Source organism: Musa acuminata, chromosome BXJ2-2 (genome assembly GCF_036884655.1).
Source record: "Musa acuminata AAA Group cultivar baxijiao chromosome BXJ2-2, Cavendish_Baxijiao_AAA, whole genome shotgun sequence".
NCBI lineage: Eukaryota > Viridiplantae > Streptophyta > Magnoliopsida > Zingiberales > Musaceae > Musa > Musa acuminata.
Genome location: NC_088339.1, coordinates 29,281,617 through 29,349,882, shown reverse-complemented (window position 1 = coordinate 29,349,882; position 68,266 = coordinate 29,281,617). Strand labels below are relative to the sequence as shown.

The 68,266-nt window shown below is 39.9% G+C and overlaps 9 protein-coding genes and 2 pseudogenes across 15 annotated transcripts in view; 5 read left to right on the top strand and 6 right to left on the bottom strand.

Annotated features, from left to right (window-relative positions):
* Positions 1 to 4,488, top strand: part of LOC103976251 (uncharacterized) — a 7,505-nt gene extending 3,017 nt beyond the window's left edge. For 5 of the 7 annotated variants that reach the window (XM_065096497.1, XM_018822506.2, XM_065096496.1 and 2 more), the window contains 11 exons: positions 321 to 366; positions 441 to 551; positions 752 to 836; positions 1,100 to 1,190; positions 1,742 to 1,802; positions 1,900 to 2,030; positions 2,724 to 2,844; positions 3,236 to 3,359; positions 3,645 to 3,881; positions 4,170 to 4,237; positions 4,305 to 4,488. In XM_065096497.1, coding sequence (XP_064952569.1) covers positions 321 to 366; positions 441 to 551; positions 752 to 836; positions 1,100 to 1,190; positions 1,742 to 1,802; positions 1,900 to 2,030; positions 2,724 to 2,844; positions 3,236 to 3,359; positions 3,645 to 3,881; positions 4,170 to 4,225 — 1,063 coding nt within the window. In that variant the 3' untranslated portion in view covers positions 4,226 to 4,237; positions 4,305 to 4,488. Of the gene's footprint in view, positions 1 to 320; positions 367 to 440; positions 552 to 751; positions 837 to 1,099; positions 1,191 to 1,741; positions 1,803 to 1,899; positions 2,031 to 2,723; positions 2,845 to 3,235; positions 3,360 to 3,644; positions 3,882 to 3,993; positions 4,076 to 4,169 lie in introns of all 7 variants that reach the window. The other 2 variants (XR_010484602.1, XM_018822507.2) reach the window with 2 other exon arrangements.
* A 28-nt stretch (positions 4,489 to 4,516) lies between these two features.
* Positions 4,517 to 7,618, bottom strand: LOC135605904 (F-box/kelch-repeat protein SKIP6-like). Its single transcript, XM_065096500.1, has 2 exons — positions 6,355 to 7,618; positions 4,517 to 4,843 (listed from the first exon to the last, which is right to left on the bottom strand). Exon 1 carries the CDS (start codon positions 7,501 to 7,503, stop codon positions 6,382 to 6,384), a length of 1,122 nt encoding a protein of 373 aa, XP_064952572.1. The 5' UTR covers positions 7,504 to 7,618; the 3' UTR covers positions 4,517 to 4,843; positions 6,355 to 6,381.
* A 5,791-nt stretch (positions 7,619 to 13,409) lies between these two features.
* On the top strand, positions 13,410 to 20,758 carry LOC103975515 (LRR receptor kinase BAK1). Its single transcript, XM_009390495.3, has 11 exons — positions 13,410 to 13,832; positions 16,228 to 16,360; positions 16,446 to 16,517; positions 16,993 to 17,136; positions 17,617 to 17,688; positions 17,787 to 17,858; positions 17,945 to 18,057; positions 18,595 to 18,729; positions 18,802 to 19,143; positions 19,282 to 19,676; positions 20,156 to 20,758. Exons 1-11 carry the CDS (start codon positions 13,739 to 13,741, stop codon positions 20,468 to 20,470), a joined length of 1,887 nt encoding a protein of 628 aa, XP_009388770.1. The 5' UTR covers positions 13,410 to 13,738; the 3' UTR covers positions 20,471 to 20,758.
* A 694-nt stretch (positions 20,759 to 21,452) lies between these two features.
* LOC135605902 (thioredoxin domain-containing protein PLP3A-like) lies at positions 21,453 to 24,098 on the top strand. The gene is made up of 8 exons (XM_065096495.1): positions 21,453 to 21,635; positions 22,461 to 22,535; positions 22,641 to 22,688; positions 22,793 to 22,935; positions 23,016 to 23,088; positions 23,156 to 23,217; positions 23,541 to 23,638; positions 23,700 to 24,098. The coding sequence occupies exons 1-8, from the start codon at positions 21,552 to 21,554 to the stop codon at positions 23,810 to 23,812; spliced, it is 696 nt and encodes a 231-aa protein (XP_064952567.1). The 5' UTR covers positions 21,453 to 21,551; the 3' UTR covers positions 23,813 to 24,098.
* Positions 24,099 to 26,259: 2,161 nt separating this feature from the next.
* LOC103976253 (probable glucan 1,3-beta-glucosidase A) lies at positions 26,260 to 29,015 on the bottom strand. Its single transcript, XM_018822090.2, has 8 exons — positions 28,671 to 29,015; positions 28,279 to 28,398; positions 28,001 to 28,198; positions 27,764 to 27,919; positions 27,368 to 27,537; positions 27,109 to 27,261; positions 26,685 to 27,025; positions 26,260 to 26,610 (listed from the first exon to the last, which is right to left on the bottom strand). Exons 1-8 carry the CDS (start codon positions 28,857 to 28,859, stop codon positions 26,429 to 26,431), a joined length of 1,509 nt encoding a protein of 502 aa, XP_018677635.2. The 5' UTR covers positions 28,860 to 29,015; the 3' UTR covers positions 26,260 to 26,428.
* Positions 29,016 to 30,301: 1,286 nt separating this feature from the next.
* LOC135605901 (lipoyl synthase, mitochondrial-like) lies at positions 30,302 to 34,523 on the bottom strand (annotated as a pseudogene).
* A 1,095-nt stretch (positions 34,524 to 35,618) lies between these two features.
* LOC135605900 (probable glucan 1,3-beta-glucosidase A) lies at positions 35,619 to 38,360 on the bottom strand. The gene is made up of 8 exons (XM_065096493.1): positions 38,055 to 38,360; positions 37,674 to 37,793; positions 37,396 to 37,593; positions 37,159 to 37,314; positions 36,763 to 36,932; positions 36,485 to 36,640; positions 36,052 to 36,401; positions 35,619 to 35,978 (listed from the first exon to the last, which is right to left on the bottom strand). The coding sequence occupies exons 1-8, from the start codon at positions 38,241 to 38,243 to the stop codon at positions 35,797 to 35,799; spliced, it is 1,521 nt and encodes a 506-aa protein (XP_064952565.1). The 5' UTR covers positions 38,244 to 38,360; the 3' UTR covers positions 35,619 to 35,796.
* Positions 38,361 to 40,210: 1,850 nt separating this feature from the next.
* LOC135605899 (lipoyl synthase, mitochondrial-like) lies at positions 40,211 to 44,336 on the bottom strand. The gene is made up of 4 exons (XM_065096492.1): positions 43,859 to 44,336; positions 42,283 to 42,494; positions 40,870 to 41,249; positions 40,211 to 40,558 (listed from the first exon to the last, which is right to left on the bottom strand). Exons 1-4 carry the CDS (start codon positions 44,296 to 44,298, stop codon positions 40,433 to 40,435), a joined length of 1,158 nt encoding a protein of 385 aa, XP_064952564.1. The 5' UTR covers positions 44,299 to 44,336; the 3' UTR covers positions 40,211 to 40,432.
* A 7,338-nt stretch (positions 44,337 to 51,674) lies between these two features.
* On the top strand, positions 51,675 to 54,406 carry LOC135605898 (probable trehalose-phosphate phosphatase 6). The gene is made up of 11 exons (XM_065096491.1): positions 51,675 to 52,143; positions 52,231 to 52,371; positions 52,483 to 52,554; positions 52,643 to 52,741; positions 52,852 to 52,905; positions 53,167 to 53,268; positions 53,351 to 53,428; positions 53,550 to 53,619; positions 53,697 to 53,767; positions 53,882 to 53,974; positions 54,075 to 54,406. The coding sequence occupies exons 1-11, from the start codon at positions 51,871 to 51,873 to the stop codon at positions 54,138 to 54,140; spliced, it is 1,119 nt and encodes a 372-aa protein (XP_064952563.1). The 5' UTR covers positions 51,675 to 51,870; the 3' UTR covers positions 54,141 to 54,406.
* Positions 54,407 to 60,292: 5,886 nt separating this feature from the next.
* LOC135605896 (probable mitochondrial adenine nucleotide transporter BTL3) lies at positions 60,293 to 63,655 on the top strand. The gene is made up of 4 exons (XM_065096489.1): positions 60,293 to 61,036; positions 62,472 to 62,775; positions 62,923 to 63,393; positions 63,487 to 63,655. The coding sequence occupies exons 1-4, from the start codon at positions 60,558 to 60,560 to the stop codon at positions 63,553 to 63,555; spliced, it is 1,323 nt and encodes a 440-aa protein (XP_064952561.1). The 5' UTR covers positions 60,293 to 60,557; the 3' UTR covers positions 63,556 to 63,655.
* A 124-nt stretch (positions 63,656 to 63,779) lies between these two features.
* Positions 63,780 to 65,666, bottom strand: LOC135605897 (transcription factor MYB93-like; annotated as a pseudogene).
* Positions 65,667 to 68,266: the final 2,600 nt, after the last annotated feature.

Sequence of the window (68,266 nt, the reverse complement as noted above, 5' to 3'; positions counted from 1 at the left end):
CACCTTTTCTACTTATACATTAGAAAAATCAGCCACCATAATGGCTTCCTTGATGTGTCTATGTGATCAAAATGTTTCTCTGAAGACATTCTGTTGGACAGATACTCATCTGATGTCACAGGCTTCTCCTGTACTTGGATCAAGATGCTAATTGTACTTGTCATGACTAAAGTGGCTCAGCTGTTATTCTGATAATGTAGCGCACCCTTTGGGATTCTGTACCTAATCACATTTGTTTTAATTGAAAATTTAGTCATTAAATTATCAACCCCTAATGTTTAATAAACACATCAAATAATTCTCATTATACTTTTCTGTAGGTTTTATGGTTTTGCCTCTGAGGCTCAGATGGATCCAACTATTGAGGTTGATCCTTTCTACTTTATCTTCTATCTTAAAAAGTGGGGGTTTCTGGGCTCTCAGTTTCCTGGTTTTTGCAGTCTGAAATTTTCAAAGCGCTAGAGAGGACAAAGCTTTTAATTGGCACTAAAGAGGATTCAAGATACTCGAGATGTGGCAGAACTGACAAGGGAGTTTCATCTACTGGCCAAGTACATCTAATTTGATATTTTCTTGATTTACATGCTTTATAACTTGTCTTCTCAAACTTCCAGAAAACTTACTGCTAAATAATATGTTTTTGTTCCTCTTACCCAATTTATTTATTGTAAGTTTAAGGCTTTGAGTATATGCTAGCTATAAACAGTCTAAATTGGTGAATTGAACTTGAAAGTGGAAGTCCCTGGTGTAGGTAATTTCTTTATATTTAAGATCAAACCTCAAGGACACTGGAGGGTATACCAAGAACCACACCACCACCTTGGAAGTAAGAGGTGGTATGTTTCTACTAGTAGTTGTATGGGCTCATCTTGAATCAGTTATTTGCTGAATGTGAATATGTTTATATTTTAAGCAATTTGTGTTACTGTATATATAATTACATGGAAAGAAGTATGCTTATTTGCTTATCTGTTGCAGTTTAGTCAATGTAAAAAAGTAAATGAGCTTTTTACTACTTAATCGTTGTTTATTTTTTCTGTGTTAAGTTGAGTTACCTATGGAAACATTTATGTCATTGTTTCTTCTGCTTCATCTTCAGAAATTGATTATGTAAGGGTGTTGAATAAAGTTCTCCCGGGGGATATACGAGTGATAGGCTGGTGTCCTGTTCCAACAGATTTTCACTCAAGGTTTTTGTGTTATTCTTATTCCAGCTTTATGCTTTTCTAGCATTTCCGACCATAAGTTAATAAATTTGTTGCTTGCTTTACATCTCATGTTGATGTTCTCCTTAATCATGACATAATCATTTAAGGTGTTAGACAAGGCAGATAATGTGCTAATAATAACATTTATAAAACTCGTGCTTAATGAGATAAGTCTTTTTCCATCTATAATGGAGATCACAGAATCACTGATACACAATAAATTCTGTCTACATATATGAGACTTGAGTTCTTGAGATGACATTTGCAAAATTTCAGAATCTGTATCGAGATTACAGGTATAAGGAGTGTAACCTTGATATTGATTTACCTGAGGTCGCTGCCAGGTCGCCTCTAGCCAATGTTGTAGCATATGATCTAGATTTTATGGTTTTGCATTCAAATTGATTTAGTATGTTTTTTACCAGCTTGTAGGTGAATGCTTTTCAATAATATCTAGCTCGCTACTGATCAGTTCAGCATAAGAAACCTTGGACAGTCGGGTATTTACATACAATATCTGCTCGATGTTGCAGGTTCAGCTGTCTCAGCAGGGAATATAGATACCTTTTCTGGAAAGGAAATTTGGATATATCGGTAAATTTCTACCACTTCTATACTAACTTTGTTTTGTACTTGTGTTCTACCCATTCCTAGCAATAATCAACGAAGTCCATCTGTAATTTTTCACCAGGCAATGCAGCAAGCTGCTATGAAGTTCATTGGGGAATATGACTTCAGAAATTTCTGTAAGATGGATGCAGCAAATGTGAATAACTATAGGCGACGAATCACATTCTTTGATATCTCTTCTTTAGATAGGAGGTAAGACAAAGCTTTTAAATGCCTTTCCAATATCGGTTTTGACAACCGATCAAATGGTTGTATAAGTATACATGGGCAGTTTACCGACCTATACGGCATGGTAGCATAAAAAAGAATAATAAAAATATTAAGTACTAATTGGTAACTACCTATATGGTAATGTACCAAGCATTGGGTGGATCGGCAAATACCAGTTGATATAAACTGGTCTGACTAGTATGTTATTCTTGGGTAGTATTATTTATTCTTGTCATAAATAATAAAGGGGATTCTGAGGCAACTAATGTTCATATTAAAAGATTATCGGTGAAAAAAAGTAACAGTAAATGTGTTTTCCTTGTAATCTCCTTATTTTGGCAATTTAAAAACTTTTTTTCACTGTCGTCCATTTGCTCTATCCATTTGCTTGCTCTTAATCAGGAACACCTTATGCATAATTCATCAGAAAAAAATGTTATAAAGACAGTGTGATTATGTCAGTACTTAAATATGGTTTTGTAACATTTAAATTATATTCCTTCTAAAATTTTGCATGTTCTGGAGTATATTACTAGTCCTCATTTTGCATGGGAATTTGTCACACTTGAAAATCTTTTGCTTCTTGTTAAGATTCTTTCAGTAAAACTGTAGAAATGTATTCAACATGTGGTTGCAAGGTTGCACATAATGCTAAACCATTTCCCTTCTGTACAGGTCCATTGATGTTGATGAACTATGGGCAGTGACAATCAAGGGTAGTGCATTTTTGTGGCATCAAGTCCGGTGCATGGTTGCAGTGTTATTTATGGTTGGTCATGGTTTTGAGTCACCTGACGTGAGTACATATAATCATATTCGAATTCACTACCTCTCAGAGTCCATCTGATCATTTGGAGCATGATTTGGTGCTAAGTTACATGTTAGCTTCTTAGCTTCTTATGTTTGTTAGTCCTAGATAGATTGATGTGGTTTTCCACTGCCACTTTACTGTGGCTTTTATGGTTATGGTCTTTGATTTTTGACAACCGGGATATATGGCAACAAAGCTTAAATGGAAAAGTCCTTTTCTGCAGGAATATTTATCAATTTGTCAAAGTGGAATAAGCTGTTACATAGCTTTTTCTTTCTTTCTGATATTTTATTATTTGCAATTGAATTTTTTTAATTTTTGCAGTTTGTACTTTATTTTGCTAATATTCTCATTGGAAGGATTGATTTTGATATAGGTTATCGATGTACTACTGGATACTAAGAAGACCCCTAGAAAACCTCAATACAACATGGCCCCAGAGCTTCCCTTGATATTGCGGTTTTGTGAATTTGAAGATCTGGAATTTATTTGTTCATCAGGTATTCAAGCAGCATCTAGATCTTAAATGCTAAACCAGTGCAGTTTATCTTGCCATCTCTGTAATTCACATTAGAAGGGTACTTTTATGTTATAATGCATATATGTGGACAGATTAACTTGTTTCTGAATCATTCTCACATGAAACTGACACTACCTATCTGAAATGTTTTTAAATTTTTAACTTGAATTGACAGCAAAAACTGGTTCTTGATGAATTAATCAATTGGTTGCATAGAACTGATTGACTTCTTGAATATTAGTTGATTGATATAGATTTTGTATAGAGGCCAGGCGAACTTTGCATGAGCACTTGAAGAATGAAGTCCAAAGACACATGCTTCAGGCGGCCATCTTCAATGAGGCCCTAAGCTGTTTATCGACTGCTGGTGGGCATGAATTTTCATTGTATTCTGGCCCAATTTTTACATGTGCCTTCGGGAAGGAAGAATCTGCAGGACAAAGTTCAGAATTTTCAAGGAAGAACAAAGGTCACATTCCTCTACTGCGCCGTGCAACCGAGCGTAAGTTAAATTGATTCAAGTCTAAAGTCTGTTAATCTCTTTGACATTGCTTTATTTTACTATACATGGACTCAAGACTGTTCCTCAGCTCATCTCATCATCTGTGGTATAGATATCTGCTTCAGGGTTGCCACTGTACTTAGAATCAATTAGTTCAACTAGGGACAACAAACACTACTTTATGCATTTAGGAGGTATTTTTATAGATGTATTTTGGGTAATGGTATTGATCATCATATTACTGTGACAGATTTAATTTTATAGGGTATTTCTTTATGTTGGTTGCAGCCTCATACGAGGAACGACGAGCCAAGTTGGACATGAAAGCTAGTCGTAAGAGCTGAATGAGGCCATCTGTAAGTTGGTTCTCTTCTACATCTTAAATTATGGTCCGCATTCTTTGATTTGATCCTCTTGCCTCAGGTTGCGATTCAGTGGAAATGTGGCAGTGTTGACTTGATCGCAAGGGGGGGCTTGCTTCAAGTTTTGGAAGAACCAGCCAAGCTTGTAACGAGAAAGATGTTTTAGCTGTATCAAACAATCTGATTAGAACACTTAAGAAATGGAACATGAGAGCTTATTCATTGAGAAAGATGTTTTTGCTATATCTAATGATCTCATCCAAATGCCACAAGTAAACAACGCTTAACATGCATTTATCACTGAAGTAACTGTCTTCACAATACAAGTACCAAAGCCCATATCTCAGCTTCAAGATTTAGTGTGGTTTATTACATTAGATGCTCAGCTTCAAGATTTTGGCATTACAGATACTTACAGCTGATGTCTATAATCTGATTCATCAAGATCAACCCAGCCATCTTTTTAGGGTTTCTGCAGATGATGGGCAATACAACAGCTTGGGAGTTTTAGGTTGCAATCTGCTTGGAAAGGAGAGAGTTTGACATGTAATTTCTGGCCCTTGATGGCTTTTAGCTCTTCAGCATGAAACTATCAAGAACCTGTAAACACAAACCAAAAGCCTTGTGAGCACATTACAGTAATGGTTGAATTAAAAGTATCAAACAAATGTCTTAAAATTGATGTGATTTGATTAGTCTTTTTGTTTGACAAGGAGAAGAATCAGATCAAGGACTTCCACATGCTGAACCACATGATCATCTCAGGTGCAAGCAAAAGCTACTAGAATTTATTCCACTGTTTACTTCGACTGTCCACCTTGATGGCAATAGCAGAAACTACTATCATTGACTATCCAGTAGATGCAATCAAGAAGTAAAAGGCCATCAGTGAACCAAACGCACATTATGGCAAGGAATTAAACAAACTGGCTCTGATATAGCCGCGTCACAATCTGCAGAATGGCAAGTGCTACTTAAAAACAATCCTCGCACATCCGAGTGAGCCATGAATCAGAAGTGCCACAACTTACAATAAAAAAGTTAACCTTCAAGTATTTTTGAGTCGTAAAACTCATACCCAATTGGGGATTCTTATACTTGGATGAAGATGTTTTGTTTTTCGGTCTGTAAGACCAATTTACATTCATTTGCTAATGATTGGTTTGGAAAAAATATAAGAACTTGTTCTGTTGTCTGCAAGAGCAGCTAAAAAGATTGATGCAAGTATGATAGAGATCTCCATTTTCTGGGAAAAAGGCTTAACTTGTCCTTGATCGTCCTTGATCATAGTGTTGTTTTCCTACAAATCTGATCCAATAAATTTCCAGAATCCTCTTCTGATTAACTACAACCTAAACAGAGCATCAAGAAGTAGAGTGAGATACTAATTTCTTAGGTTCTCTCAAGCAACCGAGCAGATCTTTTGTTGAAAACACCATCAAAGAAACTATCCTCATTGTGATGGCTTCAAAAGTTACGATGAGTCTTTCCATTGCATCAACCAAGATTTTTTTTTCCCTTGATCACCAACTTTTGAATTTATAAAACACCAGTTCTCCAATAAAATATATATTCCTTTTAACGGTAAGACTAAGCTTCCTTTCAGCCAGTGAATGACGATATGATACTCTAAATATAAGACGAAATCAAACAGACTGGCTAATGCATGTTCCCCTTGTAATTTGCATAATGACAAGTCCACTGATAGAATACAATTGGATGAAATAAGATATTTTTTTTTTATGTTCAATATCTATTTAATTTGATAAATTACTGGTACTCCATGAAAGATTGTTTGTGGTTCTTCCTAATTCAAACACTCCATATCAATCAGTGAGCAACAATATGATTATGTATCAAATAGGAAATTAAGCACCCTTGTTGGAGCACAGCCACGATGCAATCTGTGTCAAGTCCTACAATAAAACATCAACAACATATTCAAGAAAAGAACTCTCATTTAAAATTGATCAACCAGTGCAGAATGGTAATATCTTGTGTGAAGAACATACTGGTCTTGTAATCAAGATTATATTGCTATGCAGCAGAGTTGGAGAAAGAGAAAAACACAGCTATTCCAATGGTCATGAACTGAAAGGGATCATACTCACATATCAAAGGTTGCAACTTTTGCAGTGTCACAACTCCAAGGCGATGCAATGAGCAATAGATGATCCCTTTGGGGCATCCAAGACCACAGGCTCCTGCCACAGTAGTGATCCCTGCAATTTGCCATCTGTAGTCTTCGAGACTTCGATTCCAGCCCACTCAATCACCATCTCCTTGTTTCCACTAGCCAAGTCCTTCCCTTCCCACACCAAGCACAGCAATCCTCCCAGGTTCGCTAATGTCGCCCCGCACAGGAACTTGGGCAGCTCCTTCTCCATCCCCTCGACCTGCTTCCACTCGTTGGATTCCAGGTCATAACCCCTTATCTTCCCCAGGAAATCATAGGAGTAGAGTATCCCTCCCACCGCCGCGGCCCTCCCCCTCCACCCGTTGTCGAGTACTGGTGGCACAGGACCCCACCTGGCCTCCCCGGCCGGCGCCGCCGGGTCGTACACAACTCCTCCCCGATCCGCCACCGTGAGGATCCTGCCCCCGAGGACGGCGCACCCGTGCATCCACTTCTCTCGGATGAGCGGTGGGCTGGGGACGACGGCCCATCCCCCTCCAGTGGGGCCGGTGGCAGGGTCTAGGGACTCGGCCCAGGCGTCGGCCGGGGGGAGGCAGCCGCCAATGGCGTAGATGCGGCCACCGAGCACGGCAGCGGCGGCAAATTCGCGGGCGGCCGACATGCGGGGAACGAGGGACCAGCGGCGGAGGCGGGCGTCGAGCACCTGTACTGCAGGGGAGGGGACGCCAGCGACGGAGCCGCCGAGGAGGAAGAGCGCGGGGCCGAGGGCAGCGCAGGCCGATCCGATAGCGGGGAGGGGCGGCGGTGGGAGGCGGAGTGGGGGCGGCGACTTCTTCCCGCTCCGGCGGAGGAGGGGGTCGAGGAGGAACCAGGGGGATTGGTCGGTGGGGGAGCGGAGATTGAGAGCGAGAACGGGGGGGTCAGTGACGGCAAGGTGGGACCGGACGGCCGAGAGGAGCGGGGAGCGGAGGAGGGAGCGCCAGGATCGCGAGACGAGGGCGAGGGCCGGGTGGTGGGATCGGGGAACCCGCGCGATGCACCGCACCGCGATGTCGTCCGGGAGGTCGGGGATGAAGCCCCCGGCGGCGGCAGAAGCGGCGGAGACATCCGAGGGGTCCGTCATGCTCACCCGGCGGACGGGAGCAGTCCGAGGTCCGGGACGAGAGGAACGGATCGGAATCTAACTCGAGCTGTGTTAGGTGTCGGGGAGGACGATGATGATGGGGGGTTAGGTTACGGTGTGAGAGACGCCCGAATTGTAACGCTTCGAGGCACGAGTCACCCAGGCAACGCGTACTCAAACTTCCATCTCGTTCTCGGAGAAACGACAGCGAGTAAAATGTGGCCCCCCCCTTTATCCACCAACGGGAGAAGAACTTCCGGTGTTTGCTAGCTCGATGAACGAGACCATGCCAGATTAACGACTTATGTTACGAATCTAGTAACTATCGCAGAAGGTGTCTTTGGTATTTCCCTGGACTTAGTAATTCTATTATGCATCTTATTGGGAGAATATTATTGATGAATTATTATTTAATAAATATTATTCGTGTGACACTAAGTTAAAAAAAGAAGATAAAATTTATTTCTTATCAATCTAACCATATATAATATTATTTAATAAATATTATAGAATGCCTTTACTCGTACGTGAAAAAGAGATTAAATTGAGATTGTTAAAAATGGTTAAAAGTTATCATATCAAAAATATTTCACCTAATATATCATCTCTTCACTATCAAATATAAAAGTTTACTTTTAACATAGTTAAAAAATTATCTATGATCGCACACATTTATCTTAGGTTATTAATTTAAATATTGGAGGGATCAACTCGAGAAACCTTTCTCGACCTCGATATTCATGTTAAGTGGTATCTCAAACAACCCTATGCACACAAGTTTGAATCATGTTAGATTAATGCAGATGTCAATAACATATTCCTGTAATATTTTTGTCATTATGAGGATTTAATGTCATAAGAATGCTTGTTTTACAATCATCTTAATGAATGCTCGAGCGAAGAGGCTTTGTCTCCGATATACAATGCTTTCATCCAAGGAGATCAGCTGCCACTCTTTTTGCATATTATTCATCAACTTCAATGCAAATTCCAATGTGATATTGATGCTTATTCAATAACCCGAGTCTCTTATCCCTAGGGATAGCCTCGAGCCACATCATCATCCTCGCTAATAAATTTTTAAACCTCACTCAGCAAATATAAATGCTAACAAGTTGATATAAGTTGTTACTCTACTTTTGCCCTAATTGGTCTAATAAGCGATGTCACCAACTTAATCGCAATCCCTAACTCCACCGTCATGGCACCTATCGAAATTTCCCGACCCGAAGTGGGCGCCGACATCTCAAAAACATCCGAGTTCTATCGAACCACGGACCAAGGGGGCACTCCGATCCATAATCATGGAATTCAGTGGATCATATCACCCTCACTCTACCCCACTTGAATCCAAGACCTAATTAGTGGATTCGATGGAGGATTTTCTATGAATCCAATTATAATAGAAAGTTTGACATTTGGAGGAGATGTGATGAGAGTTCCAACGATAAAAAAGAGAGGTGTTGGTTGATCCCATATCAGGTCGATTGTTATTTACCCAGAAAATCCAAAAGGGATCAATTCTAGTGAATTTTCATCTTCCATCCTTGCAAGTGTTTGATGATAGTATTGACCCGATGGAATATATTGTAACATTCTGAAGATTGTCGATAGGGGTTGGGTCTCCTTAAGACTCTACTTTGACAATAAGTACTAGGCTTCTCCTCTCTCTCTTTCTCTTTAGCCCATCTATTTTGTTCTGAAGATTATCAATTATAAGAAATTACTAATTAATAACAGAGCCAATGTCCCATATGCAGTCGAGAATGGTTATGACATGATGATGACGTTACAAGTTAAAGACAAAAGGGTTAGCAATGATATAATAACAAGATATTAAATGGGTTAGCCATGACTTGGCTTACTAATAATTCATTATGATAGTTTGTGTCAAGCAAAACCTCTAAGAAGGAATGATAAATTTGCTTTGCTATTTTAGAGCACAAAGACCCTTGGTAGTATTGCTCTAGGACGCCAATGTTGCTCCATATTTTTTGTGATTCTTGTTGGCCCTTCCATCTTAGCTGTAGTGGTGCATCTAGATTTGAGTTTGACAAGTCGACTATCTTCAAAGCTATGAAGGACAAGGACCTGCCCTTACATAGGTCAAAAAATAACCTTTATCTTGCTTATCTCGCTCCTCTTCTTCCCGAGGAAGATCTTGAGCTTTGGGAGCCCTTTGAAAACGTTGGTACTTTGAGGGTAAGAGATCCTTTATTCAGTTCCTCTTTAGAAATCTACTCTACATAGGGTTCCTCAGCCCATAAAAAATGGGACACCTTCTTCATGACCTTTTTCTTCATTAGTTGATTGGTGATAAAAGGATGGTCAGATCGAGTCGGGGGTGACACCTCATGTGACGAATTACGAACAGACAGGGGAGGAGCCAAAGAAGCCACCATTGTACTCGAAGAGAAACTAGCTTCCCTTCTCCTTAATGCTCGAAGATTTAAACCTACATGAGATTGAAGTCATGAGGTTGCATAAGTTAATTTCTCAAAGTGCAAAAAGAAGTGAGAATGGGGGATGGGGTGCAAAAAGATCCATACCCTAAGAAGTTGAGTTGAGATCCACATCAATCAACAATTTCTTATCTATTTTCCTAGTTGCCTTAGAAGAAGAGAGTATATCTTTCAACCCAAGCACTTGATCTATCTCTTAATCCGACAAAAAGGAAAGTTTGTTGTTTATAAAGTGTGCAGACCAAGTGAGATTGAACCCCTAATCCCAACCTATACCTACAAGGAAAAAGTATTCTTTCCGACCCTTATTATTGGAAGGGGCACTACTAACTTTGAAACTCTTCTAAGTAGCCAAGTAGTAGTCATTTTTTGCCTTACATAATCGAAAGCAAGCTTATGGATAATAATACAGATATGGTAGCACTCCCTAATAAACATTATCAAATAGTACCATAATTTGGGTATCATCTGTGGTGGTAATATCTTCCACTATTGGAGGCAAAGCATAATCACTAGGTGGAGTGAAAAACAAAATCCTACCTCTAAAGTGTTAGAAGATAAATAAAAGAGCATAAACATTAGGTCATATGGATAATAATTAGATCAAGGGACTTGCACCTAGAACCTGATTGAGATGAAGTACATAGTCTACAAGTGATCCAGGAGTCATGTGTTTATCATTAAATCTCTATCATATATGTTTTTTCATAAACTTTAAATCCCAAAGAATCTTCGAATTCACTAAGAGTGACTATCCCAATGAAGGAGAGGTCAAAACTTCTTCTGCTCTTAGGTTGTCCGAGGATGAAGTACCAATCTTCTTGGGCATTTTACGATCATGAGATTGAGAGGAGCTTGTGCGAGAAAGAAAATGTATTCTGATTCTGCAAAGGCAAAAGAAGGTCATCAGGATCAAGGTTTGGAAGGTTGAGATATTAGAGAACTAACATATTTTGAGGATAAGACACCCAAGAACCCACCCACCTTTAAAAAATAAACCAAAGATCAACTCATATTGAAGAAAAGAACTAAAATTAAAAAAGAAAAAACTCATAAAGGAGACTACAAAAGGCTCAAATAAGAGAATGAGCCTTATCCCCATGACTAAAGGAGATTAATATGGAGGAAATCAATCTATCTCCTCTTATTTTAAAGACAAGTGTTCCTTCAGGATGAATTTGAAGAAATGTTAATTAATGAAGGAGTATCTCAATAAGCGTAAAAGTGATTGATGTACGAAGACCATCTCGGAAAGCATGAAATAAAACTCATAACTATGAGATACATAAGGTAAAATATATCCAAGGCATGTAAGTTAAGTAAAACTCGACCTACATAGGAAGAAACCTGTCATAATGGGAGGCACAAGACAAAATGTACCCAAGATGTATGACAGTAAAACTCAACTTGCATAAGAAGAAACTCGCAACGATGAAAGACACAAGATAAAATATGTTTGAGGTATATGAGTCGACAAAACCCAACCCATATAAGAATAAACCTGTCATGACATAATGCATAAGATAAAATATGCCCAAAGCACGTGAGTCAAGAAAACCTATCCCACTTAAAAAGACCTCTGAAAGGAATAGGTTAGACTAGCTCAAGAAAGTCCAACCCACTTAAAATAATGCTTACTTGAGATATGAATGTCGAGAAAACCCAACCCCCTCAAGGCTAGCACGATGCGGAGAGGTTGTGAGCCGACCCCCTCTCCACTCGAGGTGGGTTGGATGGGGCGTCGAACCCTTCTCTACTTGAGTAGATTAGTCGGGCATTGACCCCCTCTAACCAAGGTGGGCTAATTGGGCACTAACCCTCTCTTTGTCTAAGTCAAGTAGGTTGGCCGTTAACCTCTCCCTTTGACCAAGGTGGAGGAGTCAAGCATCGATCCCCTTTTAAATGGTGGTAGGTGGGTCGAGCACCGATCATGATGGAGGGATCAAGCGTTGCCCCTTCTTTCGACCAAGGTGGATGCATCAAGCATTGGCCCCTTCTTCGCCCTAGGTGGGTTGGTCGATTGCTGACCCCCTCTTCACCCTAGGCAAGTAGGTCGAGCATCGATCTCCACCTTTGTATAAGGTTGAGAGGTCGAGTGCCAACCCCCTCTCTGCTCGAGGTGGGCTAATTGAGACACGTCGATCGTCTTACTACTCAAGGTGGGGAGGATAAGCTCCTAGCTCTCCTTTTTGGGTGTGCTCGAGGTACAATGGTTGGACACCTTTGCTTCACCTCAAAGAATTGATCAAAGGGGTCAGATGGGTCCTAAATATTATAGTTTAAAATTCTCACCAAAGAGCTCTCGAAATATGCTTAGGAGATATGAGAATAGGGGAATAAATGTTAAAGAAAATATTATCGACCAACTATTATTTGATATATGTCCTTTACGTGACATCCATGTTGGAAGAAAGAGAAAAATTATTCCTCGCTAATTTGTCTATATGGACATGGGCTATATTTGCCATTGTCATCTATATGGAAAAGAGGTCAAATTAAGATAGTTAAAGATAGTTAAATGCTATCTTTAAAGAATATTTCATAGAATATATCATCCCTTTATTATTAGGTATAAAATATTACTTTTAACATAGTCGTTCACTTTTTATCATTGACAACTACACTTGTTTACTTGGGGTTACTAGTTTAGATGTTGGAGCGATCAATTTAGAAAATCTCTCTCAACTTCAATCTCTATATAGATGACACAACGAACAATTTTCTCGAGAGCTTGATATTTTCACCTCTGAGAATTTATTTGGGAGCTTAGTATTTTTACCTTGGCATCTTAAACAATTCTACGGATACGAGTCTAAACCATATCGGGTTGACTTGAATATCAACAATGTCTTCCCATAATACATAATCGAGAGAAGTTAAATAATCTATGCCTTATTCTTTTACACGTAGCAAAACTCCCAAGAAAATATTTTGTTTTATTTCTTTATCACCTGTTATATGTATCAACATATAGAATGTAAAGTTTGCACTATTACCCGTCCGAGAAACATATATAAACATATAAATAGACAAACAAGTAAATGAAATATTTATTATACGTATTTAAATTTGTATTCCTCTCTCAATTGCGTCGATTACATGACCAAGCCTACGTGGCAGGGTAGAGTGGCCCCCACCTCCCCCTTTGACCTGTCCTCCCTGACGCCCTATTTCGTCACTCACTACACATACGCCTACGGCCACCCACTGCCACACCCACATATTTTAAAGGCTCGTCTCACTACGCTAATGCTTCGTTCTCCGCCTTAAAGTTTGACCCGAGCTTGTTTGACCAATATCAGAACACCGTGCGAAGCATGACACAGGAAACTCTAATTACAACGAGCAAAGTAGCGTCGCTGTCGCCAAAATGAGGACGGCTGACATCATGTTTGGCTTCAAATGAGTATCCAAGTCCTGTTCCTTGCATAATAATAGACAACAGATCCAGTTCGCCCTCCCTGCTAACTCAGATGAAAGCTCCTAAACGAGATGAGAACAAAATAAAGGCGGAGAGGAGGAGAAGGGCAGACCCAGAGCTCGCCGTCGAGATCTTCGCTTCAATCCCTCGTCGTCGCCCTTAGATCTCCGACTCGGTCGCCTCCGACGCGCTACGCGTTCAATTCTGGTTCCCCCTGCGGTCTTCTCGCGAGGAATGGTGGAGGATTCCGACTTCTCGAGAGGTCATAATCTCTAGGGTTCTTCCGCTGGAGCTGTGGATGGTTTCGCAGGTGCCGTTGCCTTAGGAGGAGCGCGGATCTTTCGTTGGGGAAATGGCAGCGGTGGAGCGGGAGCTGATGTTGCGTGGGTCCATCTGGTTCCTGCTGGTGTTCAATCCCTTCTCTTGGGTTCGTGGCAATATGGAAGGTAAGCGGTGCTCTTTCCTTGGACTCTCGTGCGGGTTTGGATGCTTGACAATTTTGGAGCTTTCAGAGATCTAACAGTTCTGTGCTGCGTGAGATCGTAGGGGAGTGATTTGTATGTGTAGGAAAAAAGTCATAAAATTCTATAAGATCTTCCTTCCTTCCGTCGTCCGTTTTCTCGTGCAAGTTCATCTGATGGAGAAATAGTGAATGATTCCCTTGTGTATCAGCGTCTACCGGATTTGGAAAGGGACCGCTGGCATGGTTGGAAGTCCAAACTTGGCAGGTCTTTTTGTCCATTTGGATACTTCCATTTTTTTGGGTTTGGACTTAGTGGAGTTAGGAGAAACAATTGGTTATTGCAGTTGTAAATTAAGGATTATTTTCTTGCTTTATAGAGTGCAATCAATTGCACATGAAGGAAAAGGAACAAATATAATAGTGGTTTGGTAGTTATTTTGAAAATTTTCTTTTTTCTTTCTTGCTAGTGATTTTGATCAATTTCCAAGTTTTCAGTTTGTAGGTCATCCTCTGGTTGTGGTTAACGTACCTGATTCGTAAATGGTAGACGCTTCACCTGTGTGGCACGGTCTGCTGTTTTTAGAAGGGTCGTGACATAGTTGGTTGAATAATCAATATCCTAAATTGTCAGGTCCTTTTTGTCCACTTGGATTCTTTTTTTTCTTAGCATTAACTTCTAGAGTTAGGATTTTATGACTGTGATTGTATCTCAAGTGTTAGTTTCTTTTTTTTGGGTTATGAGATCAACTTTCCAGTCAAATCAATATAAAAAAGTTTGGAAGACATTGAATTGTTGTTTTGAGAGGAAGCTTCTTTCATGATAGTAATTTTTTATTTCTCTTCAATTTCTGATTTGTAAGGGAAAAATATATGTAATATGTGTGATAATCAATATTAGAAAACAGTGTTGTATCTTGAACTGTCCCTTTTGTCTTTCAAAAACAGTAGTGAGATGATCCATTTTCCTATCTGTACTTTGTAACCTTCAGGGGTATTAAGTTATAATCTTATTATCTTGGCCTAATGGACCATCTAGCTTGGGCCAAAATTGGAATCATTGAGTTGTGCCTAGGTTTTCAGTTTTGTCATGTCCCTATTTGTCAATTTATTGGATACCACTTGAAACATAGATAGCTGGTTCTTTGTTATAGTTGATGTTCGCTCAGTTGACAATGTATGTTAGAGGAGCTGATGCTCAAAAAAAGTAACCACAATAAGATATGGGAGTAGTTTCAGGAAATTTGGTTTTTAGTCATGCTTGCTAAAGCCATGTTACAAGTTGTTTGATATTGATGCATAGTATATCTAAGAAAAGCGCATCAAACAGAAAAGATACTTTTTACTTTTTCTGAGAAAACATAGAGGAGAAAGGGGTTAGGTATATGAGATGTTGAATTATCAATTTAACACAATGAGGTATAGCAGGATAAGGTTTCATTATTATCTATAGACTTGTGATGAAGTTTACAAGTTTTAATGCAGATCTTGTTATGGTATGCAGATTTTGAGGTTTAATTTCCCTTTGCCCTTTGATAAGCTGATGACTTGAATAGCCTAGTGGTAGGTTACAATGTGGGAAAAAATGCATGATGCATTGTAAGATTGATGTAGAATTCAAGAAAAGAAGTTTTAAATAAACTGAAAGAGAGATTTTAATTTTTATTTGTCATTGAATGGAAGAGCCAATAAACCATACGGCATGGAATTCAACCCAGTTTATAGCTGGTGCATGCTTCCTATGGTGGACAATTAAGCAGCTTTAACTTCAGACAGAGAAAAAGCTTTGAAACCAGAAGTTGCTAATTCTTGTATTAGGTTTTCTGTCTTGTTCTAGTTAAGCTTTTGCTAAACATCCAGTAAAACTGAACGAATGTGTTTGTTTTCTTGAAACAAACAACTGTGTCTTTATCCATGGTGGAAATTTCTTGTTGTGGATGTTTTTCTCATAATAAAAAGGACCGTTTTTTGGCTTATAATGCCTCTTGTATGATCAGAATGTGCATTCAATCTCTTTTATTTACTAGAAACTACTGAAAAGTGTAGGAACATCAGTAAAATCATTATCCACAAAAAAATTCTTGGAAGAGTTGCGGATTTGTGGAATTCAATACTACACATGTGATAATCTTTTAAAGTGGGAACACATGACCAATTTTGCATCTCTATGAATTTTCTGTTAGCTCAACGATGCATGTGTCATTCTGTGACTAATATTTTTCCTACTTGTTCTCATTCCACTCGACTTTGCTTGAAAAAACACAAGCATGCAAGTTTCTACTAGGTCCGTCTGTAACCGCTTCTTTACTCTCAAAAATACATATAATGGTTGTAGTTTTATCTATATTTTCTTGTCACATGCTCAAGTCTGGTGTCAACAGGTGATGCATTGCACAATCTCAAGACCAACTTAAATGATCCCAATAATGTGCTACAAAGCTGGGACCCAACTTTGGTAAATCCATGTACATGGTTCCATGTCACGTGCAATAATGACAATAGTGTTATTAGAGTGTAAGTGTGCCCATCTCTCTTTTCTTGGCATTTGTCAGTGTGGACTGTGGAACCCAATTAATTGACCATGTTCATTTTTCTATAGTGATCTTGGAAATGCTCAGCTGTCTGGTACTTTGGTCCCTCAACTAGGTCTTCTGAAAAATCTACAATATCTGTAAGTTCTGCATTAGGTTTTCAGCATCTTCTCAAATTTTTTATTGTAGATTGATGGAGCGGTTGAATGGATCAATGTCTTAAGCTCATTGTTCTACTTTATGAAATACTTCTTTTGCAAATAGTTTAAATGTTCTTGAGTCTTGACATCCAATTTTGTCATATTTTTTGTTAGATAGCAAAATTTATTGATATAGGAATAACGAAATACAGGATGTATGATTACTCTGGTTCTTCTGTTGTGTTGTTTGCATAGAATGTACTTCCTTTCAACCTCACTTCTTAATAGCATAAATGTTTTTTAACTGTTTATCGACGGGCATACCCTAAACCAGTAGTCTTTCTTATGCAGCACTATTGTGCTGTATTTGAGGCATGTTCTAACTATGAATCATCTAGTGGTTCTAGTTACAATAATTTCAGGCTTTGATGCTTGTTTTGCAGTTTACTAAATTATCCTATATTTCCAATGACAGGGAACTTTACAGCAACAACATCAGTGGGACTATACCTAATGACCTTGGAAATCTGACGAACTTGGTCAGTTTGGATCTTTATCTAAACAGCTTCACTGGTGAAATTCCTGATTCACTGGGGAAGCTAACAAAGTTGCGATTCCTGTAAGATTTGTTCCACCCAGAATAAAGTTCCTCTTGTTTTGTATACATTTTATTCTCAATTTAAACTACCTGTAATTGTTCATCTCGCTAACGTTTTGCTTTTCTATCATGTCTAGTTATTCCACTTATCTATTTAAATATGCTCATCTTAATGCTAGTAACTTTCTGGGTAGTTTTGTAAATGCCGATTATTCAAAAAGTATACCAGGCTTTACAATGTCCTTTTTTATATAATAAATCTAAGATGTCAAAAATTTTAAGGAGTTGTTAAGATACTGAAGCGTCAAATAATTATGAAGTCACCCAGGAAGCTGAACCCCTATCCTTGAAGAAGAGTATCCTGCATGGTTTTATGAAGCTTCAGTAAATAATGCATTATATTGTTGATACCAAGTTTTTCCCCTACTAATTTGTATGTTTTTTCTTTTGAGGCAATTTTCTTTTACATTTGATTATTTTGAAATTTTTGTTGAAGGATAGTCGGCTTAACAATAATAGTCTGTCGGGTCATATTCCTCAGTCCTTGACTAATATCACGGCACTCCAAGTTCTGTAAGTTGATTCAATCCTTCTATGTTATATAACAACTGTCTAAATTAATTTTAATGCCACTATCCAATGTTGACTTTGTTTTGTCAATAAATATACAGGGATTTGTCAAATAACAACCTGTCAGGAGAAGTCCCATCTACTGGGTCCTTCTCATTATTCACTCCAATCAGGTGCTCTTGAGTTTTGATAAAATTGTAAATAGCTTTGCTTATTAAATTGCCACTATTATTGCTGATTGTATGTTGTATTTATGCAGTTTTGCTAACAACCCTCTCTTATGTGGCCCGGGAACAACAACGGCTTGTCCTGGTGCTCCTCCCTTATCTCCACCACCTCCATTTGTTCCTCCAACACCACCCTCATCCCAAGGTAATTATGCCAATAGTTTCTGCTCACTGAAGCTTACTTTAGTAATTTTCTGGTGACTTTAACTTTCATCATAGGCAAATTTGATGTGTTCCTTTGTTCTTCTCTGAGTGGTATACTACGGCAAAAACAGATTAAAACAGATTTCTTTTAAATTCTGTTTTCCCACTTCTTTTTTTTTCATCCATCTAAAAAGGGGTTTGTTGGAAAGTTCTTGCTTCAGTCTGTGTGTAGAGGCTTCAAGATAGACATGATAGGGCCTGCAGCAGGACAAGGTTATTGATGCTGTGTTGCTTTGAAGCACATAGATTTTATCTTATGCTACTTAGTTTATAATATACTTCATCATGTGGAAATGAATGTTATTGGGACCACCCATTTGTCTGGAAGTAGGCTGGTAGCTTTTGACAAGATACAACTTGGAGGATGCTTTTCAGATTATGTACTCTTAGATGCTTTATTCCATGGGTGTTAGACAGTGAATAGATTATAGGTTTTCTCATGTATGAAATATAAAGGTTGTTAAATGTCATTTTACAGGAAGTAGTGCGTCTAGCACCGGAGCAATAGCTGGGGGAGTTGCTGCAGGTGCTGCTTTGCTTTTTGCTGCCCCTGCTATAATGTTTGCATGGTGGCGGCGCCGTAAGCCACAAGAACATTTCTTTGATGTGCCTGGTTAGTATCTAAGAACTAAATGTACTCCTGTTGCTGCCATTGTGAAACTTAATATTCCATTATTGTGTGCAGCTGAAGAGGACCCAGAAGTTCATTTGGGTCAGCTTAAAAGATTTTCTCTCCGAGAATTACAAGTTGCAACTGATAACTTTAGCAACAAGAACATTCTGGGAAGAGGAGGATTTGGGAAAGTATATAAAGGACGGCTTGCAGATGGTTCACTTGTTGCAGTAAAAAGGCTAAAAGAAGAACGGACTCCAGGTGGAGAACTTCAGTTCCAAACAGAAGTTGAGATGATTAGCATGGCTGTGCATCGAAACTTACTTAGGCTCCGTGGATTTTGTATGACACCTACTGAACGGTTACTTGTGTATCCTTATATGGCTAACGGAAGTGTTGCGTCACGCTTGAGAGGTATTTGTCAATCATTTATGACTTCACTTATTGCTTTTGGGAACTTCAAAGTTCAGCTACATCAATCATAATTCTAAAAATGCTTCGAGGAAGTTACTAGGGAACTACGTTCTTACAATATTTTATGTTTATTTGTAGAGCGTCCACCATCTGAGCCACCACTTGAATGGGCAACTAGACGAAAGATTGCATTGGGTTCTGCAAGAGGGCTGTCCTACTTGCACGATCATTGTGATCCTAAAATTATTCATCGTGATGTTAAAGCTGCAAATATATTATTGGATGAGGACTTTGAGGCTGTTGTTGGAGACTTCGGCTTGGCAAAATTAATGGACTACAAGGACACCCATGTTACAACTGCTGTCCGTGGAACTATCGGACATATAGCTCCAGAATACTTGTCAACTGGAAAATCCTCAGAGAAGACTGATGTTTTTGGCTATGGGATCATGCTTTTGGAACTGATTACAGGGCAAAGAGCATTTGACCTTGCTCGGCTTGCAAATGATGATGATGTTATGTTGCTTGACTGGGTAAGCCTCAAATCTTATTCCCATTAATAATCTATGATGTACACGCTAGTCAATTAAATTTTACAGTGTGTTTTAGTCTGGTACTTATTTTTAGAATAGACCTGTTTGAGGGCAGCTCTTTTTCTGGTGCTATTGGTTGCTTGGAAACTGGACATATGGATCATGTGCTCATGTAGCCTCTAGCAACTAAGATAATAAGGTTAAGAGGATAGACGATGATTCTCGTCCATGTGTTGGATTTAGCAAGAGGCACCAATTTCTCGGCCATTGCATATATCAAAGTTATGCCGTAGATATATCTGGTGAGAATATTGGTCTGTCTTAGGCTGGTATATGATAACCTATTACATCTCAGAATGGCAATGTATAAATAACTTAATGACTATATAAAATGAAAAGGGAAATAGTACTTGGTATAAATTTGTCATCTAGCATTTTCTACGCGTAAGGCATCAAGTACTTATATGCGTTGTTTTCAGGTAAAAGGATTGCTGAAAGAGAAGAAGCTGGAAATGTTGGTTGATCCTGATCTGCAGAATGATTATGTGGAGGTTGAAGTGGAATCTCTCATCCAAGTGGCATTGCTGTGCACGCAGGGCTCCCCAATGGAACGGCCAAAAATGTCAGAAGTGGTGAGGATGCTCGAAGGCGATGGTCTTGCCGAGAGATGGGAGGAATGGCAAAAGGTCGACGTGGTACGACAAGATGAGTTGGCCCCACGTCATCTCAACAATGATTGGATTTTAGACTCGACTGACAACCTTCGTCCAGAAGTATTATCAGGACCAAGATGACCGCATCATGAAATTGCTCCAAACCATCTGAAGATGATCTCTTTCTCTATGCATGTCATGTTTTTTGAACCCCATTAGACAATCCCAAGTGAGCTAAAAGTCATGTATATTAATCGATGGGGCCATTTTATCATTGTGTTATCAGTTAGTGTGTATAATTTTTTTTCTAGTAAGACCATGTCACAAATCCCTTCTTGCAAGTGGCAGATTGGATCCTCTGCTATGTTGACATGTACTAACACAAGCTTTCGTTGTCAATAAATTGAATGCTAGTCGAAGTTTGTTGTCTGTTAGACATTTTCATCGAAAAGTGTTATCGTGTTCATGAAACACAAATCATATCATAGCCTATATGATCGCTGATATCGCGTAGATTCCTTCATATATGTCATTATTGTTTATGTTCAGATTTTAGAACGCTCTTAATATTTTTTATTATCATGATAATGTTTTAAAGATTATTAATGTAAATTACGATTTCAATTAGGAGTTACTTATATTAGCTAACGGCGATCAACTATATATAATGGACATGCACGTATATAAATTTTTAGGTCTTATATTCTAAATTCAAATTCAAAAAGATATATACAAAAATCACTAATTTTTGGAGGAATACAATCAACCTGTAATTGCACTTATTCGCAAGACAAACGGCAGGCTTTGGCGCGACCTTTTTTGCCTCCGAACCCGCTCTTCCTCTTTCCATTGAGATCTGAGGAGGACGATCGAGGGAGCTCCATTTCAATCCAGGAAAGGAAATCCCCCAATTCCCACAAGAACGCTATCCTTCGCCTTCTCTCCATTGAGATCTGTTGTTTTTGTAAAGGGATGCGGGTACGGTCTTATCGGGTTTGGATGTGCATTTGTCGGTTCGGATGCTAGTGCCTTCATGGTTAATCGGATTCGGGTCGGGTCTGTGAGATTTTCTCAGAATCCGATCCGCTGCCATCCGGCCCCTTCCCTAAATCTAGAGAGTTGTCGACCTAGAATCGCACGGCTTACTCAATTTTGTTTTCCTTCGTTGGGATCTCTGAGACCGACATCGAGGAGGCGAGGGAGAGAAGGGAGAAGGAAGAAGATGGATCCCGATTCCTTCCGTTCGACGTTGTCCACCCTCGCCTTTGGCAATGTAATGGCCGCTGCCGCTAGAGACTACCAGAAGGTGCCCTTTTTCCCCTCCCCCTCCAGGATCCTCCCTTTTTTAGCCTTTCTGATGCTACCTCTGCGATATCAGTCTTGAGTTTGATTTGCAAGTCTGATCTGGTGTGGGCTGATGTTAGTTCGGAGAAAAAAAATCTCCTTCAGATTCTTTTTTTCATGTTAGAAATTACAACATATCACATGATTGGATGCGAATTTCTGTGAATTTTTTTTTTATAATGTTGGCTATTTCGATATGATCCGATTCATGCTTTAGTCAAAAGATGCGAACTTCCCTTCGTAGAAGGGCCAAATGAGATGCAAATGTTGTTGTTTGGCACTCTTGAGACCCCTATGACGGAAAGATTCCATTGTTCTGGATCCAAATCACAATATAAATTACTTGAACAAGACCGAAAGAGATGATATTCCAGGAGTGACGCTTTTCAGTTTATAATCATTCTGCCGCTTTCTTCTTGTTATTTATTATGAATTTGTTATGTGTAATTTTGATGTATGAATCCAAAGAAGCCTATGCAAATAAACTGCAATATTTTGCTTGGTTAGAGCTGTTAGGTAGGTACCCGGAGGAAGAGAAGATAATAATTATAGTATGTAGCTGATTCTTTGACATGCTATCAGCTCAATTAGTAGTATTAACCAATATTTACGCTGTTCACAAGGTCTAGTCTCAAGTATACGTAGTAAGTCAGCTGCATATTTTCATACGCTTTATCGATGATGAACTTTTAGCAAGGGGCATTTGTATTTGTTGCATAGTGGAAAATGAAACATGTGAATCAGGTTTTATGATAAGATTATTTAATTTCAAAACTCATTTTTGTAGGAAGTTTTAGCTAAAGAGAAGTCTCAGGCAACAGCATCTAACAATGAAGAAGTTGATCTTGATGAACTGATGGATGTAAGTGAAATGCTTCTTGGTCACTATCCTTAGCGAATTAGATTGTCTTATCAACTTATCCGTATGTATTAACTTCCTCATGTTGGTTTCAAATATCTGTTTTAGGATCCTGAGCTCGAAAAGTTGCATGCTGAAAGAATTGCTGCTCTTAAGGTAATTTTCCGGAACATTTCCTTTCTTCTGGACTTTATTATGTATGGTTCTCTTGTGACACAAGTTTAAAACCATATGTAATAGTTAAACAATTCTTTGAGCAGAAAGAGGTTGAAAAGAGAGAAGTCCTCAAAAGGCAAGGTCACGGAGAATATAGGGAGATAACCGAAGGGGAATTTCTTGGGGAAGTTACCGGCAGTGAAAGAGTAATTTGCCATTTTTACCACCGGGAATTTTACCGTTGCAAGTAATATATCTTATGAAGCTTATTTTGTACTTTTTTTCTTCATCCAGTCTTTAATAGGATCTTCTAAATGAACCCTGTAGGATAATGGATAAGCATTTGAAGGCCCTAGCACCAGTGCACCTAAATACAAAATTTGTCAAGCTGGATGCTGAAGTAAGCAAGCATAGCCTGTTTTGCACCTTTGATATGGGGACTAATTACTATCTGGTTCTCGGTGCAGAATGCTCCATTTTTTGTGACGAAATTGGCAGTTAAAACACTGCCTTGCGTTGTACTGTTCAGGTGAATCTTCATTAACATCTTAAAATTTCCTTCAAATCTTATTGCCTCTGGTTCATCAACCAGCAATTTCACTTGCATTATTTCTTGGATTTGTGATTCTGATTACATATTACTGTTACAACCTTTATATTACTGGTAACCTTGCTTTTCTTTTCTGTTACAGTTCAGTATAGCTTATACTGGATTTGAGAAAGCCAGATATATATTTTTTTTATATCTGTAGGCTGATCTAGCTACAAATTAACTGCAAATGCCCCATATTACTACCAGTTAAAATGAAGATTTTATCTGAAAAATAATCCATTTGATGGTAATTCTTCCAGAAACGGCATTGCCTTCGATAGGGTAGTTGGTTTTCAAGATCTTGGCGGCAAAGACGATTTCACCACCAGAGCTTTAGAAAATCTTTTGAAACGAAAAGGCAAGTACTCTCTTGTTGATATTTTTGCCCCATGTGCTCTACCCTAACACACATATTTCAGGAATCATCGATGAAAAGAAACAGGATGACGGTGAAGACGCTGACGATGGAGAAGACTATCACAAAAGCAGGAGCATTCGGTCCTCTAAAATGCAGGATTCTGATTCAGACTAATCAGAAGACTATACGAAGATTAATTTATATAGCTTTTATGCATCTTTCAAGCACTGTACTGTGTGAAATCTCTTTTTGTAAGGTTATGCCCAATCTATTTGTGTTCTCTCTTATAAGACAATCGAAAGGTTGAAGCTCCGGACTTTTCCACCATGTTTTTTACCAATACTTGAACACTTGGTATTATCCATCCCGGCAGCTAATATTCCTTTCATCTTGTTGTATCTGCTTTTATTGTTAAGATTTTGTACATTTACCGAGGAATGGAAGGCAAATCTTAGCAGTCTCAACTCGAGTAATGAAAATAACCTTTTTACACATAGTCAATTCAGACTCTCGGAGATGGTAGTCTCATGCATGCACTTGAGTTTTCTTGGTATTTGCTGAGAAGAAGAATGGATATAGAAAACTAGTAATGGTGGAGTAAAATGCTGAGAAGCTGAAATTATCACTATTATTGTATAGGTAATTTTCTTTGTAACATATACTTTTATATCAGCTCAAAATCTGTCTATATATTTAAGTGGAGATACATTCCTATTCCATGTTTTACATAGAGTTTCACGAAAGACACAATAAATGCATATATATATATATATATATATATATATATATATATATTCTCTCCAATTCTATATTCTTATGATGATTCCTTGAAGTATAAACTATACGATAAATGATTGTATCACGAAGGTACAATCATTAGCTTTCACCCTCATGTCACGAACAAACTTCAAAACCAGCTAAGATCATGACACCTCTAAAAAAAAAAAAAAAAAAAAAAAATTAGAGTTGAATAGCACGATTGAAATGTAATATTTTAATGACTCAAATCGTGATACTCTAGGTTGAATACCTCAAAGTAGATAGATGCTTCCCTGTCTGTCATTGACAAATCTTAGAACCAAAATACTATAATTATTTGGAGACTTAAATCATACAAATAATGTAACAAATATTCTTTTTCCCTATAACTACTCCTAATAAAACAAATAGATTAGATTTCGATCAGCAACCTCCGATCTCCAACCTAATCAATATGTTTGTGATCGTTTCACAGGATAAGACTTGATAGAGTTGGGAAGGAACAAAACTCTTCGACAGATCTCTCTCGTACTACTACTCCTCATCTCATATCTTTATATATATCGTCCAATGCAGCCTCCCTCTCTCCAGTGTATGTACATCCACCATCCCATCTCCCAACGCCACCCCATCGACACAGCAAACCTTCTTCCTCGTGCTAGCGGCAATGGCTGGGCCAGCCTACTTCCTCGCAGCATTGGCCGTCTGCTTCTCGATGGCAGCCGCCGTCGCCACTGCATCGAATACGCCCGGGCATAATCCTTGCTCGTTTGCGGAGTTACCCATCCAGTACTGCAAGCCGTTCCTGCAGAAAGGCAGACATTGTTCAAAACCTAGCCTTACTTGCTGTGCCCTCGTGTTCGACATCTTCATGGTCAATCCCTCGTGCCTCTGCGAGGCGATGAAGCCATCATTTCTGGGAGTTGCTGTCGATCCCGCTCGCGTCTCCCTCCTCCCCGAACTCTGCCACCTCCCGACGAATAACCTTCATTGCTTTGGTACGTCCTTTGCGTGCTGCTTGTGTTTGTTTGCTTGGGTTACTTGATGACGCATACCCTGCTTCTGTTCATGCAATGCAGCGCCGCCTCCGTCTTCTTCTCCAATCAATCATCCGCCCCCAGCAACCCCACCGTCGAGTTCCATCTCATCGCCACCGTCGAATCCACCATCGGGTTCAGTCGAAGCGCGTTCATCGAGTCTACCGTCAGGGCCGGTTGTAGAGCCACCGGCGAATGCACCGTCATCTTCGATTTCGGTGCCGCCGTCGCATCCACCATCTTCTTCAATCGCAGCGCCGCCAACATCGGTAACGGCACCAGCTTCTGCGCCGGTCTCTAACTCTCATCCGCCAGCGACGTCACCCGCTGCAGCCCCCTCGTCCTCTGGCGCGCTAAAGCTCGCAACGTCGCTTGCAGTATTCCTCGCCAATCTCGCATTCGCCACCGCCTTCTTTTGCAGCATATGATCTTTCGCGTACTGTACTTAGTGCTCTTAGTTTGCTAGTTGAGGTGGTATCCCTCATGCTACCCTTAGATTCTCTTTATGCTCGAGACATTTAGATGATTTCATCCCACATAATAAATAGTTTAATTTAGTTCGATTTTTTTTTTCGTTGTATTTGATGACTCCAACGCCAAATAATTGATGTTGCTGTTCATGACGCTCCAATGCTACATCCTTCATCACGGCGAATAGCAGTCGATGTCCCCCTCTTGCATCTTTCTAATCATAAATTCGTATCCGTCTTGCATCCCTCATCACGGCGAGTAGCAGTCAATGTCCCCCTCTTGCATCTTTCTAATCATAAATCGTATCTTGTTTGAAGAGCTCTGCTGTCCACCGATTTCAAAAGGAGAAGAAGGTTGACACATTTCTTATTTCACATTATTGAATACGAGGAAACATTGGCCGAAAATACATTTGATATAAGCTGGGATTGAGTGGATGATGCTCTCTTTTGATTTCTTTTTTGATACTGAACGTGCAGGGATAAGGAGAACATTGGCCAAATTCTATTGCTGTTATAATGGGCTACAGAGATATGTAGCCATTGTCGATCATCCATCTCAAGCTCCAGTGGTTTTCCACGTTCTTCAGCGTCCAATACGCCCACCCAAATGTTGCTCGGCCATACACGTCCAGCTGAGCCTGCGCGAAACTCTGGTAGTCCTCCTCCGATGCCCCGTTCACCGTCCACTCTGCCACCCATTCCCCTGCAACCACAAGGTGATCAGCCCTCGACAATGGAGGTTTTGCTGAAACAAAGCTCTGACAGGGTGTAATTTACCTACGAACACAAGAGGGCCATTTGCAGCGATGATGGTGTTCAATTCACTGGACCTGTCGTTGTTCACGTAGTCTATGTTTTGCTGCACGGTCGTGCCGTTGAAGATGTCAGAGAAGAGGTTGTAGTAGTGGACGTCGACGACCGAGCGGCTGAGGCCGCTCGCGAACTGGAGTAACTCGGTGTTGCTGCCGTTGAGACGGTTCGACATGATCACGTAGGCACTGTTCGTGTACTTGCGGACGGCGTTGTAGCCTGCTTGGTAGTAGTTCTTCAGGGTGTCGAGGGAAACTTGGGGCTCGTTGAGCAGCTCCACCGCAAGAAGGCTTCGTCTTTGGGCGTACCTGCGAAGGAAAGGGAGGTGGATCAGTTCATGTTGATGCTTAATCTTACAGTTGACCGATCGACAAGAGGAAGGCACCACAACCTGGCGGCGAGGAACTCGATCACGGTCACTGTTTGATGGATGGAATCGGTCGTGCCCCAGTCGATCGATCCGTCTCTTGATGCACTATGCTCGTACCCGTTCTGCGACCCCGGTGCAGCGTGCAAGTCGATTATGACCTTCAGATTGTATTTACTGTTACATCCAAGCAAGGATTTTTAGAGGTTTGACTTCCAGTTTCTGCGACTGAACTGAAGGCTCATCCGGCACAGATGCACAGGCATTGACCGAAGTTTCTTACTCTGCCCAGGTGAAGGCGTTGTCCAAAGCTCGAAGTGACCCTCCAACGAAAGGCGACGGAGGGCCGGGGTCAATGGCGATCCACCACCCAACTGGAATCCTCACCGCATTCAACTTGGCCCCCGATATGAACTTGAAATCATCCTCGGTTATGAAGGTGTTCCAGTGCTCCTGCCACCATTCAAACGGAATCGTTAGTCAACCCTTGGATAAGAGTTAAGAAGATATCCTGGTCAAAAGTCAACTTTAATGTAAAAGATGGCCAGCTTTATGGTGGAAGGCATCCTAAAAAGGTCTTAATCATCTTAAGCATTTTGCCGACAATTACAGTAATGATCAATAATCATGGAAGATGAACATAAACAGATCTGCTCATGGAGCTCTGGAGATTTCTTACTGTCATCACTGCTGCGGCCTCTGTTCCGTAACCTTTGGTGACCTGGAACTCCCCTTGCAGCATCCCAAATTTCGTCATCAGGAAGACGGATGGATCGTCGTCTCCCCAGCTGGTGCTTTCAGGGTAATCCGCCGTCACCAACACATCGCTCTTCGCCTACCAAAACAGAGAGATGTTCGTGTTGAGAACAAGAAAGAGTTTTGTAGGAGCAGCAAGACTTGTAGCTGTTTCAAACACCTGCAAGAAGAATCCGTTGGTTGATTTGATTCGAACACGGCTGGAGTCATTAGCTTGTACGACGATCTCGAACGTCTCCGATTCACCTGGTGAGGTCGAGACGGCCACTACATCTACGCCATTTCCTTGGTCGCTGAGGCCCACGAACCGTCCATTCAAGACCCGAAACTGGAAGGTGGACTCTGTGATCCTCCACAGCTGGTTCAGAAGCAGTCAAGCTCTGATGAAACGAGAAGTTGCTGTTCATCAATGGGAAGAGATCAAGAAACGATACTCACTTTGAAGGTCTCCCAGCCCGAAGCATTTGATCGGTTGGCGACGATGATCGTTCCGCCACCGCCCTCCGCGCTCAAGTACATCTTCTGCGTCACTGACTTGAATTGGAGATGAGTACCATCCTAAGTCACAAGAGACAGCAGCAAGTGACTCAAAGTCAACAGGGGGAAGACCAAGTGATTCTATCATCTTTCTCTACTAATCTAATCATGAAAGCCAGCAAATTTCAACAACAATGGCCAAAAGATGTTTTCTTCTATTTTCTAATGAAATTGATGGCGATGGTGATCGCAAATCCATTACGAGATTGCAGTAAGGACATAAGAGAGCAACGGAAAACAAAAACGAAGAGCCATGACCAAAGAATGGTTGTTGTTCTTGTTGTTGTTGTTACCAAGAAATCCTTGTTGGGAATGCCATCAAAGAGGGAGGGCTGGATCCAGCCCTCAGTGACAAGCCATCCTCCGAGGTTGACTGCCTTGAATGTGCTAGAAGGGGTGGATCCGGCAGCCAAGGCAAGAACAGGAAGACATGAGAGCAGGGAAAGGAATGGAAGCCATTTGCAGAGGTGGTGGCTTGCCATGGCTAAGCTATGACAGATTCTATGGCAAAAGTTAAGCTTGTGGGAAGAGACAGTTATAGAGATTTTGTAGCTTGAAAGGTGGTCAAATGCTTCTAGATTGGATCGACATTTTCTGCAGTGATGTTGCCTAGCATCAACAGGCAGCTTAATTAGCAGATTACACTGCACACCATGTATAATATAGTCTTCTGGTACAGACAGGTGGTTGGTATGAAAAGAATGCTTTTGATGGTATTACAATGTAGTAATTACCGTAGAAATGATGACCAAAAAGGAAAGTTTGCAGGAAGAACTGCCCTTGATTCCTTCAAGATGAGTTGATAATTGCAGAAAGAATGACTTCTCTAAACAAAAAGGAAAAGGGGATGCTTAAAGAAGTGTCCTTGCCATGGCTTTAACCTGGCTTTCAACTTACCTGTAGAATAAATCTTCTCAATTGATAATTTGAAGCATGCAGCAATTATTTGCCTCGCGTATTTGAAAATAAATTATACAGTCTTATCAACAGAATAAAAATATATTTTTTTTGATAACAACTCTTATTTGGAATTTTTCTTGGGAATATGAATAGAGAAGAAAAAAACAAAACAAAAAATCATGGAAGATTGGTTCCAGCACACAGGATTATTTTTGTTTTTGTTTTTTTTTGTTGACCATCCATATACTTCCCCACTTTTCATGTGGACATTTCCTGTGATGCAACTCAAACTACCATTCCTCGTATAAAACACTAACTATCATTCCTTGTATAAAACAAAATACAGGTCTAATCTCATAAGAGAGTTAAGATTACTCTTGTTATGATTCAAAAGGACTTGTGAGTCAACAGTAGTAACACAAGTCAACGCAAATGCTTTCCACCTTTCGAAGCATGCCACTTCAAGAAAATTCCTAACCTTTTGTGTGGCCCATTTGAGAGAATAATGTTTTAATGTATATACATACCCTGTCCCCTTATACTGCAGATTTCCCAGAAAATAACTTTCTCCATCAACGACTGGAAGGACAGTTCTCAGATATATGGAACATTGGGAGAAAACCCCACATTTTGATTAATTGGTCCCAAGTCTGGAAATTCTCTTCATCCCAGATAAACATGAACATTGAAGAATATTTTCTTCCATGTGGACACATAAATGGCTAATCTTATGTAGATCCCACCAACGATGCTGAAAATATTGCACTTGAACAACAATGAACAAGTACTTCGTTGCTGTCTGGAATTTTTTCACTCTGTTTATAAGAAAGAGAAAATATTTGCAAACTATATAACTTTTGAAGTTGATTCCCATATAACATACCAGAAATCATGCTGAGTTGGTAGATGGCGTTGTGGCAGCAACCTTGGCATGGGCGATGGCGGCGCTGCTGACTCACCTCTTTATCCTCACTAATTTCAAACAACTGCAGTAGTTATTATCTTGGTTGGTGATGACTTGCCGGATCAGAAAACAAGATTTGCTATATTACTTTCACATTCAACAAAATACATACATCTAGACAACTGTTGATCTCAGTTACATTTATAAATTGATTAGACAACTCTTAAACAACAAAATACAGCACCAATGCTGATGATGCACTGGAATAAAAAGCTCTGATGTATATGACCAAAGGAAATGAAACTCAATTTTGTGATGTAGGGGTATAGAACATTACTGTGACTAAGATCCATCACTTGATGTGGAGGAAGCCACAGCTCGATCAGCTTCAATCATTGACTTGATGAAAAATTCACCAGCTTTATATGATGATCGGACCATAGGACCAGATGCAACATATCGGAACCCCTGCCAAAGCAGCATATCACGTTAGTACTGCATGTAATTCAATGTACAACTTCAATCAGTGGAAGCATTATAACTACATGTAAGCATACTTTTTAGAGTCATTCACAAGACACTTGTTTTCCTGCATATCCTTAAATTATATAGGCTGATTTTGACAAAAAAGAAAAAGCTTTGGAACAATAAGGAGAATCTAAAAAGGAAAAGAGATTTTTCATCTTGTCAAAGAATCAGTAGAGGAAGCTAATTATATGGTGTCTTTCTTAAGCTAATACCATTACCAATCAGAGACACAAACATCACTAGATAGTACCATTTCAACTCCAAGTGATCGATACTTCTCCAAAGCTACTGGTGTAACATACTCTCCAAGACTGGCATATGCCTTTTTTACGGTTTCATGTACTGACCAAATGTCATGACATCAACTCCTGCAGCTCTCACTTTCTCCACTGTGAAGATTACCTGCTCAGGTTTCGCCACAACCCAACATAATTGATGTCTCTGTAAGAGTCCCAGATGAAGCATACTCTTTTGCCATTTTAAGGACATCAATCGATTGTTCGAAGTTAGCATGGTGATCGCGGACCATGTTCTGAAGCTCTTCAACTGTCTCAAAGACGTGAACAAAAACATTCAATCCAGGTTTTGCAACTTTCTCCACACAGCTGGGATCTCTTCAAAAATCAGGAACTGCACAGTCATTAATGCAAATAACAATAACGTTAGAGAAAATTTAAAAGACTGACCCAAATCTTAAAGCAAAGGATTAAGTAATCAGCCCAATCATAAAAGATAAGAATTAGATAACAAATACAGTGAACATATATTTTGATAAAAAAAGGTGCTGTGGCCCAATGCATGAGACTCCCACAAAGAGATTAGTATGAGTTTTATGAACCATGTGGTAGCTTTCATAAGTAGCAACATAGTAACAATCTGCACCACTCAACATTCAGACATTTATCATACTTGTTCTTATAAAGCAAATATCCAGCATTAGTCACAAAGCTTATCTCGAGCACTGATCACTGTGGACTTATTTTTCCCACATGAAAGTTAAAAATGTATACAGAACAACTCCAGTGATACCATTCTACTGCTATCATATGAATCTAAAAAATGAACATCTGTCTTTTGAAGCCTCTTTAACATGTTTCATGCAAAAATCTCAAAGACTGGAAAATGATGAGGTTATAGAGGCATAATGAAAATGTTTATGAACATTCAAGTCCAAGTTATATGAAGCCTAAAAGATGTGAATGCACTTTAGCACATTTTAAAAGGTAACCAGTTCTATCATAATCATGATCAATTTTAATCATGGCTGATTAAACAATAATTGGTTTCTCATTTCCTAAAAAAAGGGTATATTTTCGTAACCATTTTTTTTTAATTATTAGAAGTGAAGCTTTGAACAAGAGTTTCTTCAATTCAAGGAGGAGAAAAAGGTTGCCTAAGCTATCAGCTAGAGAGTTAAACTACTAAATATTATAACTTTAATGCACAGAATAAATGACTAGAACGTTTGAACATAGTGAGAGAGTTTGAATAGCCCATGCCTTTCCTAACCTGTTAGGAGTGGGCTGATAAGGCTAATTAATCAATGGCAAAGATGAAAAGTTATATTGTTACAAAAGGGCCATTCTTGTGATAATAGAAGCCTTCTAAGTAAACAGATAACCAGTACTACTAAAAAAACATGGCTATAAAAAATACATAAATCACAGATCATACCTAGTGCTTCTATCAGAATCTTAGGTTTCGATGCCTTCAACTTTTATACAGTTTCAGTAAAATGGCCACTTCCTTGATCAGGCAAGTCATCACGATCAACACTAGTAATCACAATATAATCCAAAACCCATGAGGCAATTGCTTCAGAAACAGTAGAAGGTTCGTTTGGTTCTGGTGGAGGAGTGCGCGATGTCTTTACATTACAGAATCTGAAGAGGCAAGATATAGTAACATTAACCCTTAGATACGGAAGAAATATAGTGATATCTTGAGTATTGAAAACTCCAGGTTAACAACAGGTCCACAATGCATTGAAGTTAAGCATAACTACAAGCAAAATACTTTGAAATGCAAATAAGAATTTCTGCAGGTTGTGTCCAACTTCCAAGTCATTAATGAGTTTCACATCAATAACCATCAATGGGACCAGATAAACCATATGTAGTTTCAGTGCATTAAATTGCCCATGAACAAGAAAACGTGATAAGTTATTTGGTAAGAAATTGAACTTTGCAGGTGGAAGCAATGGAGTGATGATACTAGTAACTCTGGTGGAAGTCATGGTTTTTACACTGGTGGACTGTTGATCATCTACAGTTGATTGAATGAAAAGGTGATTCTCAACATTTGATTGAGTGAAAGGCACAAGATGTTTGTGGCCAGCTAAAAACAACACTTGTGGTTGAAGAAAGGTCTAGATTAGATGCTTTTCAGCTGATATGACCATCATTTGCATGAAATCACACACCTTGTTTGCATTGATATTTTACTTGCTTTGCACCAACCTTACCTCAAATTCATTTCTTTAGGTTCTTTGATTTTCTTTTCAGAGTTCTTCCTCTCATCTTTTTCAAGTTTATGTTAATTTTATTTTTCAATAAAATCATTTTTATCCAAAATACTGAATTCAAAATTCCAATCTGGCAAAAGATTCAATCTGATCATGATTCCAAAGACCACCATCCATCCACTCTAATCAACTAGTTAAGTCTAATGTGTTCTGCAATCTTCTCCAATATCCAGAAGCAATAACAATAGGCATTTAATCAAGTTCATGCCACAATGTTGATTCGTAATTCACACGAAAAATGTACTATTGAACTAGACTCTAAATTATAAACAGATAATGCTGCACCCTCTTTTTCTTCTAATCTTTCATTCGACACCCCTAATAATTAACTATCAAACACGACAACCATAAAATCATATTCTAGAATGTAGAACACGTAAGTTAACACACAATTTGAACACTCATAATCAATATGTAAATTTGTTCTCAACTTCAAGGACAGCACAACCATAACTTAATAGCAAAACAAAAAGAAAAGACTTCAAGTGCTATCAAATCAATAATTTCATCAGATAATTGCCATTCCTAAGATCAGATAAAGAGACCTGTTGTTAAGATGAATGGGTTCTCCACATTCTTACTTACCGTTGCTACAAATCAAATGCTTCATTATCAATAGACACAGGCAAATTTTACATCCTTTTCTTTTATGAAAAAAGGAACAATTTTCAAGGGAAAAAGGCAAGAAAACAGGAGGAAAGGAAACAAATAGAATCCGACCTGCAGCCGCGGGTACAAGTATCCCCCAGCATCACGATGGTGGCGGTGGCAGTGCCGGCCTCGCCTCCCGACCTGCACTCTCCGAGGTTAGGGCACCTGGCCTCTTCGCACACCGTGTGGAGCTTGAGTTCCCGGAGTTTGGCCTTGATGGCGGCGTTCTTGGCGCTCCCAGGGTTGGTCTCCTTCATCCACTTTGGCTTGGGAAGCGGCCTCTTCTTAGTCCCTACCTCAACGGAGTAGACGAAATCAGAGAGGGCGGGAGATTCCTAGGCTAGGCGCCGGCGCAGGTCGGCGAGTGTCTGCGAAGGTGGCGGCGGAGTGGGGGATAGGGTTTGGGCCAGGGGGTCGGCGGCGGTGGAAGAGAGAGGCCGAAAGCCGCGGAGGCCGGATACGGATCGGGCGGCGGTGTAGCCGGCGAGGAGGAAGCGAGACCGCTGCATCGTGTCGCCCCTTCTCTCGCAAGTTGGATTGCATCGGGGACTGGGAATGGATGCAATTTTACCGCGGGGTATAATGGCCGTTACGGAAACCTCCGCCATGAAGCTATAAAACAACGCCCGTTATAACCGTCATAACTACCGTTACAAATGACCTTTTCTTTTATTTGGATTTAATATTTTTATTTTTGTACAGTTTAAATTGCTCTTATTAAATATTATTAAAAATATAATATTAATAGTTAAGCATTCTTTCATCACAAATACATACATATATATATATATATCAATTAAATTGAAGCACAATAATTATTAACATAATTAATTAAGGAACTTTGTCTAATTTGTGGTTATTCAGAAAATGGTGGGAAAATGCTTCAGTAATTTGTTTTATTTTTAATTTTATTTTATTTTTCTGTTAATGGTATGTCCTGTGCCATAGCTAACTGAGCTCTTGGGTTACTCGATGACGCATACCCTGCTTCTGTTCATGCAATGATGCGCCGCCTCCGGCTTCTACTCCCATCACTCATCCGTCCCCAGCAACCCCACCGTCGAGTTCCATCTCATCGCCACCGTCGAATCCACCATTGGGTTCAGTTGAAGCACCTTCGTCTAATGCGCCTCCAGCTTCGGTGGAAGCGCGTTCATCGAGTCCACCGTCAGGGCCGGTTGTAGAGCCACCGGCGAATGCACCGTCATCTTCGATTTCGGTGCCGCCGTCGCATCCACCATCTTCTTCAATCGCAGAGCCGCCAACATCGGTAACAGCACCAGCTTCTGCGCCGGTCTCTAACTCTCATCCGCCAGCGACGTCACCCGCTGCAGCCCCCTCGTCCTCTGGCGCGCTAAAGCTCGCAACGTCGCTTGCAGTATTCCTCGCCAATCTCGCATTCGCCACCGCCTTCTTTTGCAGCATATGATCTTTCGCGTACTGTACTTAGTGCTCTTAGTTTGCTAGTTGAGGTGGTATCGCTCATGCTACCCTTAGATTCTCTTTATGCTCGAGACATTTAGATGATTTCATCCCACATAATAAATAGTTTAATTTAGTTCGATTTTTTTTTTCTTTGTATTTGATTACTCCAACGCCAAATAATTTATGTTGCTGTTCATGACGCTCCAATGCTACATCCTTCATCACGGCGAATAGCAGTCGATGTCCCCCTCTTGCATCTTTCTAATTATAAATCGCATCTTGTTTGAAGAGCTCTACATATTTCAAACGGAGAAGAAGGTTGACACATTTCTTATTTCACATTATTGAATACGAGGAAACATTGGCCGAGAATACATTTGATATAAGCTGGGATTGAGTGGATGATGCTCCCTTTGATTTCTTTTTTGATACTGAACGTGCAGGGATAAGGAGAACATTGGCCAAATTCTATTGCTGTTATAATGGGCTACAGAGATATGTAGCCATTGTCGATCATCCATCTCAAGCTCCAGTGGTTTTCCACGTTCTTCAGCGTCCAATACGCCCACCCAAATGTTGCTCGGCCATACACGTCCAGCTGAGCCTGCGCGAAACGCTGGTAGTCCTCCTTCGATGCCCCACTCACCGTCCACTCTGCCACCCATTCCCCTGCAACCACAAGGTGATCAGCCCTCGACAATGGAGGTTTTGTCCAAACAAAGCTCTGACGGGGTCTGATTACCTACGAACACAAGAGGTCCATTTGCAGTGATGACGGTGTTCAGTTCACTGGACCTGTTGTTGTTCACGTAGTCGATGTTTTGCTGCACGGTCAAGCCGTTGAAGATGTCGGAGAAGAGGTTGTAGTAGTGGACGTCGACGACCGAGCGGCTGAGGCCGCTCGCGAACTGGAGTAACTCGGTATTGCTGCCGGAGAGACGGTTCGACATGATCACGTAGGCGCTGGTCGTGTGCTTGCGGACGGCGTCGTAGCCTGCTTGGTAGTACTTCTTCAGGGTGTCGAGGGGAACTCCGCTGGCTCGGGGCTCGTTGAGCAGCTCCACCGCAAGAAGGCTTTGTCTTTGGGCGTACCTGTGAAGGAAAGGGAGGTGGATCGGTTCATGTTGGTGCTTAATCTTACAGTTGACCGATCGACAAGAGGAAGGCACCACAACCTGGCGGCGAGGAACTCGATCACGGCCACTGTTCGATCGATGGTGGAGTCGGTCGTGCCCCAGTCGATCGATCCGTCTCTTGATGCACTGTGCTCGTACCCGTTCTGCGACCCCGGTGCAGCGTGCAAGTCGATTATGACCTTCAGATTGTATTTACTGTTGCATCCAAGCAAGGATTGTTAGAGGTTTGACTTCTAGTTTCTGCGACCGACAAGGTCAACTGAATTGAAGGCTCATCCGGGACAGATTCAAAGGCATTGACCGAAGAAGTTTCTTACTCTGCCCAGGTGAAGGCATTGTCCAAAGCTCGAAGTGACCCTCCAACGAAAGGCGATGGAGGGCTGGGGTCACTGGCGATCCACCACCCGACTGGAATCCTCACCGCATTCAACTCGGTGCCCGATATGAACTTGAAATCATCCTCGGTTATGAAGGTGTTCCAGTGCTCCTGCCACCATTCAAACGGAATCGTTAGTCAACCCTTGGATAAGAGTTAAGAAGATATCCTGGTCAAAAGTCAACTTTAATGTAAAAGATGGCCAGCTTTATGGAGGAAGGCATCCTAAAAAGGTCTTAATCATCTTAAGCATTTTGCCGACAATTACAATAATGATCAGTAATCATGGAAGATGAACATAAACAGATCTGCTCATGGAGCTCTGGAGATTTCTTACTGTCATCACTGCTGCGGCTTCTGTTCCGTAACCATTGGTGACCTGGAACTCCCCTTGCAGCGTCCCAAATTTCGTCATCAGGAAGACGGATGGATCGTCGTCTCCCCAGCTGGTGCCTTCAGGGTAATCCGCCGTCACCAACACATCGCTCTTCGCCTACCAAAACAGAGAGACGTTCGTGTTTAGAACAAGAAAGGGTTTTGTAGAAGCAGCAAGACTCGTAGCTGTTTCAAGCACCTGCAAGAACAATCCGTTGGTTGATCTGATTCGAACACGGTTGGAGTCATTGGCATTTACGACGATCTCGAACGTCTCCGATTCACCTGGTGAAGTCGAGACGGCCACTACGTCTACGCCATTTCCTTGGTCGCTGAGGCCTACGAACTGTCCATTGAAGACCCGAAACTGGAAGGTGGACTCCGTGATCCTCCACAGCTGGTTCAGAAGCAGTAAAGCTCTGATAAAACGACAAGTTGCTGTTCATCAGTAGGAAGAGATCAAGAAACGAGACTCACTTTGAAGGTCTCCCAGCCCGAAGCACTTGATCGGTTGGCGACGATGATCGTTCCGCCACCGCTCTCCGCGCACAAGTACATCTGCTGCGTCACCGACTTGAATTGGAGCTGAGTACCATCCTAAGTCACAAGAGACAGCCGCAAGTGACTCAAAAGTCAGCAGGGGGAAGACCGAGTGATTGGATCATCTTTCTCTACTAATGTAATCATGAAAGCCAGCAAATTTCAACAACAAGAACCAAAATATGTTTTCTTCTATTTTCTAATGAAATTGATGGCGATGGTGATCGCAAATCCATTAGGAGATAGCAGTAAGGACATAAGAGAGCAAAGGAAAACAAAAATGAAGAGCCATGACCAAAGAATGGTTGTTGTTGTTACCAAGAAATCCTTGTTGGGAATGCCATCAAAGAGGGAGGGCTGGATCCAGCCCTCAGTGACAAGCCATCCTCCGAGGTTGACTGCCTTGAATGTGCTAGAAGGGGTGGATCTGGCAGCCAAGGCAAGAACAGGAAGAGATGAGAGCAGGTGAAGGAATGGAAGCCATTTGCAGAGGTGGTGGCTTGCCATGGCTGAGCTATGACTGATTCTATGGCAAAGTTAAGCTTGTGGGAAGAGACATTTATAGAGATTTTGCGGCTTGAAAGGTGGTCAAATGCTTCTAGATTGGATCGACATCTTCTGCAGTGATGCTGCCTAACATCAACGGGCAGCTTAATTAGCCGATTATACTGCACACCATGTATAATATAGTCTTCTGGTACAGACAGGTGGTTGGCATGAAAATAATGCTTTTGACGGTATTACAATGTAGTAATTACCGTAGAAATGATGACCAAAACGGAAAGTTAGCAGACCTCGATTCCTTCAAGATGAGTTGATGATTGCAGAAAGAATGACTTCTCTAAACAAAAAAGCAAAAGGGGATGCTTAAAGAAGTGGTCTTGATTCTTTCGACTTCCAATCATTTGTTCTTGTGAGTTCTTAATGCCTATCGCCATGGCTTTCAACTTACCTTTAGAAATAATCTTCTCAATCGATACAAGTTCATCAATTTGGCCAATTCTCATTCTGACCACCCAATTGTGGGGATAAAAAAGGTCAAAGTCACACAGAAATATGACCATAACCTTCGGCAATTAAGTAATCATTCTCTCCCGATGATGGGTTTCAGTTCTCCAAGGATCCACCGTTGACTTTTGTGGCTCGTAAACGATAATTGCGGCAGGACATTGTTGAAGACTGACCAACCCATCATCTCAGAATAGTGCAGTCTGACTCCTCCTGTACTTGCATATCACATGCAGTTTTTCCAGAAGTTTGCCTCAACGCCCATTCCAATCCATGTATCACTTTCCGATCATGCATTATGTATGACACTTAGAACAGAAAAGGGTGGCGAATGCTACATCTAGCCACTGTTTATAAAGCCCTGCACATGCACATTGAAATATTCATTTGAGTTTGAGATGGATCGATAGCAGTTTACACAAGTCATAATATGCAAATATAAACACCACTGTAAATTCTATAATGTGAAAAAATAAAATATATTGCATATTTCTTTCTCACACGAAATAAAGATATTGAACTGTTAAAATGAGAAATGGAGAAGACAAAGGGAAGTTCCTTAACTTTATACTGGTAATGAGAGCCAAAATACATTTTATGTGGAGTGCAATACATCTACAAAATACTTTTTTTTTTTTCTGTTGACCATCCATATACTTACCCACTTTTCATATGGACATTTCCTGTGATCCAACTCAAACTACCATTCCTTGCAAATGGTGGCTCACCTAATGAAGCCCAAAGACTAACTAGCATTCCTTGTATAAAACAAAATACAGGTCTAATCTCATAAGACAAAGTTAAAATTACTCTTGTTATGATTCAAAAGGACTTGTGAGTCGACAGTAGTAACACAAGTCAACGCAAATGCTTTCCACCTTTCGAAGCATGCCACTTCAAGAAAATTCCTAACCTTTTGTGTGTGCCATTTGAGAGAATAATGTTTTAATGTATATACATAGCCTGTCTTCTTATACTGCAGGTTTCCTAGAAAACAACTCTCCATCAACTAATGGAAGGACAGTTCTCAGATATCTGGAACATTGGGAGAAAACCCCACATTTTGATTAATTGGTCCCAAGTCTGGAAATTCTTTTCATCCCAGATAAACATGAACATTGAAGAAAATTTTCTTCCATGCGGACACATACATGGCTAATCTTATGCATAATTAGATCCCACCGATGATGCTGAAAATATTGCAGTTGAACAACAAAGAACAGGTACTTATTGCTGTCTGGAATTTTTTCCCTATGCATATAAGCAAGAGAAAATATTTGCAAACTATATAACTTTTGAAGTTGATTCCCCGATAACATACCAGAAATCATGCTGAGTTGGTAGATGGTGTTGTGGCAGCAACCTTGGTATGGGAGATGGCGGCACTGCTGACTCACCTCTTTATCCTCACTAAGTTCGAACAACTGCAGTAGTTATATTATATTGGTTGGTGATGACTTGCTAGCTCAGAAAACAAGATTTGTTAATATTATTTTCACATTCAACAAAATACATCAGTCTAGACAACTGTCCATCTCAGTTACATTTATAAATAAATTTGACAACACTTTTGACAACAAAATACAGCGTCAATGCTGATGATGCACCAGAATAGAAAGCTCTGATGTATTTGCCGAAAGGAAATGCAACTCAATTTTGTGATGTACAGGTATAGAACATTACTGTGACTAAGATCCATCATTTGATGTGGAGGAAGCCATAGCTCGATCAGCTTCGATCATTGACTTGATGTAAAATTCACCTGCTTTATATGATGATCGGACCATAGGACCAGATGCAACATATCGGAACCCCTGCCAAAGCATCATATCACGTTAGTACTGCATGTAATTCAATGGACAACTTCAATCAGTGGAAACATTATAACTACATGTAAGCATACTTTTAAGAGTCATTCACAAGACACTTGTTTTCCTGCATATCCTTCAATTATCTAGGCTGATTTTGACAAAAAAAGAAAAAGCTTTGAAAGCATAAGGAGAATCTAAAAAGGAAAAGAGATTTTTCATCTTGTCAAAGAATCAGTCGAGGAAGCTAATTATATGGTGTCATTCTTAAGCTAATACCATTAACAATCAGAGACACAAACATCACGAGATAGTACCATTTCAACTCCAAGTGATCGATACTTCTCGAAAGCTTCTGGTGTAACATACTCTGAGACTGGCATATGCCTTTTTGACGGTCTCATGTACTGACCAAATGTCATGACATCAACTCCTGCAGCTCTCACTTTCTCCATTGTGCTGATTACCTGCTCAGGTGTTTCACCACAACCCAACATAATTGATGTCTTTGTAAGAGTCCCAGATGGAGCATACTCTTTTGCCATTTTAAGGACATCAATCGATTGTTCGAAGTTAGCACGGTGATCTCGGACCATGTTCTGAAGCTCTTCAACTGTCTCAATGTTGTGAGCAAAAACATCCAATCCAGATTTTGCAACTTTCTCCACACAGCTGGGATCTCCTCGAAAATCAGGAACTGCACAGTCATTAACGCAAATAACAATAAGGTTAGAGAAATTTTAAAAGAGTTACCCAAATCTTAAAGAAAGGATTCAGTAATCAGCCCAATCATTAAGAGCTAAGAGAGTTAGATAACAAATACAGTGAACATATATGTTGATAAAAAAAGGTGTAGCCCAATGCATGAGACTCCCACCAAGGGATCAGTACGAGTTTTATGAACCACGTGGTAGCTTTCATAAGTAGCAACATAGAAACAATCTGCACCGCTCAACATTCAGACATATTGCACACTTGTTCTTATAAAGCTTATATCCAGCATTAGTCATAAAGCTTATCTCCAGCACTGGTCACCGTGGACTTATTTTTCCCACATGAAAGTTCACTCCAGTGATACCATTCTTCTGCTATCATATGAATCTCAAAAATGAACATCTATCTTTTGAAGCCTCTTTAACATGTTTCATGCAAAAATCTAAAAGACTAGAAAATGATGAGGTTCTAGAGGCATAAAGAAAATGTTTTTGAACATTCAAGTCCAAGTTATATGAATCATAAAAGATGTGGATGCACTTTAGCACATTTTAAACGGTAACAAGTTCTATCATAATCATGATCAATTTTAATCAAGGCTAATTAAACAATAATTACTTTTTCCTTTCCTTAAAAAAATGCTATATTTTCCTAACCATTTTTTTTAGTTATTAGAAGTGAAGCTTCGAACAAGTGTTTCTTCAATTCAAGGAGGAGAAAAAGGTTGCCTAAGCTATCAGCTAGAGAGCTAAACTACTAAATAAGATAACTTTAATGCACAGGATAAAAGACTAGACCGTTTGGACTTAGTGAGAGAGCTTGATTAGCCCATGCCTTTCCTAACCTGTTAGGAGTGGGCTGATAAGGCTAATTAATCAATGGCAAAGATGAAAAGTTATTTTGTTACAAAAGGGTCATTCTTGTGATAATAGAAGCCTTCTAAGTAAATAAATAACCAGTACTACTAAAAAAACATGGCTATAACTAATGAAAAAGACGTAAATCACAGATCATACCTAGTGCTTCTATCAGAATCTTTGGTTTGAAAGCCTTCAACTTTTGTACAGTTTCAGTAAAATGGCCACTTCCTTGATCAGGCAAGTCATCACGATCAACACTAGTAATCACAATATAATCCAAACCCCATGAGGCAATTGCTTCAGCAACATTAGAAGGTTCGTTTGGATCTGGTGGAGGAGGAGTGCGCGATGTCTTTACATTACAGAATCTGAAGAGGCAAGAAATAGTAACATTAACCTTTAGATATGGAAGAAATATATTGATATCTTGAGTATTGAAAACTCCAGGTTAACATCAGGTCCACATTGCATTGAAGTTAAGCATAACTACAAGCAAAATACTTTGAAATGCATATAAGAATTTCTGCAGGTTGTGTCCAACTTCCAAGTCATTAATGAGTTTAACATCAATAACCATCAATGAGACCAGATAAGCCATATGTAGTTTCATTGCATTAAATTGCCCATGAACAGGAAAACGTGATAAATTATTTGGGAGGAAATTGAACTTTGCAGGTGGAAGCCATGGTGTGATGATACTAGTAACTCTGGTGGAAGTCATGGTTTTTACACTGGTGCACTGTTGATAATCTACAGTTGATTGAGTGAAAAGGTGATTCTCTACATTTGATTGAGTGAAAGGCACAAGATGTTTTTGGCCAGCTAAAAACAACACCGGTGGTTGAAGAAAGGTCTAGATTAGATGCTTTTCAGCTGATATGACCATCTTTTGCATGAAACCACACACCTTGTTTGCATTGATGTTTTACTTGATTTGCACTAACCTTACCTCAAATTCAATTTTTTTTTAGGTTCTTTGATTTTCTTTTCAGAGTTCTTCCTCTCACATTTTTCAAGTTTATGTTAATTTTATTTTTCATTAAAATCAATTTTAGCCAAAATACTGAATTCAAAAATCCGATCTGGCAAAAGATTCCATCTGATCATGAATTCAAAGACCACCATACATCCACTCTAATCAACTAGTTAAGTCTGATGTGTTCTGCAATCTTTTCCAATATCCGGAAGCAATAACAATAGGCTTTAAAGCAAGTTCATGCCACAATGTTGATTCGTGATTCATACGAAAAATGTACTACTGAACTAGACTCTAAATTATACACAGATAATACTGCACCCTCTTTTTCTCCTAATCTTTCATTCGACGTTCCTAATAATTAACTATCAAACACGACAACCATAAAATCATATTCTAAACTGTAGAACACGTACCTTAACACTCAATTTGAACATTCATAATCAATATGTAAATTTGTTCTCAACTTGAAGGGCAGCACAACCATAACTTAGTAGCAAAACAAAAAGGAAAGACTTCAAGAGCTATCAAATCAATAATTTCGTCACATAATTTCCATTCCTAAGATCAGATAAAGAGACCTATTGTTAAGATGAATGGGATCTCCACATTCTTACTTACGTTGCTACAAATCAAATGCTTCATTATCAATAGACACAGGCAAATTTTACATCTTTTTCTTTTATGAAAAAAGGAACAATTTTCAAGGAAAAAAAGGCAAGAAAACAGGAGGAAAGGAAACAAATAGAATACGACCTGCAACCGCGGGTACAAGTATCCCCCAGGATCATGATGGTGGCAGTGGCAGTGCCGGTCTCGCCTCCCGACCAGCACTCCCCGAGGTTAGGGCACCTGGCCTCTTCGCACACCGTGTGGAGCTTGAGTTCCCGGAGCTTCGACTTGATGGCGGCGTACTTGGCGCCCCCAGGGATGGTCTCCTTCATCCACTTAGGCTTGGGAAGCGACCTCTTCTTAGTCCCGACCTCAACAGAGTAGACGAAATCAGAGAAGGCGGGAGATTCCTCGGCTAGGCGCCGGCGTAGGTCGGCGAGTGTCCGCGCAGGTGGCGGCGGCGTGGAGGATAGGACTTGGGCCGGGGTGTCGGCGGAGGCGGAAGAGAGAGGCCGATAGCCGCGGAGGCCCGATACGGATCGGGCGGCGGTGTAGCCGGCGAGGAGGAAGCGAGACCGCCGCATCGCGTCGCCCCTTCTTTCGCAAGTTGGATTGCAGCGGGGACGGGGAATGGATGCCATTTTACGGCGGGGTATAACGGCCGTTACGGAAACCTCCGGCATGAAGCTGTAAAACAACGCCCGTTATAACCGTCATAACTACCGTTACAAATGACCTTTTCTTTTATTTGGATTTAATATTTTTATTTTGTAAAGTTTAAATTGCTCTTATTAAAAATTATAATATGAATAGTTAAGCATTCTTTCATCACAAATACATATATATATATATATCAATTAAATTGAAGCACAATAATTATTAACATAATTAATCAAGGAACTTTGTCTAATTTGTGGATATTCAGAAAATGGTAGGAAAATGCTTCATTAATTTGTTTTAGTTTTCTTCTTTTTTTCTTTTTTTTTCTGTTGATGGTATTTCCTGTGCCATAGCTAACTGAGCTCTATCTCAAATTAGTCTGCCTCTTCTCATCACAGTCCACCTCAAAGCCCAGCCCAGATTAACCATGAAGATACAGAAAACTTAAGGAAACTTTTTTGATGCAGAAAAAATAGGAACAAGTTGATCAAGGGAATGCCTTCTTCATTTCCTTAAAGTTGAGGTGTTTACAACCCTTAGAGGTGATTCTAGAGTTGCACCATGGAAATAGTGTTGTTACTTGCTCTCTCTCTCTCTCTCTCTCTCTCTCTCTCTCTCTCTTGCATTCCAAACAAAAGTTTGATGAATTAAATCATCTGCACTTAACTGATTAATGTCCAACAAAACCAAAATGAATATTATTCTTTAGCAACTTGAACTCCTAGATGATCTTTAAGTTCCATTTTAGTACTTCAGCATGTGGAAAATGTTGGCATTGTAATATAAAAGAAGGTCAAGGACGGAAAGAAAAGAGGTAAAGAAGAGTTCAAGACATGCCCAAGTCACAGAGAAAGCAAACAGCCAATTTGGAATTGGAAATCTTCTGGATCTGCAGTGCTTGTTTTCTGAACTTGCGCATTAAGCAACGCAAAGATCGAGCCATTTTTGAGATCATGTATGTATGATATTTGGGGAGCCTAATTCAACCTTCGATCTCAAAGATCATACATACATGATCTCAAAAATGGCTCTTCTTTCCATCACCGAATCGAATAAAGTTGTTCAGCTCGTGCGGATCCATAAAACGACCCATGTTTCTGTCATCAGCACATCTTCAGTTGATTAGTTCCAAGCTGAGACGTGAACGAAAAGAATGGCGAAGGAAATGAAAGCATGAAGAATCAGAACCTAACATCGAACGTGATGTTTGAATAGAGGACTAAGCATGGCAGCAAAGGACGTAGATTCATCTTGTTTCTGAGGTCTGAGTTCAATGCAGAAATGCCAAGATTCCAGCTTGCATGGATTGGGAACTCACATGTCTTTTCCCTCAAAAGATTCTAAGCACGACTCTACCTACTGTTTTCCTGAGAATCAAACTACGCTTTCTCATCAAAAAGCATTAAAGCGCTTCCACTTAGAATCAAATGATACTTTCTATTACTAAACTTTCAGGCTTGCTCTTCGTGGTCTTAGATATTCGTATGCTTGTAGCTGATGATGAGCCTTAACATCGGAGCTCAAGTAATCCTAAGTTAAAGAAATCTAGGAGGTATCTATCGTATGGTGCCTTCTTGCTTAGATTACTCAAGTTTAGCGTAAGGGATATTTTGGTATGGAAGCACAGAGAAATGAATTGGTAAGAAGATTCCACGTACCGGGATGTTTGAAGCAGGATCAATAGAGTCCATAAAATATCTTGTTCCTCAGATGAACTATTCGTTTCTGAAATGGCCTGTGTGGAGATTAACAACTGTTCTTTAACTAGATTCTGGTTGTGAGAATAGTCATTAACTAGAAAGAATTGTATTAGTTCTGCTTCATTGTCCGCATGATCTGATGCCGATGATTGATTTGGACATGCATGAGATATGATCAAACTTGATGCACTCTTGACCAAAAGCCGCTTCATATGACCTTTCTCGGTCCCTATGGTTCTGTTTTGAGGAAGAACTTCTTTTCTTGAACAAAGAGGTGAGGTTGTTCATATTTAGACATAGAAGCAGGATATGTTTTGCAAGGCATTCGGGAGATGGATCAAGAATCCCCTGATGAAAATTATTCTGAATTGTCATTTCGAGAGGGAATGATTTCATCATCTGGTGTCACACAAGTTGGTCGGAGAGAATCAAAGTGAATTCAATCAAAAGCCTCTTGGATAGTCCTTTGAGGTGAAGCCACCCAACTCACCAACAAACATGAGGTTCCTGGAGGAAGAAACTCCAAAAGAACTACTTCAATCATATAACTCTGAGAATAAGGCATTCACGGTGGTGCATCTTGTCAGAGAACTTTGTGCAGAAATGCTTGACAGGCTTCGATCATAAGCAACACAGACATCTTCTGTCAGCCAAGCTAGAAAGTTTAGGGTTCTTGGTAGCTCCTCTTCCCTTCAAATAATGCACCCTCTTCCCTTCAAATAATGCACCAGTAATCACCCACCCAGGAAGGTGCAGTATGAAATTTACACGCATACACACACAAAGAGATCTCATGCAAAATTTACCACAGCATTGGATGCCGAGTGATGTGGAAAGCCCATTCACCAATGAAATCAAAGTTTGAACGCTTCAACACCACCAGCTAGTGGCGGATGGAGACCGCAGAAACCGCAGGCCTTAGGGCTTCCTTTTCCGTCGGCACAGTGAAAGCAACACCGCTTCAGTTGTTCTTAGGAACGTAGTGGACTCAACACTAGGGAAATCTGAAGTCAACCTAGAAAGGAACTCAATACAATTGAACTTGTCTGCTGTTCCCCTTTCTAACATGAGTCTGAAAACAATGGTTGCTGATCGACCCTCAGTAGAAGTTGCACACAGTTGTCGATCACTGCAAGTTCTGGACCAAGACATAACCTAACTTTCCACCTCTGTATGAGAATCCTGCCTCGTCCTCATTCGCGGAGAAGCTTCAATGTATCTCACCTAACCTTTTAAAAGCAGGAACTGCATGCTCCAAGGACTCAGAAAGGCCGTCATGATTCCCCTCCTCTTGTGCCTTTACACGTAGAGGAAACTGAACAAGGACGGTGGACGAGAAGTCCATATGGATTGGATGACGGGACATTCACCTTGGAGATATTTGATCATTGGATCCGGAAGTCAAGTGTCAGCTCGGTTCGATCTCTTTTCTCGATCATCGGTTAGTTCCCATGCAACACAGTCTTAAAATTTACGTGCCCTCTTTGTTTCCACAGTGCAGTAAACTTTCTGCAACACATCATGTGAAACCTTTTCTTCTTCCGTGCATGTCATCTTTAATACACATATATGCATATCTGAAAAGACTACATGTACTTCATATTTTGCTCATTTACATCCAATTGGCTTCATATCAAAGCTGCAAGTGGCAGCACTCCGACCGTCAAAAATGGGGTTTGTCTAATCGATCGAGATGTGCGATGCAAAAGTCCAAGTGTACTTTAAAGTTTAATTAGTGCGTAGACACAGATAACGATTGAGTTGTCGTGTAGAGGCAGACTTCACGTGGCATGCTTGTTTTCATATCGAGTCTCTGACTACGACTTTTGACCACCATGACAATTCAATTCATTAAATCCTTCATAAACTATATCGTAGCAGAATCGAAGTGCATGAAGCATTAGATAAAATGGAAGTTCCAAAATCTTACCTTAACGCAAATCCATGCAAAATCTATGAACTAAGTAGCACATCATCGTTACATTCCACGTGATTTCCGTCCGTTCATTTAGTCTTTCGTGTGTTTAGGGTTCATAGCAGTTGGTGGCTTCGATAAAGCTGTGACTGCACATCTCCATGTAATTGCTCTGGTCAATGTAGAGAAGAACGAGAACTGCATGCACTCAACAACACACCACAAGCTCAAAGGTGGCAAAGCTCTGCAAGACAATAAATGGTCCCATCTCCAGAATGCCGATGGCTGCGATAACTACGTTTCTGGCAATGCGGAATGCGGCCACCACCTCTGGAGAACGGACAAGTTATTCTCCATGCATCTCGGTCACTCTTGTGGACATGCCGATAAATCCACGAGAGAGAGAGAGACGGAGATGTCGGAAATCCTGCTTCTCAATTCTGGAGTAGATCTCTGTGCACCGTTAATTAATGAAGAGTTTGACGAAAACAAAAACCACAAGACTTTATCGTATAGTTGTGGATAATTAGGTAGGAAAAGGAGAATAGACAAGCATAAGAAGACGAGGGATAATGCGTTATCTGGTTTCTTGTTGGCCCTTTCGTTTGGCTGGTCAGTATCATGGGCAACTGGTCTTTAATGACATAGACTTACTAATCTGAACAAGCCATTGCTCGGCAAGTACACTACAATGATTAATGTAGGGAGGTCTTTGAACTCTGCATCAGGGATGTTTAAGAAAGAGAGCAGAAACTAGCAAGGAGTTATAGCAATTAATTAGGACAATGCACGAGGGAGTTGGTGACAGATACATCCCTTAACAATCGAGGCTGTCTTTCGATTAGGGTTTTTGTACTAAGACTCCAACAAGATGGAAGACATAATCAACTGAAAGACAAAGTAGGGCTCGCAATAATGGTAGTAGTACTACTACTGCTTGCTGCAGCTTCTTCTCTTTGGAAGTAGTCCAAGTGGTGTTCACTTAAATGCCTGTAGTGCACATCCTTTTTTGGTGCATGCTGCTTTTCTTCAAGATGATTTTATCCATCTTTCAGCTTAACTTTTGACTAAAGAGAGAAAGAACAAAGTTAGGTTGTAATTCAGAAAATAAGAGTGAAACTACTTATTAGTTCTTTTAAAAGAAATTTAAATTACTCGAGAGATTCTTCTGATAAATCAGCCGTCCCCGTAGATGTACTCACTCTATGGTTCCTATATGTGAGCACATGTTCTATTATATATGAACGGTTAATAGGGTTTCTTGTTGTTTTTCTCTTTTTTTATTTAATTGCATTTATTCAAAACATCAGCGATCCTAATCTTTTCTTAATAATTAATTTATCAATTAATCATTATTTGATACATACGGTATCTAAAGAGAGAGAAAAATATTAAAGTCACCCTCCATTTGTCTTTTATTATCAAGTATGAATACTCATCTTTAACATTATAACAAAAAATAAATTATTTTTTTATTAAAAAATTTCTTTCGACCTCAGTTTTTATGCTGATGACACATCGAGAGTTGTACACTTTCATATAAGAGACAAACACCTCAAATTATTCTATATATGTTGAGACCATGTGTTAATAATATTTTTCCTCGTCAAGCAATAAAACCAAAAAAGAAGAAAAAGATAAAACTAAAGTTATCATTTAGAAAATAACGAAAAGATTCGCTCTTTACTACTTCTTTAAATAATAAACTCTTTTCTATCATTTAGAAAACTAAGAATAAATTATTCAACAATATGGAGCCCATAGGTGTGCCCTACGATGGTCCCTATATGTATGTGACATGTGCTTATCAAATATGCCCATTCCTAGAATAAGGTTCCACAATTAGCCCACATTTTCATTGCTAAAAATATGACACAAATAATAGGACATTGTGTCCTGCAGGGATCCAGCTAGCATTTACCTATGCCTTGATAATGATGTCAATTGTTATTGATGTCTTGAAGTCTGATATAATAATTTGAGGAAGACACAATGGTCCCAATACATACAATTTAATGCATGACATAATACAAATTATGATGAGAAGAATTTGTAATTAGATCTTCCATATGTCTTCTTCCAACATTCTCATTTAATTTTTTATTCAAGAAAAATTATAAATTTTAGACAATTTATTCGATAGACAAATAAATCCTTGTGCACAGTAAACTATCTAACCATATTAATCGAGGAGATTAATCGAAGAACTCGAAAAATCCACAAATCCAATTTGATCGTTGGATTGAATATACTTACTTAAGGGTTAAGTTAAAACTAGGAACAACCAATTAAGGAAACCCTTATATGTTGTTTATGGATGGATAATGTATCATTTTAAAATGTTAATAGTAAATAAAATAAAAAATTGATTTTTTTTCTTTGATATATTTAATCTTTAATTTTTTTAATATTTTTATTACATGGTATAATACTAATAATTATCCCGATTGTCAACCGCAATGACTTAAATATTGATCAGATCACTAATTGGTTTTAATATGATAATTGTTTTTAATTAATTAGGATTCAAAACTTGGGTTTAGATAGTATTTATTGGGCATGTCATATCAATATCTAGAGATAATAAAAGATATTATTTGACATGCTTCAACTAACGGTATGTAAAGAAAATATTTTTAGTATAACTTCACTTGCATTGTTTTTCTTCTTCCATATGTGATATTAAATAAAACATTCCTAGCATCCATAATGTCTATATGAAATACTCTATTTTAGGGTCGATGTTCTATATGAAATAAAAGATTGATTCATCGATATTTTTTAGATGTTATGTTCGGGACAAATCAATGTCTCAAAGTTTAATGGAGGGTGATACAGGGAGTCTAGTCAATCCCTATATTATGACATACCATATTAACTTTAGAAAATGATAAAGAACTTATTAAATATAGTTCAAAAATATGACACCTAAAAAAATATATATTCTCATCAAATCGATAATTATAAAAACTAATGCTACATGAAATAATCTTATGAGGTATATCATCATCATTTTGATTATACTAAACGAATAATAAATTTCTTATGGACTTTTGACATCATTAACAAACAACAAATGAGTACTGACTTAACCATCATATGAGCCTTGCAAAATAAATATATGGAAGGTGCAACCATTTATAGGAATGAACTAAGCAAAATATGATATATATATATGTATTTTTTAGATTTCTATTCGCATCCTTTTTGGAAGAACTTACCTTTTTTTTTTTTTTTTTAAGGTGACGAATCGAGTCGATTTCATCAAGTTGTATTGACGACCAAATTTAATCATCCGATTTTAATAACTATACATATATTTGTCCGCACACAAAAAAGAAAATGACAAGTGGATTTTTTTTTATTTTTCTTTTTCGAGGAAAGAAAAGAATACTGCCAAAACAAAATCCAATGGATTCTTAAACCAAAACGGAAGCTGCTGAGAGCCGCGGGAGGTGACGCGGCGGGCCCGTGCTGGTCATCAAGATTCGGGCCTCGCATCGTCCTCCTCGTGCTGTCGCGCGCCACCTGGAGCCAGCAGCCTGCTCGGCCACGGCTTCCTCCCTTCGGGCCCCACACCCCCACCCCAAAGGCCGTTTTGCGCGTTCTTTGTCCGTTTCCGGTCTCGAGCCTTATATAAACCTCGCGTCGCTTCCCCCCCCCTTCCGCCAATCTCCATAGAACACCTGCTCCGAGCTCTCATCTTCTCCCTGCTACTCTTCTCCCTCCGCCAAGAAGAAGAGCGAAGGATCTTGACCTTCATCTTCTCAGATTTCCATTCTCCAAACTCTCATCTTCTCAGATCTCCATTCTTCTCGTCACTTCAACAACAACAACTCCCAACTCACATACAGGGGAGAAGCAGAGCGGCGCAAGACGAGATGACGAAGCAGAATGTGGTCATGCAGGAGGAGCCAGCCGTCGCGGTGGCCGCTGCAGCGCCAACTCGTCCTGTCAGCGGCGGAGCTAATCATGCCAGGTACAAGAAGTTTCTGAGCCGGCCCGATCTCAGCAGCGGCGGCGGCGGCGGTGGGAAGACCGGTTCTTGGATCGAATCGATGAAGGCCTCGTCTCCCACCCACGTCAAGTCGGCGGCGGCGCGCGCAGTCTCCTCGTTTGCTTCCCATGACGAGCAAGACTACGACGGATGGATGGTGAGTGTGGTTGCTGCTTGATCTTGGTCCGGCGTAGCCATTGATGCTTACTGACGACGGTGCTGGTTTGCGGGAACTCGCACGCAGAAACTGCATCCGTCGGCGCTGGACGACTTCGAGGTTCTCGCGGCCGCGTCCAAGGGGAAGCAGATCGTCATGTTCTTAGACTACGATGGGACTCTGTCGCCCATCGTCGACGACCCCGACCGTGCCTTCATGTCCGACGAGGTGAGTTCTTCGGATCCCCTGGCTCTGCTTCCGTTGCTCTCTGTGTTGTCCCTTGTTCCACTGTTTCTTCTGTGGAACGGAGGCACTAAGGAACTCCTCCTTCTGAAGCAGATGAGGGAAGCAGTAAGAGAGGTGGCAAGACAGTTTCCAACAGCTATCGTGAGTGGGAGGTGCACAGAGAAGGTACATTTCTGCTTCTACTCAACCGTAAGAATGAGATCAAGCTCTTCTATTCCTTTCTGTCGATAACAATTGCTTTGTCAATGATCAGGTCACTAGCTTCGTAGAACTGTCAGAATTGTACTATGCCGGGAGCCATGGCATGGACATCAAAGGTCCCAACGATGGGCCTCAGCACCTAAAAGCTAAGGTGGGTCTCCCTCTCTTTCATGGCAAGCTCAACAACCAGTAGCTACATCTCTCTCAACGATACTATAGGAGGCTAGTCTCTTAGCCCCGATGTCATCTTTGTTGGTGCAGGCAGAGAATGTTTTATTTCAACCAGCCAGGGACTTCCTTCCCATGATAGATGAGGTGAGTTCCAATCTCCAAAAGTTGATTCTGCACCGCTTCTTAGAGTATCTGCAAGGACACACGAAACTATTTGGTTTGCTGTTCTAAATGAAACTCTACATCAAAGCACTTGATTATTTTACTGCGTCCAAAAAGTTGCAGGCACTATATATGATCTGTTTGATTCATTGTTTCCATGTTGAACTTGGAAGAATTCCATAGTCATTGGACTGAAAGCTGCACTCACCAAATAGTACTTATCTGTACATTGCCTTCTTGAAGGTTTACAAGCGTTTGGTAGAGACAACAAAGTGCATCCCTGGCTGTAGGGTGGAGAACAACAAGTTCTGCCTATCTGTTCACTTTCGGTGTGTTGATGAAAAGGTAAACATATGACAGTATAGGAAGAGACACATGCAAATTCCTGTGTCTCACAGTAAGTCATTTGATCTTGGTTTGGTTGCAGAAATGGTGTTTACTAGCTGAAAAGGTCAGGTCAACGATCACAGATTACCCTAAACTCAGACTCACTCATGGAAGGAAGGTAGAATCCCAAGTTCACCAGTTCTTTCTTTGTCTCTTCTACCAAGTATTTTGCCATAATTCATGTTTGGAAACTCTGTTACTGTAAACATGACTTGGTTTGATTGCTGCTCAAATGTTAGGTGTTGGAGATTCGCCCAAGCATCAAGTGGGACAAGGGGAAGGCCCTCGAGTTTCTTTTGGAGTCTCTTGGTAAGCTCTAATGGCCATTAAACTGCATTCTTCCATCAGTTCAGCATACCGTTGCTCATCAACCTTTTGTTACCCAGGATATGATGGCTACAATGATGTATTTCCATTGTACATAGGAGATGATCGTACCGACGAAGATGCTTTCAAGGTATTATGATGTTTTTTTTAATCTTCGTTAGATTGGATATCAATCATAGTGAACAATTCATAGATTTGATTTTGGATTGAGTAAAACATATATTGTCTTGTATTGTCTTTTCAGGTTTTGCAAGATAGAGGACAAGGCTTTGGCATTCTTGTTTCAACGATTGCAAAGGAAACAAATGCCTCTTTTTCTCTGAGAGAACCAGCTGAGGTGAGTAGCAAACTCTGACTTAGGCTATCATTTTTTTGCTCTACTTTTGACGACAGATCTATAGGCTAATATAATTGTTCTGAATGTTTTCGATAAATAGGTTCTCAAGTTTCTGCGACGCATAGTGGAGTGGAAGCAAATCTCTATGGAGGAGTGCAGGGTGTAAAAATGTGTTCAGAGTGTTGTTCAATGTAAAGCAATTCTCATGGATAATTTTGGTCCATCATTAAGAAAAGAAAATTCAGAGCAGTTTCTTCTTTTTTCTTTTTTTGATGATGTCTCCAATCTGGTTGTGGGCTTGAAACCATTATTAACTGGATTTCTTGCCGCATCTTGTGACTTGTTTAAGTGGAATCATGTAGCCATTTTTAGTGTACAAAATGAGCAGATAGCAATAATTAACTTTGCAGAGCTTTCTCTCATGCAATTTCATTTTTAGTGTACAATAATGCAGCTGCAATATTTCTTTTGTGAAGTCGAGATGATGGCATATGAAGATGAGCAATCCAAATGTTCCCATGTTCTGAGTAACACAATCATACTGCTTCAGATGAGAAGCATATTTCATCTTTGATCATGTAAATGTTCTTATGGAATGTAGAATATATGCAGAAACAGTTGCTAGAAACATGGAAATCAGCTGCTGAGCATGAGGGCTGAATCGATGGTTTATCATTGGCATCAAAAAGATATCACAAGTAACTTCAAGAATGAAAGCATCCAATCTTTTGCGGTGTAGCCAAATTACACTTGATGATGGATGATCCATGGAGACTAATGTTATTATCACCAAATCTTTTTCTTCTGAAACTTGAAGCCACCTGATGGGATTTAGATTCATTTGTTATCCTTTTTGCTTTGCTCTAAACTTCAGTCTTGCATGCATCAGCTGAAAGAACTCAAACATACCAACTTAACTCAGGGCTAGCAATCAAAGTAAATGCGGAGAAGAGACAACATTTTGTTCTCTTTCCTTTAGAATTCAACGTGATGATAAAGGAGATCTTGCTTGACCTTTGCAGATCTTATTTTGTCATAGCAAAAAAAAAAAGACAAATTTTCCATAAAAAGATGAAAAGATTTTTACATGTTCTGTATCTACATTTGCAGAGGTTGCTCAGATAGAGAACAGCAGATATATGGATGAAGTTTTTGTCAATGTATTTACATACATCTGTCATCAACTGACACACAGATGTGATATACACAAAAGTTCACTGCAAATTCTCAAGATCCAAAACATACTACAACATCCTGATATGCATACCCGAGGTTCCAACCAATTGGACACTGTATACTTGGAGAAGACCATGCTCCTGAAAGAAAGAAGAACATTGGGCAATGAAGCAAAAAGAAGACCTTTCCATGACAAGAACAGCCATTGTTGATCCAGTCAATAGAAACTGCTCCAACCAGTGCCACCTTTGATCCCAATCAACAACCATCACAGAAGAAGCTGACACATTGACATACTGCAGTAGCCTCCTTTCAGCACCGGGAACTCTGGGTATCTTTTAGTTAGGCCATGAAAGTTCTACACTTGACCACTAGCAAAGTAGCCAGCCCTTGACTGAGTGAGGAGGTGGAATCCACTCTAAGCCTTCTAATGGAGCGACACCTGACTCTTTTCCAGGCCTCTCATGCGTGGAAAGATGGCGCCCACCGCTTTCAACCCATGATTGAAGCCTCAGCTGGAACAAAGAGGCCATGGGAGCTCAAATTATTGGAGGCAGAGAAGCTCCAATGGCAGCAGGTGGTCGCCATCATTAACCCACTCAGACCAGCTGTAAGAACAAGGTTGAAGAAAGAAAAGGGAAAAAGATGCTCATCCTTAAAGAGTTCAGACAAGCTGCATGTCATGCCTGCAAAACCAACTTCGATTATTCTACCCCAAACTGGATTTGAAAGAAGAAGGGGTTGATTCATATATCAGTGGCGACCACGGAATGGTTGGAAAAGACAAGTGTATCAGTTGATTCATACATCAGTGCAGCCTCAAAGGCGAAGCCGCCTTCTACTAAGATCCTTTCCTCAGTTCTTGATCACAAAACCTCCACCTGCAAAGCCAGAGAGGGGGTCGTAAGATTCATCGCATTCCGATGCTCTACTAATATGACATGCCCAGCATGGCTGCCTCTTGCCAATGAGACGAACCTCATCGCAAGTTTGGGCCGCCAAATACGGCCCATTTAGCCTGAGAATAAATTGCTACAAAGACACGATGCAATAATTCAAAATTAAGCACCGAAAAGAACGCGGGAAAACAAGACCCTTCCGTAGGAAGGATACCGACGCATTCAACCCCGCTTAAGTTACGACCATCGAGCCAGCATGCTACTTCATGCTCTCCAACTCCGCCTATCCTGTTGGAAGTCGTCCATTAAGTCGTGGGAACGAATAAGTTTCGAAGGTAGCACCGGAGATGGCTAGGAAGGAACATGAAGTGCTTCTCCCTCCGGTCGTCGCCGCCGCCGCCGAGGGAGCCAGAACTACCGGCGATCCCTCTTGTTTGTTTTTTTGCGATTTAATGGGCTCTTCGAAAAACCCCAGTCATCCAGGGAGAAATCGATAAGTTTCCGGCGTATCCGAGGAGGAGAATGGATTTTCTCGGAGGAGTGGAGGTAATCCTTCGTCTTGATCTGAGGGTGTTGCTCGTTCTCCTTTTCTGGGTCTTTGTTTCCAATGGAGGAGGCATTGGTAATGAGGGTCGAGTGGCAATTCTAGGGTAAGTAGGAATTCCTCTTAGTTAAATTCTCTGCGTTTTCAGTTGATTGGAACCGCGTAGAGTGAGAAGAACGGCAAATAGATTGTGAATAGCGGAAGCTATATGAAGTTTTGACTGAAAGATCTTATCATATTGTATCTATTGAACTTCTTTGTGATACATACACGTATGCCTTTTTTTATTTATTTATGAAATTAACCTATATATTTTACAAATAAGCTTATTAATTATGACTATGTGAAACATGAAACATATATATGTCCATGCATGTGATACATTTATCACAAATGCTTCAGGAAAATTATCTACTGATCTTTGTACTTTACCGATTTTGTTTAGCTTATGGCAACTTTTGTTGGAGGTTATGATATAAGTTTTCTATTTTCATTTGGTTGTCTTTTCTACAAGGCTACAGTCTGTCTAACCACCATAGAGTGTAGAAGTGTGTTACTTGATTTTTTAATATATTTACTTCTTTTTCACGATTAAAAAATTGCTAAGTTTCTCAAATTCACAACCAACTGGAAAGATTCATTCAGAAATGACTTGTGGTTATTCTCATTGAACCAGATTATAAATTTTCCAGGTACACACAAGTGAATTTTTTTTGGGTATAAACACTGCTGTTTTGATTAAAGAATTGCAAGACTAATCTTAAGAACAGTTTGTTAGTTTAGTGTGATCTTTCTCTCCTTTAAATCATTTATACTAAATACTCAAAAAATGGACTTAGAAATGTCCAGCATTTGTAATGAGTTCAATCCTACAACAAAGATGATGTTATTTGACAGTTTATTTGCTAGTTCTCTAGTGTTCTTTAAATTCGTTACATGATGTTACCAGAAACTAATATCAAGCTGCCACCAAAAGAAGGGTTTTGTATTTTAGTCTTTCATCCTTGATCATGTCAAAAGATAATTAGCAAACATTTCTGACCAAACAGTAATAACGGATGTTGTTTAATCAGATCAGGACCTTGACTAGATTCTATGATCTAGAATGTCAATTAAGAAGTTTTAATTTATTCTAACTTATCTCACGTCCGAGCTGGTAGTGGTTATCATGGCCATGATGCCCAGGATGAAGAGTTTACTTTTGGTCTTTAAGCTTCTTCCATTTAGCAGTTTCTGGATATGTAAGGCATTTGTTCTGGTTTCACTCCATTCAGTAGGCCTCGGAAAATTGGAGAAGGTCTAAAAGGTGCTGATATATGGTTGAGTTTTTCTGATATTGGGTAGCTGAATGGAGTGACATACATGGTTTTTAGATCTGGAGCTATCAGCCAAATGTTAGTGTTCGAAAATTAACATAATTCTTAGCGTTGCAATTAAGCTATAGCCTAAGCATTTGTTTGATGAAAGATAAATGAATGTGCAAATGATGTTTATGACAATTATTTTTGACAAAGATTACTGTTTATCATATTTCAAGTTTTTGCTGGGATCAGCTGAACCAGTGCCTCTGTTGGTGAGAGTTTGTTTAGAATGATGGTCAAGAGGTAGTGATTGGATTTCAGAAGGGCCTTTTCAGTTGGTTCTTTGAAGTCTTCCTGAAATATAAGAGACGGATTTGGCCCAGATGAGATTCATTACACTTGGTTATGTTCATGGGTTGTTTTAGTAGGGTTAGATGCATTTCAGGTGCTGAAGGAAATTGTCAGGAATTTGTCATATCCCATGCTCTATTGATTGTTGAAGTAATGAAATTAAAAGCACCTACAAAAGTTAAGATATTTGGTTGGAGAACCTTGAAGGGAAGACTACACACCCAACTTTTATTCTATATATTGAAATCAATGTCAACTCTGCATGCATTTTGGTGCCTCCAGTGAGGAAATTGATGAGCACCTTTTTACATGTCCCTTTGCAGTTGTGGCATGAATGAAGATAATGGTTTTTTGGGGAAACTAATGATTACCATCCTCTCTCGAGAATGCCTTAACCTCTTGTCACTCTGTGCCAAAAAATGACTATAATCTGGACAGAAATTTTTTTTGGATAGACTTGGATTGTTTGATCCAGGATAGGAAGAATCTTCGAATAAAAATTGATGGTTCTTCTTTTTCACAATTTTGAAAAGATGGTGAATCTTTAGGAAATTTTTTCTAAGAACATAGTTTTATCACACACTCTTACTATTCACATGAGACAGCAGCTCTCCCAAACCTACCTTTCATATTTCTTTTTCTATTGCTTTGTATTATGCTTTTACATATTCTATTTTTAAAAAAAATTAGGTTGTTCTGAATCCTGTTTCATCGAAAAATAAAAATCAATTACTCTAATTATACTTGTATGATCCTTGGGTTAGAGAAGTATTCCATATTGCAGTTGCTTAATGTGATACTTGCGATTGATAGCCATACCTATTTTGTTTTTAATATGTGTTATAAATTTTTGTGCTAGATGTAGATTAGTCCAAATTGTTTATTAGAAGATTTACTATGTATCAGTTTATTTGGTAATTTAGTATGAAACATTGTGCGAAAGGAAAGTGAATGATTTTGGTTCAGGTTGAATGTATATTTTATTTTAATTGAATTCGATAGATCATCTGTAGAATAATTCCTTATTTGATTTTAATGCCAACGTGATATAATCAGACTTGGTTGTGATGAGACCTTGTGACATTTTGAACTTTATAGGATGCTTTATTCGCTTTGGTATAAACTGATAGGTAGACTATGCGATTTTCTTATCCACATGAACATCCATTTTTGTTGATCAAATTGCTCATGCCAATGACTCCTAGTCTTAGGGGTTGAAGTATATGATGTGTGTTGAGTTGAAGGATAATTTAGGCACTCAAGAAGCAGGACAATATTTGCAAAAAACCAAATTTATCAGTCGAAATATTGCATCAAAACTTGTTTATCTTTGAAAATGCTTACCTATACTGGCTATCGTCCATAAATCATAATGTGCTTTTTGTACTTGCACAAGTAGACATCTTCTTATTCTGGTGCTAGAAGAATCGCATGGCCTCATTCTGTTCTGATATGTTAAAGGCAGCAGATTCGATCCTGACAGAGGCATGAGAGAATAATGGAAATATGCTACAATGACTTGCAACCAAGGAAAGCAGCTCAAAATTCGTATTCTAGTTGATCAAGATGCACTAGGAAGTTATTCTAAATGACAGGTATGTATGCATATTCGGGCATATGCCCTCTCGTTGCCATCATTCAACTGCCAGTTTTTTTTAGAAGAGTATAGACTTGAGATGTCGATTTTGTATGGCTTCACGGCTTCAAAGTTCATCATCTTATTCTGGAATATGACTCGGGGGTTTTCTTGATGCAATTTTCTGCTGTCATCTTCCCAAAGCTTATGCCCATGGTTCATCATGGCAACCTAAGTTGCAAATAGATATAAACGGCAGGAGTCTTTAATTAATATTAAATGGGGGCAACTAAGTTGCAAATATATATATATATATATATATATATATATATATATATATAAAGTGTCGAATGTGTTATTTGAAACTCAGAAAGGATGGATACGGAAAGCCGTACATCAAAATAAAAAAGGGGCCCACCTTGGTCATCATAGTTAACGATGTCCAACTTCCGATCCATAAAAAAAACAAAAAAGAAAAATCCACGTGTGCAATGTCAGGTTCCTCAAAACTAGTGGGATCGAACGCCAGCGGAACCCAAAAGGCCTCTTTTGCCACTACCATCTCCATTTCGCCCCGAGCATATTCGCCTCTCCATGACTCTTCTTCTCGAACGCTTACATTGCTCAACACACTCCCACGTCTCCCCGCTTCCTACCTTCTCCAAATCTTGACCCTTTCCCTAGAAATACATTCTGAACTCTGTAGCTTCTCCCATCTGTTCTCCCTCTCGTCGCGATGCCTGGCACGGAGGTCCGCTTCCACGCCGCCATCCTTCCTCGCATCCGCCTCCCGGATGAGCGATGCGTTCCACCCCTCTTCGCCGACGGAGGTCGCCTCTTCCTTGAACCCTGTGTCCCAGATTCCGCAGTGACGATGCCGGTTAGATTGTGCCGTTCCTGCGGAAAGCCGGCTCCTTTGGGCGGGATCAGGTGGGGAGGCGCTGTCGGGGACTGTTTCCTGTCGGTGAGCTTGTCGGTGAAAGGAAGCGAGGGTTTCGTGCGGGAGTCCGCGGGGTTCCTTGGGAAGGAGGTGAGGAGGTCGGAGGAGGCGGCATGGGAAGGGAAGGATGATGGCGTAATGGTGGTTTTGGAGGAGCATGAGAAGAACAGGATTAAGAACGAGAATATGAATGGTAGAGTGCAGGGGGTGGGAGCCGGTGCAATGAACACCACCAAGCATCTCTGGGCTGGAGCTGTCGCCGCTATGGTTTCGAGGCACTGTGAAGCGCATTTCTTTGTTTTATGTTTGATTCATTATCATTAGTTCCTCTTTTTAATAGAACTATATCGCAAACAAGCTACTTTATTTTATTCTTCATCAATATATTTTTATTCTCATCCGTTTCTGCTGCTAATTGTCAGCTTTTTATAGGGCCTACTGAAGGAACATAATTTGGCATATATCAGTGAGTTGAGATGGCTACTGTTTTCCTTCGAGTAATAATAGTGTTGTTTGTCAAGACTTAGTGAAAAAATAAAAAATGTGTGTTTCTGAGAATTCTATTTCCTTATTGGTAAGTTCCAATTAGAGGAGGGATTACTACATTGCGAAACACCAGAAAGATTGAAGGATAGTAACAAATTCTTAAAAAATTGAACCACTAGCATGCTTGGTTCTGAGAATCACAATACCATTATACATTCAACAAATTAGGTTACTTTAGGTTACTTTTTAATTTGTTGTTATCAAGAATGTCTCTATCCTGATGGACAAGTATGTGGTGGCCTTTCTATGATTTTTCAGATCTTTAGGTACTTCTAGGAATGTGGAGGCTTTTGGATTGCTACCAAAATCTATTTGGTTCCTTGTTGCACTTTGATTTATTTGAATAGTTGAAATATCTTCCACCAATTTGGACTCAATAACTACAAGTAATCTCTCATACATGCAGTAAAACGCATACAAATTTTGTCTTATTTTATTCTTTCCAGTTCTGGAATTGAGATTTATCCTAATTGGTAGATAAGAGCTTAAAGTAAATGAGAATGAGAAATTATAGTGATTGCGACCCCTTTCTTTTATCATGCTCGTATATTATTTGTTAAGTCTTTTTTTGCTGTAAACCATGATTTTGAATATGCTTCTATCTTTTACTACTATATACCAAGCATACTGCCAATATTATTTACTGGTCTGATCAGATTTTTTTGACTTTGAAATGATATCTAATGTTATTTTTTGGTTTGTCAGTTTCAGATCCTGTACTTGATGAAACTTAAAATTCTTGTCTTATATATAACATTGTTTAGTATAAGAATTTTGTGATTCAGATCCCACCGTATCACCATTTATCTTCTTTTTCTCGTATACAAATTTTTGGACCTTGTTCATGACTTTACTCTCTCCTATTGAGCTGCCCTTCAGAAACAGTAGTTAACTTATGAGGACTAGTTAGAGTGGGACATTATGACATCTCATATATTGATATTGTGGTGTATCAGGACCTTTGTTGCTCCTCTTGAGAGGCTAAAGTTGGAATATGTAGTTTGTGGTGAACAGAGCAATCTATTTGCACTCCTCATATATTGATATTGTGGTGTATCAGGACCTTTGTTGCTCCTCTTGAGAGGCTAAAGTTGGAATATGTAGTTTGTGGTGAACAGAGCAATCTATTTGCACTCCTCATGTATTGATATTGTGGTGTATCAGGACCTTTGTTGCTCCTCTTGAGAGGCTAAAGTTGGAATATGTAGTTGGTGGTGAACAGAGCAATCTATTTGCAGTCATTCACAAAATTGCAACGACACAAGGGTTGAAGGGCTTCTGGAAAGGGAACTTTGTCAACATTCTTCGTACTGCTCCTTTTAAAGCGATTAACTTCTATGCATATGATACATATAGAAAGCAGCTTCTCAAACTATCTGGAAATGAAGAAACAACAAACTTTGAAAGGTTTCTTGCGGGGGCTGCAGCTGGCGTTACTGCAACAATTCTTTGCATACCGATGGACACGGTATGTATAAATTGTTTATTTCTTATTCCTTGGTTTGAAGATAATTTTAATGTTTTTGCTGATATATTTAGAGTGCTTGCATCGGAGTTTTAGATACAGAATGTGCCAGTGTTTTTATATTTAAGCCTTGAAAATTTAAAATTTCAGATACGAACGAAGATGGTAGCTCCCGGAGGGGAAGCCTTGGGAGGTGTCATACGTGTTTTCCGTCACATGATCGAAACCGAAGGATTCTTTTCTCTTTACAAGGGGCTTGTGCCGTCTCTCATAAGCATGGCACCTTCAGGTGCAGTCTTCTACGGCGTGTACGATATACTGAAGGCAGATTATCTGCGGTCACCGGAAGGGAGGAACAGGTTGGCTTTAATGAAACGACAACAAGGTGAGGAAGTGAATGCCTTTGATCAACTGGAGCTGGGACCGGTGAGGACTTTGCTCTACGGGGCCATTGCCGGTGCTTGTGCTGAGGCTGCCACATACCCGTTTGAAGTGGTGAGGCGACATCTACAGATGCAGGTTCAAGCAAACAAACTGAATGCCTTTGCCACGTTTATGAACATAGTTGACAAAGGTGGTGCCCCGGCACTGTATGCCGGCATGATTCCTAGCTTGTTACAGGTACTTATCACCAGTATGTGTGTGTGTGTGTGTGATCATTGCTTCATATTTTTATGGTGATCTGTAATGATCGAGGTGTCTTTTCTTTCCCAGGTACTGCCATCTGCTTCCATTAGCTATTTCGTCTACGAGTCTATGAAGATAGTGCTGAAGGTGGAATGAGCATATTGGAGGGGTGATTAATTGTTTCTTCTGTTTTTTCTTTGTATTTTTTCCGAGCTCAAATAAACTATAAACCCTGGAATCGAATTGCTCACCATCATGTGATCAGATTAAACCATGACGTGCCACAACAGGGCCGAATGATCCTACCAACCGGGCAATGTGGCTGCCTATAATAAATATACAGGTGTTGAATCAACATGCCGTCCGTTGTTCCTTTACTTCTACTGTTATGAATCAATTAGCAATCAAAATATTGCCGTGAAGTGCGAATCCAACACCAACCTCGATCTCTTATCATAAGTGGTTTACAGTACAAGTGCATGGGACGACGCACACTAAGAACCCGCTGCTACGGAAAGGGAAGCGACAAAGAGATCAACTCAACTCAGTCGTAGAGAGGATCATCTGGCCAAATTGAAGGAGCTACACCGTGACTAAAAGTGCTACAGACAGCTTCATTGCTCCATGAGGCATCGTGAAGAGGGGGGAGAGTTGGTGAAGAAACCATGGATGTCATCATGTCTTCTCCCTTCCTGTCATTGATCAGCGGGTGCTCGAAACTGCGTGACGTTCCAAGCAAGTTCTGGTGGAGAGCGGGGGAGCCAAACAGCGGTGAAGGGCAAGGAGAAGGGAGAGAAGAGGGCCAGGGCATGGGTGTGTTTGCCAATTCCATGGGTTCCATTTCGGAGATGATGATGCTATTGCTGCTACCGCTAGTTACTACTGGTGTTGCAGACTGGAGAAGGTAGTCCAGGAACTGTAGCTTAGCCAGCTTAATAGCCTCTGCCTGTAGATGACCTCCATAGTCGTCCCACGATGATCTTTCCATGATTTCTTTGTGACTTGCGAGAGCTAAATGTGGTAGCAGGCAGGCAAAGAGTTCTGTGCTCGTCCGGTAGGTCATCGGATCGGTGCTCGTACAGATCGGCTTCTTCTTCTTCTTCAGGGAGTTCCAAAAGTTCTTTATGTCATTGTCAGTGCGGCCCGGGAGGTGTGCGGCGATAGTCGACCACCTAAGGAAACAAGAAGAAAGAGGCGAGCCTTACGTTCGATGTTTGGAATCCAGGCGACCTAAGGCAGGGTTGTGGAGCTGAGGTTGTACCTGTTGCCATGGATGGAATGGAGATGAAGAACGGTGTTCTCTTCTTCTGGGGACAACTTTCCTCTCTTGATATCTGGTCGTAAGTAGTTAGTCCATCGAAGCCTGCAGCTCTTGCAACATCTATTGAGTCCTGCACAAGAAGCACGCATTTATCTTCAGTATATATACATACGTTGATAGAATATATAGAGAGAGGACCAGCTAGTTTGGGGAGGGTTTTCCAGCTTCCATGGCCATGGTTCTGGATGAACTGGATGAGCTTTTGGTCCTCCTCAGAGGTCCAGGAACCCTTCTTGAGATCATTCCCACCGCAGCATGGAGATCTTCCCATTCTTCCTTGCTCCAATGCTCAACTATTCCTTGCACTTGAAGTCGGCCATTTATACACCCTGTTCGCCTGGATCAACATCAAGCAATCGGTTGAATCTAAATAGCAGCTCTCCATTGCCACAGCAATTGAGTTCATGCATGCATGCGACGTTCAGAGGTCGCTTCCGTTGACGGGAAAAAGAGTCAAAAGGGCACAGGGCTAATTGCTGTTGTGAGAGTCCATTGTTTCATCAACTTGCAATCACAATCTTAAGGACATCGATCATTGCATCAGCTCTCAATAATAAAGACAACACACCCATTAATGGAGGGAGTGATACAAGCAGCATCGAAACCCGTTAGACCAGAACACGAGACATATCCTGCTGTTGCTTGAAAGGAGAAGGCCAGGGTAGGTTTGAGAGTGCTGACTTGAGAAGATGAACATGATCACTGCCACAATCAGGAGGCGGCTAATGTGATCGTCCAACTAAATATTAAGAAAATGTTCATGTGTAAGATGAAGGTTAAGATAGTATGAGTCTGACGTTCAAATCAAATCAAGCCACATATGAAAATAGGATACTCTTAAAAGATAGTGGTGTACAATATATGAACTCAACCTTTGGCATTGTATCGGTGTCTGATCTCCAATTACGGTGAGCTTGTAAATGTTCGTCACCGAAACAAAGAAAGAAATGACTGTGAAATGTGAAGCAGATGTTATTCTGTTTACAAGAGAAATGACCAAACCATTTCGTTCGTATCCCTGCAAACGTTTCGACGTCTTCTGTGATCAGATTATTTGGAAATGGAAATAAGTAGAATTAATAGAAATCTATAGTGGAAGATCTTTCGAGCAGCAAAAGATTGAACAGTCCATCCTAATCAAAGAGATGTGTGCAGCAAGCAAAGAATCTTCGCCGGATACCAAGTGCATGTTCAACACCACCTGCGAGGTCTGGCAGACATCAAAAGATGACCAAGATTGCAACAACGGCATCTACAGGGCTTGACAGATGCTTGTCACCGAATTAAAATGAACATTAGCTCATCCTTCGATCACGTCCTCTCTCAGGTGCAACTGCTTCCTAGTCCAGACAAAAGGAGCAGTTAACTGTGATGGATTCATCAGAACAAAACTACAAATTCTAATAATTGTCTGACTGCTATCTGCCACCAATATGTTCAAATTCCTACGTGAATTCAGACAGCTTGGTCATGTTGATGGGGCCTGAATGCCATCGTCATGCTCAGGTTTTCTGTCCACCGGAGAAGGCTATATTGCATTACGTGAAAGGCAAAGTGCAATGCAATCACATTCTTCTTCTCCCTTTTCTTCTTGACAAGCTTCAGAAACTAAACACTAGCTTGGGTTGGAGGAAATATTGCCCACCAAACACAGCTGATGTATTCTCATGCATCTTCTCTGACCGAGGTTTCTCCAGTCTTGGTGATCCTCCCACTCTATTACCAACTTAACTATGTGCTACACCTCAGCAAATCTCATATATATATATATATATATATATATATATATATATATATATATATATATATCCAACTAGTGTAGGTCTAAGCTACGTAAAGTACCACTCAAGACTTCCTTTCAGGTGTCTCAAATCTAATTTCCTGATCCTTCAAATATGTTTTCTTAAGTGGTGACAGATAGAGGTATGATTCACTGAACAATTGAATTGCAAGGACCAAAAGATAGTTTATGCATTGAGTAGATGTCAAACCCAGCATCTAGTTGTTCCCATAGTAATATGTCTTCTATGGGTACTGTTGGCAATCTAATGCTATTATCATCGAATCTTCAAGACTGCAATGAGAATGGCACGTTAAGGTGACCTGCTCCTCTGTAGCAAGAGCTGAAAATTCCTTCCTCGCTTTTGGTTTACGATGACCAGATTCATAAATATTTCCTAAGCAATTTTCAAAAGCTGTGGATCCAACACTTGCAGGTCTAATCACATTTAATGCTATCTTAATCTCACTGTAAGTTACATCAAGTTCTCGTCAACAGAGTGGTTATCCATCCATCTGGTCTATGAATACTTTTATGGAATGCTTTCATAATGGTCAGCATCAACAACAGCAACTTCGATTAACAGATTCAGAAGAACATCAAAGTTTATCATGAATCATCTAATCATCCATTATCAAGTGTGTGTGTATACACACACGAATTCGAGGTGATGGAAGCTACACGAATTCTCAATGTCACTGCTTATCCCCAGCCATCTCTCTGCTTCTTTGCAATGCAAGCCTGGAAGGAAAGATTACTTCATTACAATCAAAGAAGAACTTTGTCGACCTTCAGCAAGGATTATAATATTGTCTCGAGATATGCATGAGATGGTTTGAACTCCATGTTACAAGTTATAAATTAAGAGGAAATCTCACTAATGTCTATTCGGTAGAGGTAAGTCTAATTGGCTGGCGTGGCCAAGTACCTAAATGCTTGTGATCATGGACTTAATTACCTCACTTAGTCCATTATCTAATTAATGAGAGGCACGTTTCATATACTGTGTAAAATAATTTTTTTTAATAGGGTTGTTAAGTCAGATTCTATTATTTGAGTTGGGACGATAAGTCGTATCCAATTAGTCTCATTTCAAGACTGATTCAACTATTCATGATTTCTCCGTTGTGTCGACTGATTCAATGGTGTTCTTGACAACAACAACAACTCCGTTAATCAAGTTAGTTTCTAAAGTTCAATGGTGAATGTCGCAATCGCATAGCTTATGGTCCTTTTCCTAACTAGTCTAAGAGTAGTTATATCCGAGATCGTCGGACATTAAGAGGGGACATGCCATGTGTTGAGTGAGGGCATAACGTAATGTTCATTACTTGTATAGTCCACGTCGCTTGATTAAGCCCTTTACGAGGTCAAATACTAAATCTTATGACCATGTGTGATCATTTGAGTCTAAATCTTAGATCAGATCATTATATGTCGATAATATATGATTGACGGGTCATTATGATGACTAACGTATCCATTATGTTTAAACTTATTTATTTCTTCGCTTATCACGAATAATAGAAGGAAAGAAAAAAATATATAATAACTTAAAAATAATAGTAAAAAAAGAAGTAAACTCTTAGGATAAAGGTATATTCGGTTTTACTTTGAAAGTAATCTCACATTTTTATGTCTCTAAAGTGGATGATATAATCATTTCACCAAAATAATAATTGGGGTTTCACGCCATCAAAATAAAACTCAATTCATTGATCCATTTTTGATAATTTTCGTTCTAATGTTCTAATCTATTAGAAAAA

Excerpts from the sequence above, each read along its gene's own strand:
- LOC135605904 (XM_065096500.1), bottom strand. The coding sequence starts at position 7,503 with ATGACGGACCCCTCGGATGTCTCCGCCGCTTCTGCCGCCGCCGGGGGC.
- LOC103975515 (XM_009390495.3), top strand. The coding sequence starts at position 13,739 with ATGGCAGCGGTGGAGCGGGAGCTGATGTTGCGTGGGTCCATCTGGTTC. Across the intron at positions 17,137-17,616 it reads CTAACAAAGTTGCGATTCCT|TCGGCTTAACAATAATAGTC; the intron begins GTAAGATTTGTT and ends GTTGAAGGATAG. Across the intron at positions 18,730-18,801 it reads ACATTTCTTTGATGTGCCTG|CTGAAGAGGACCCAGAAGTT; the intron begins GTTAGTATCTAA and ends TATTGTGTGCAG.
- LOC135605902 (XM_065096495.1), top strand. The coding sequence starts at position 21,552 with ATGGATCCCGATTCCTTCCGTTCGACGTTGTCCACCCTCGCCTTTGGC. Across the intron at positions 22,689-22,792 it reads AAAGAATTGCTGCTCTTAAG|AAAGAGGTTGAAAAGAGAGA; the intron begins GTAATTTTCCGG and ends TTCTTTGAGCAG. Across the intron at positions 23,218-23,540 it reads CCTTGCGTTGTACTGTTCAG|AAACGGCATTGCCTTCGATA; the intron begins GTGAATCTTCAT and ends TAATTCTTCCAG.
- LOC103976253 (XM_018822090.2), bottom strand. The coding sequence starts at position 28,859 with ATGGCAAGCCACCACCTCTGCAAATGGCTTCCATTCCTTTCCCTGCTC. Across the intron at positions 27,538-27,763 it reads AGGCCGCAGCAGTGATGACA|GAGCACTGGAACACCTTCAT; the intron begins GTAAGAAATCTC and ends GAATGGTGGCAG. Across the intron at positions 27,026-27,108 it reads ATCGAGTTCCTCGCCGCCAG|GTACGCCCAAAGACGAAGCC; the intron begins GTTGTGGTGCCT and ends TTTCCTTCGCAG.
- LOC135605900 (XM_065096493.1), bottom strand. The coding sequence starts at position 38,243 with ATGGCAAGCCACCACCTCTGCAAATGGCTTCCATTCCTTCACCTGCTC. Across the intron at positions 36,933-37,158 it reads AAGCCGCAGCAGTGATGACA|GAGCACTGGAACACCTTCAT; the intron begins GTAAGAAATCTC and ends GAATGGTGGCAG. Across the intron at positions 36,402-36,484 it reads ATCGAGTTCCTCGCCGCCAG|GTACGCCCAAAGACAAAGCC; the intron begins GTTGTGGTGCCT and ends TTTCCTTCACAG.
- LOC135605899 (XM_065096492.1), bottom strand. The coding sequence starts at position 44,298 with ATGCGGCGGTCTCGCTTCCTCCTCGCCGGCTACACCGCCGCCCGATCC. Across the intron at positions 42,495-43,858 it reads ACTTGTACCCGCGGTTGCAG|ATTCTGTAATGTAAAGACAT; the intron begins GTCGTATTCTAT and ends TTGCCTCTTCAG. Across the intron at positions 40,559-40,869 it reads GATCACTTGGAGTTGAAATG|GGGTTCCGATATGTTGCATC; the intron begins GTACTATCTCGT and ends ATGCTTTGGCAG.
- LOC135605898 (XM_065096491.1), top strand. The coding sequence starts at position 51,871 with ATGACGAAGCAGAATGTGGTCATGCAGGAGGAGCCAGCCGTCGCGGTG. Across the intron at positions 52,742-52,851 it reads CTCAGCACCTAAAAGCTAAG|GCAGAGAATGTTTTATTTCA; the intron begins GTGGGTCTCCCT and ends TTGTTGGTGCAG. Across the intron at positions 53,768-53,881 it reads CCGACGAAGATGCTTTCAAG|GTTTTGCAAGATAGAGGACA; the intron begins GTATTATGATGT and ends TTGTCTTTTCAG.
- LOC135605896 (XM_065096489.1), top strand. The coding sequence starts at position 60,558 with ATGCCTGGCACGGAGGTCCGCTTCCACGCCGCCATCCTTCCTCGCATC. Across the intron at positions 61,037-62,471 it reads GTCGCCGCTATGGTTTCGAG|GACCTTTGTTGCTCCTCTTG; the intron begins GCACTGTGAAGC and ends GTGGTGTATCAG. Across the intron at positions 62,776-62,922 it reads TTTGCATACCGATGGACACG|ATACGAACGAAGATGGTAGC; the intron begins GTATGTATAAAT and ends TTAAAATTTCAG.